The following is a 60,696-nucleotide window of genomic DNA, read 5'->3' as shown; positions in this document are numbered from 1 at the left end:
AGTCTGCGCCAGGGTGCGCTTGGGGAAGACTATTAAGACCTCCGCCAGAAGCTCAGAGCAATGGTGCCTGCAGGTGTCTGCAGGAAGTGGGTCGCTGCTTCTCCGCGCCCCTCCTTCCACGTGGACCCCGCCTCCGGTGGGCGTGGCCGCTGAGTTTCCGAGGGCTCCTCCCCAGAGGGCGGAGCCGGGGGAGGGGTCTGTGAGCCGGTCTCGTCTGGCCAGCGGAGCCGAGCGCCTGGAGGCCGGCGGGGGAGGCGCCACATCCGGAGGTACTGGGTACTGCATAAAGCCGCGGCCCCGGCAGTTTGCCTCCGACAGCAGATCTGGGCTATTCTCGGCTACAGGAGCAGCTGCTCCAATGCCCCAGGGCGGCCATGGGCGCCCCGCACTGGTGGGACCAGCTGCGGGCTGGCAGCTCGGAGGTGGACTGGTGCGAGGACAACTACACCATCGTGCCTGCCATCGCCGAGTTCTACAACACGGTGCGGGTCGCGGGAGAGGGGATGGCAGGCGGGCCGGCGGGAGGGGGCTGTCCCCACGCGCCGCGGCGCCTGGAAGCTGGACGTTCGCTGTGTGTGTAGGAGCCATTCTCGCTCCAGGGCCAGAGTTGATCCACGCCCCCTCTTTTGAGCGCTCTTTTCAGTTCTCGGTCTGTACTCCTCTTCTGTCCCTAATCTGGACGTCTGGGCTCATCCTCCTCCGCCTGTCATTTCCTTCTGATGGCTCTATTGTCTTGTTTGGTCTCCACACGTCCCGGAGCCTGGAGTCCTTGTCAGTACATTCTTCCAGTTTGGGTCAGTTGGGGGCGGTGAATCCCCTGGGACAACTCCCTTCCTCCTCTAGGATATCTGTGGCGTGACGCACTTGGGTCGCATTGTGCGTTTTTACCCTGAATACCTGCTTTCTGAGCACTGGGAATGGGGAAGTCCCCGGCAGGTCTTAGGGGCTGGACCTGCTCCCACCACGCTGATTTGCCCCGCCCCCAAGAATATGGCAATCATCAAGTTATTTTTGTCCAGAATCAGGTTAATTACTGATTTTTTCCTTCCCTTTACTATTCCCACTCTTGTGCCAGTTCCAAATTTATCTCCTTCAGGCCTGTGCTTTTTCCAGTTCTTTACTGTAGGGGTGAAAGGGAAGCTTGGAAGTGGTAGCATACGGATTTTCTGGACTTGCCTGTGTCCCTAGATACAGGGAAACAGAAACTTCTCCAATGCAGAATCCTGGGGTTTTAGTCGTTGTAGGAGCGAAAAGTTGTCCCTGGAAGAGGAAATGCCTCTGTTTTTCACTGTGCCTGTGGCTTATGATTATGGTACCGAATTTAGTACTTTGCTCGGTCATTTCTTTGGCTTATCTTTTCACTGCCCAAACACAGAAAACAGGAACTCTGTGTTTTGAGTCATTGTGAGTTTGAGGTTGTTATTTAGGATTTTTCCCCTTGGATTTGCCAGAGAAAATGTCCTTGGCAGGATTCAGGTGCTTATTGCTTGGACAGATCTCTAGTTCTTGTCTTTTTATTCCTATGACCAGAAAACGAGACTCTTGAGAGAGCTGTCATCTCCACATTGTGGTATGTCTAGGGCTACAATCTTAAAATCTTGACTCTACCCTCAATACTGAAATTCATGGCAGCCTTCCACACCAGCACTACTACTTCTCCTCCTCCTCCTCCTCCATCTTTTCCACCTCTACCTCCTCCTCCTCCTTCCAGTTCTTAGGATTGAACCCAGGGACACTCTACCACTGAGCAAAATATTATTTTGAGACAAGGTCTGACTTCATTGTCCAGACTGGCCTGGAACTTGCAATTCTCCTACCTAAACCTCCCAAGTAGCTGGGATTACAGGCATGCATGGCACCCAAACTCCTTCTACTTTTTATGGCTGGGTGAGTTGCTCAAGAAAACTAGGCCCTCTGCTGTTCAGAGATACCATGAAAAATGCAGTTAGTCAAGGTGGCCACACTCACTATTATACAACTGGTTGGGCATGGTAGTAGGTATAGACAGGTGCACACAGAGGATGGGCTGGAGCAGGGCTGGACACTTTCAACCAGGAGAAACAGCAGCAGTAACTGATGTCTCCATTTGTAAGTGAAGAATACTGGGAAATACTAAGGATTTCACCAGGATTAAGGAACAAATGACAGATTGGTGATAGGTTTTTACACATCCTGCATGGTAGTTATCTGAGGAGTCAGAAGTCTTCAGAGAGTGTCAGACCTGGTTATTTAGGCCAAAAAAGCTAATGTACAAGAGCTCTGATCCCACCTTGAACAGCCCAGAGTAATGGATGAGGGAACAATTAATTGACTTTGTCTTTACTTTTAATCTGCTCCCATTGGAGCTGTTACTACATAGTGAGTGTCAAAAGCTTTTTGAAAGAAATGAACCATTGAAGTTCAACTACAGTGTATGTGACTGATTAGGCCAGCAGATACATCAGACAGATCTATTCTTTATTTTATTTCATTTTACTTTTGATACTGGGGCTTAACCACTGAGACAAATCCCCAGCCTTTTTTTTTTTTTCTATTTTGAGACAGGGCCTTACTAAGTTGCTTAGGGCCTTGCTAAGTTGCTGAGGCTGACTTTGAACTTTCAGTCTTCTTGCCTCAGCCTCCTGAGTCAGCCTCCTGAGTCATTGGGATTACAGGCAAGTGCCGCTACACCTGGAGACCTTATTTTTCAGAATATTTGTAAACCACAAAATTTGCTCTGGCAATGTGGAGAGTATTCTCTTCTCAGAGAAGAAATTGATCACCTGACTATTGAATGTAAGTTTCGAAGAATTTAGCAAAAACTCTTTCCCATGGCTCTCCCTTGTCTTCTGATGCTGTCACAGGACACACCTGAGTTTATCTTACTCCTGTATGGAGGAAGACAGTGATAAACATCTTGTTTGATAAAGAACGTGTTGATGAACATCTCCTTCAGTCCTCATATTATGACAACAAACTAATTATCAATTTGAAGAAAAAGTTAAAGGAATTGATGATGTCACATCAGGAAAAGACTGGAAAAGGGATCTAGAACCTTCTTAGCCGACCTTAAGGGTAGCACACTAGTACAAGTTCAGTTACTACTGGCTACTGTGAGATTTTTGCTGTTTGTTGAAGCTCTGCTGTGTACTTTACACTCACCCTAGGCAGTGGTTGCTACTTTTTATATTCACTTGCTAGAGGAGGACATTAGGGCCTAGAGAGTTTATGGAGCTTGATGAGGTCAAGAAAATGGAAGAGTTAGAACTTGTTCATATGAACTTAGTTCTCTTGAAGCATAAATGCCACTGTAAGTACCTTAGATTTGTTTGTTATACTATAGGTATTTATTATCCAGTCATTCTTTAACTTAAAACTCCTGTACTGGCACCATTTTGTCCACAGAATAAAATTCATGTTGTTTGATATGAAAAGGTTTGTTTAAAGTAGTTTTCGGTATTGTTGTTTATTATAAAAGTAATAACATGATACATGGTTAAAAAAATTCAGAGTACAGAAGCTATAAAGTAAAAACTTCCCTCTCTCCTGTATCTTTCCAGACATTTCTTAGGCATGTAGGACACACAGGTATTTGTGTGTTCATGTAAAATATGTATGTATAGTGCATTCACAAACACTCATTTTTTTCCAACCCAATTAAGATTATACCATCCTAACCCTCTACATCTTGCTTTTCTCCCTAAATATGTCTTGGAGATGGTCCCACATCAGCTCAGATAAAGATGTCTTCCTCTAACAATATCCATACATTTTTTTCATTTAATGAATTGTCTGTAAGTCATTTAACAAGGCAACCCCTTATCAATGAACATTTAGAGCAGTTTGTTTTATCATTTGCATTTTGGTTTTTGAAGAGTCACATAGTGAATGTCCTCATATCTGCATCTGGATGCACTTTTATAAGTCCTAATTCTGGTTGAATTGCTGTGTGAAGGAGAATGTTCACTTTAAATGCTGATAATTGTTGCTAAATGGCCAACTAAAGAGATTACATTGATGTAACTTCCACAATGTTTGGCTATTGCCTCAGATCTTTTCATTATTCTTTGCTTCAACCAAGAACAAATATCTTTTCCAAGAGCATATCATTTTCTTTCATAGCATTTTACTTATGCACCTTTGAACCATTTTTTCCACATATAAATTTTATTGAATTGAGTTCCTTTTTATGTTTGAAGCTTTAACGCCCCAATCACATAGACTGACCACTCTGGAGAAAAGTGGAGTCTGTCGTTTAATCACTGGACTTGGCCTTTGGAGATTCTTGCTGGGCAGAGACTCAGGCAACTGAAGGAAAATTCTCACAGCATATAGGCTCATGCATAAAATCAGCCTATGATCTCTTACCTTCCCCTCAGCCCCCCAATATCTTCAACATAAGCAAAGTATATGCTCTCTTTATATGCCCACGTCCTTGTCCCACCATCTGTAGAGCAGAACCTGTCTGCCTCTCTAAGCATTTAGATACTATTTAGCATTTAGACGGGCACACTACTGTGTGCCTATCACAGAGACCAGATCTGGAAAATGTCATCTGAGTGGTGAGGGCCATAACGTAACAGTGGTGTGTGCAGTTTGCTGAGGGTGTTTTTAGCACTCTGCATGGGGTTAGCATTAGTGCACCATGGGCAAGGGTAAGGGGGTTTTGCAAGATGCTTTCTGAGTAGGGTAATTGAACGCATCATGGTTTTTCTTGAAACTTTCCTGATTTTAAAACTGAAACTCCTGTGTCCTGGGAACCTTTCAGTGCCAGGCAAACCACAACAGTTGGTCATGCCAGAGGCAGGAGTGGAATGGTAGAATGGAGAGTTAGCAATTGACATACAATTACGATGCACAATTTATTCAGGCAGGGAAAAAGACCCTAGCTATTTATGAAACTACTGTTCAGAAAGTTTCCAGCCTGTGATTTTTTTTCAGTGTACCCTTTTTTCTGGGAAAGTGCACATTCCGATGCCTCAGGATGAGATTGCAGTGTGTTCTTGAGATTATTTTGAAGCAAATGTTATGTTGGAATTCATAGAATGAGGAACTTTTAAAGGAAATAATTAATACATTTTAAACTTGTGGTTTTCTTTTAATTTAAAAAAATCTGCAAGCATTAAACAAACCAGTTCTCCAAAGGGTAATCCAACAATAAACTTTTAAAAACATTCCCTGGCTGAAATAATTCTGCAACTTCAGTGACCTGCAGAGTTTTGAAGGAAAGTTCTTTTCTCAATAGAGATGGAGCCATTGAGTTTCTTTCAACCATGACTCATTTGCTTTTTTGCATTTCTTTTGGTGTTCCTTCCTCTTTTTGGTTTGAGGAGAATCTCTCTTGAATTTGGGCTTTTCCTTTACATACATTGATGTCTTTAAGAGGAACAGTGGTGACCAGCAGGTCTTGGTAGATAGTCTTTGCAGAAGCAATAGTGTGATTTTAGTGTTATTTGGGAGCATGTGTTAGAATAGTGCTCTGAATGGAGCTCTATATATGTGCATTTAAAAATGAGTTAAAGTGCCGAGGACCATGGCACATGCCTTCAATCCCAGTTACTCCAGAGACTAAGGCAGGAGGATTGCAAGTTCTAGGCCAGTCTCAGCAACTTTGTAAGACCCTGTCTCAAAATAAAAATTAAAAAGGGCTGGAGATGTAACTCAGTGGTAGAGTGCCACTGGGTTCAATACCCAGTACTGGAAAAAAAATGTCGAAGTATCTTATTGTACTGTAGATGTAGTAAATGACTTCATGCCATTGTGAATACTATATCATATATTTAAAAGTGATTAATGTATGAATTGCTGGTGGTAATATAAATTGATAGAGTCATTTGGGGGACAGCTTGGCAGTAGATACCTGTCTTAGTTGAAACAAAGGAGATTGAAGCAATAAAGATATACTAGGGTTAAAGTCAAAATACATTATATTTTCCAACATGGTAGGTGGGACTGTAAGTTGGTGCTCCTTCCCCTGGAAAATGGCTAAATAAACTCAGTCATCTACAGAACTTGTAACAAGAGAGCTTCACTCAGATGAAAAGGTTTGCAAGGCATATCGTCAATGAGAAAATAAAGTCCCAGAATGATAATGTTAGAAGACTCTGAATCTAGAACAGTGGTTATTTCTGGGGAGCAAAGGAGACTTTAGGTCTGTAACATATTCCTTTTTTTTTTTTTTTTCTCACAAGCAGACCACATTCATGTGTATGAAGGGAGAAATATTAAATTACCTATGGTATAATAATTCCATTTTTCTTTTCCCTTTTTGAATTCTCCCCCATCTTCTTCTCCCTTTATCTCCTTTTCTTCCTTCCACTTTTGTGCTTAACAAAAGAAAGCCTTGATTTAAATCATGTAATGGGTCATACGTGCAGATTGCATGATGCAATTTGCAATGTTAAGATATCAGTTGAAGAGATAAGACAAGGGGTTCAGATTGTGGATGGGTGGGTTGAAGGGAGGAGCCAGGGTGGTGCCATGGGAGGAGCCAGCTGGCTGCCCCAGCTCTGGGTGATTGCCTTTCTGTCCTTGGTCAGTCTTGGACCCTTTCTGGGCCTCAGTTATATAGAAAGCAAGGGGTGGCTTTGAAATCCCTTCATTTTAACCACAAAGATCCCTGATTTTTAAAATGATTCCATTGAAAATTAAAGACTTGTGATCATAACAATGAAAGAAAATGTACTGTGTATGTCAATCTTTGTCCTAATTCTTTCTTCCTTCCTTATTGGCAAATGAAAACTGGCTGATTTCCAAGACTGAAAATTTCAGTGCTGGGAATCAAACCCAGGGCTTCGTGTGTGCCAGGCCAGTGCTCCACTTCTGAGCTACACCCACAGCCCTTAGTCCTGGATTTTAACCAAAGGCAGTAGCCCTGCCCCCATCCTGTCCTGACAAACGATTTTGTTCTTTTCTCCTGTTGTATTTCTCTTCACTAGTTTTATTTCTCTTCTACCCTGTCTCTTTCCTTTCTAAATACGGTGTCACATGCAAGGTGTTGACTCCTGAGTTCTGGGATTTGCTGAAGCATTTTATTTAGTTGTACCCTAGCGTGATTCCCCAACTCCAGGAATGCTCTCTGCCCAGTGTCCCTCCAGCTCAGGCTAGGAGCCCATTCTCAAGGTTCCTTTGAGATGTCCTCTAAGTGACCTTCCTGTATCATCCAACATGGAGGAACCCTCCTGTATTCTGAAAGCCCTCTGCATGGGCTTCCCAGACTTCATCTATCCATCTCTGGAAACTTCTTTTTTCTTTAAGTATTGTTTCATGAACACTCCTGCTCCATCCCCATTGATAATGCTCATTTGGTGGGGGGTGTCGTATCAGGGATTGAACTCAGATAATGCTCCTTTTGACTCAGTTGTTGTCTTCACCTTCTATGCACTTCCTTTGTGGGCAGGGTCCTGGCAAGGTCCTCCTCATTCTGCAATTAGAGATGAGACTTCAAACACTGAATGTCCCTATCTCTGCACATCTTCCAGGATGGCCTCAGTTTAAACACCAAAAACCAGAATATAATAGGTGTTGGCAAGGCTAGGCCCTTGTGCATTGCTGGTGGGAATGCAAATAACAAAGCAAAACAAAACAGAACCAAGCACACAAAGAGCAAAGCCCACCTGCTGTGGGAAACAGTTTTGTGATTCCATAATCAATTGAACATAGATTACCATATTGGGTGATATGGTGTCTGCGTCTGTTCTTGTGCTATCACAAAATATCTTAAACTGGGTAATTTAAGCAACAGAAATTTATTTCTCATAATTTTGGAGGTTGGGAAGTCCAAGATCAAGACACTAACAGATGTGTTGTCTGGAGAGGGCTCTCTGCTTCATAGCTGTGGCTTCCTGCTGTCCTCATGTGAAAAACTCCTGGGGTCTCTTTTTTAAGAGTGCTAATCCTAATCCAGAGGGCTCTATTCTCACAATTTGAGCCTTAAAAACATCATGCTAAGTGAAAGAATCCAGACCCGAAAGGCCATATGGTGAATGATTCCATGAATATGAAATATCTAGACTAGGTAAATTCCTAGAAACAAAAGCAGGTTAGTGGTTGCCAGGGATTCAGGGAGAGGGGAATGGAGAGTGGCTACCCAGGATTTCTTTCTGGGTATTAAAAACATTTTAGAATTAGGTAGATGTAATGGCTGATACTATGAATGTGCTAAATCCCACTGAATTGTATACTTTAAAATGGTTAGTTTTATGGTATGTGAATTTTACCTCAATTTAAAAATTGCTGGAAATAAAAGCTGACTGTGAGTTCCTAAACAATAAAAAACATTCAAAACCAAATAAACAATAAATTAAAAATGAGAGGTGAGGTTTTAGAGTTATGCTTTCCAATATGGCAGTCTGTGACCACATGTGACTTTGAGCACAGGAAGCGAGGCTAGCCCAAACTGAGATTTGCTGTATGTGTGAAGTGTACTCTAGACTTTGAATCCTTGCTAGTAACAAAAGAATGTAAAGTATCTCATAAATAATATTTTATATTTATTTATTTTTAATTTAAAACTATTTTTTGAGATAGGGTCTCCCTGAATTGCCAACTGGTTTCAAACTTGAAATCCTCCCTTTGCCTTAACCACCAGAGTAGCTGGAATTGTAGACATGTGCTACTATGCCTGGCTAATGATATTTTAATAATGATTGCATATTCAAACAATAATAATTGGAATATATTGTGTCAAATAAGATACACTATTAAATTGAAGAAAAGAAACAAATGCTCAGTTTATCTTTTTTTTTTTTTTTTTTTTCTTCTCAGTGCTAGGGATTAAACCCAGGGCCTCATGCATACTAGGCAGGTACTCTACCACTGAGCTACATCTCCAGCCCCTACAATGGTCTCATTTTAAAGTTGGGAAGAAAATTACAAATTTGATCTTTCCCTAAAAATGTTTAAGGAGAGAAAGCTGAAAAAGGGTGACTAAAGAGAAACCTAGAGATTTCACATCATGTGAACCTGGGGAAAAGGGCTGGTCTTGTTGGCAAAAGATCGATGTTGGGAGCAGCAGGACTAGGTGACCCACACTTGTAATCCCAGCTGCTCTGGAGCCTAAGGCAGGAGGATTACAAGTTCAAAGCCAGCCTCAGCAACTTAGGCCCTAAGCAACTTAGTGAAACCCTGTCTCAAAAAAAGTGTGGAGGATGTGGCTCAGTACTTAAGTGACCTGGGTTCAATCTCTGGTTCCAAAGGGAAAAAAAAAAGATTGTTGGGAGCTTGAAAACATCTAGTCCTTTTCACTCCTTGCTCAAACTCAAACTCAAAAAAAAAAAAAAAAAATCATTATTTAGTATAGACCTTATCTTTAAAAAGGTTATTGTAGGGCTGGGGATATAGCCTAGTTTGTAGAGTGCTTGCCTGTCAAGCACAAGGCCATGGGTTCAATCTCCAGCACCGCAAAAAAAAAAAAAAAAGGTAATTACAAGTAAGAATGCTTTGTAATTAATCTGAGTGCAAACAAGAGTTATTTGTTCTTTTAATCAAGCGAAGAGCCTGGGAAACTTTCATAGGTTGCAGTCTTAGCCTACCACCCCCTGGAATGGGCTGGGGATTGAACCTTAGTAGGCATGCTAGGCAAGTACTTTCATTCTGAACTACATCCACAAGCCCCATTGTGGTGTTTATAGTGGCTCCTATGATCAAAAGAGGCAGCAAGGGAGCAGACACAGTGGTTCACACCTTCAGTCCCAGCAATTTAGGAAGCTGAGGCAGGATAATCACAAGTTCAAGGCCAGCCTCAACAACTTAGTGAGACCCTTCTCAAAATAAAAAATAAAGAGGGTTGGAAATGTGTCATAGAGCACTACTGGGTTCAGTACCGAGTCCTGAAAAAAGACAAAAACAAAAACAAAACAGGAAAAATAAAAGAGGCATCGAGGAGCCCTTAAATGGTCATTAAGAAACTTTGATGTTTTTGTTTTGTTTTTCATCTACAATCAAAAATATTGCAAGCCCTTAAACAGTATATGGCCACATACTTCCCAGTTTGCACAGGACACTTTTGGAACAGGCTTCTTCATATTTTGCATTTTTACTTAACATTCATCTTTTGGTTTTGCCATTTTTTTCCCTCCAGATCAGCAACGTCTTGTTTTTCATTTTACCACCCATCTGCATGTGCTTGTTTCGTCAGTATGCAACATGCTTCAACAGTGGCATCTATTTAATATGGACTCTTCTAGTCGTAGTGGGTAAGTGGATTCATGTGGGAACATGGACTGAAAGGGAGGAAATGGGATTCTGCACATTTCCTGTCCCCTTTGAACACAGTGTTTTATAAACCAAAGTCACTATGACGTCTTAGCAAACTCTCTTGTTTGGCAGCAAAAGTAGGAGTCAGGAGTCTCAAATGAAGGCTTGATAACAAGGCTGGCTGTCATTTCATGACTGCATTTGAGACTTCTTTGTGGATTAGCTTTTGGCGTTGTGCCAGTGCAATTCTCTGAAGAAAGACATGTGAAACAATTAAATTCTGGTGAGACTGACTGTGGTTTCCAATGCACTTAAATTAAAATAAAAAGTAAAAAAATTAGACATTTTGTCCCTCATTGTTCTGTGAAATTCTTGTGCAATTTCCATTTCCTCTGCTAGGCAGGTTGGGAATTCTTAACAGTGAAACAGTGTTGACTTTTATTTATTGCCTGTTCCCACGAAGGCTCTGTGGATGAAAACAGTGTGCTTAAGTGTGCAATTATTACTATTCGGATATGCTGGTATTTGGATTCTACTTGAAATTCTCTTTCTAGAGTTGAGTGAGGTCAGCATGTGTGGGTGGTATGAGTTTCTTCAGAGAGATCGTGTGATCCGGTGATTCTGATAACAGAAGGGCTGTCTTAGGCAGTGTATTGAATTTGTAGTCTGTTCTTCTGTGGTGACCTTTTTTTTTGGTTGTAATTGGCTATAGGAATTGGATCTGTCTACTTCCATGCAACCCTAAGTTTCCTGGGTCAGATGCTTGATGAGCTTGCAATCCTTTGGGTTCTGATGTGTGCCCTGGCCATGTGGTTCCCCCGAAGGTATCTACCAAAGATCTTTAGGAACGACAGGTAAGCTATGTTGAACATTTTTGCTCCTAGAAAAATAGCAGATGATTGAGCTTAATTGAGTGATAAACTTATCATATATTTGTTTAATGTCCACTGATTTTTATGATCTGACAGTACAATTAAACTGACAGATAAAAGACGGCAATTTCATAATGCTTGGGAAAGAATTTATATAGTGGTAGAGACAAAAAGTCAAGTATCTGATATTTGTCTGATACAAGCAACAGTGGATAGACTTTTAAAGGAAAGAAATATTTGGATAATAGCTCAAACACCTTTGATTTCCTGCTAGAAGTTTTTGTTGAATACAATCCAACTCTGACAGTGTTATACACATGAAGTGGAATCCACACTGATTATTTGATTCTTGGAACTATAGAGCTGGTTTTCAAATTGCATTGTTATTTGATTCTGTTCACACACATACACACACACACACACACACACACACACACACACACACAATGTCCAAGCTGGAAACCCAAGGATTTCAGGAAGAGATGCATTTTAATATCCATTGTGTTAAGGCTTTATAATAATTTGACCAGTAAATATTTTCAAATATTTATTTTGTACCATGCATTTTCCTAAACAACTGAGAGGTAGCAGTGAACAAAATGACACTAAAGAATTTGTGCCTAAGTTGGGGAGCTTATCAATCAATCAATCAATCAATCAATAATGTAATGTTAGAGTGTGGTAAGGGCTGTGTTGAAAAAGTGAGGGTGGTAAGGGTTAGCAGTGACTTGGGGTGCTGACTTAGAGTCTGGTCAGAGAGAGCTCTGCTGAGGGGTCCTGTGAGGTTTGTTCCTGTCTGTGGGCAGAGGAGAGTCAGGCTAATAACGATGAGAAATGTCCCCCAAATATCACCCACACATTGCTCTGCAGAACATGGTGGTTAGTCAAAATACATGCAGTCTTTGGATAAATAAAATATGGATTCATGAAGCAAGCTATGTGCCCAGGGAAGATTTATGCCAGGAGAACAAAATAATTCATTATAGTTTTTCTGAAACTCTGCGAAGGAGCAGGAGCTATGCAGCTGTTGAAGACTAAGGCTGCTTCAGTGGGCTGAGGTGGAGGAGTGTCTATGAGAAATACTGGCTGCAAAGAGCACATTCTAGAATTGTGTATCATATACCCTAATTTTAGAATGAATGGACTAAACTCTTCATGAGTGTGTTTTTGTACGTGCACAAACATGCTTGGGTGGATGAGGACACTGCTCCTGCCATTGGCTATTCTTGAGCACTGAGGTACAGAGGAACTTCCACTTTTATCTTTAATTTGAACTGGCTTAGTTTTTTTTTTTTTTTTAAAACAGGGAGCATATGTTAATTTTAATACTGAAATTTTATTTTTAAATGAAGTAGGGAGAAAACACACTTTAAATGGATTAGTTGTACAATCTTTATCCTTGGAAGTAGGATTTGAATTACATAGTGTTATCTCTGAGTATCATCTAACAGATAGAAATACCCTCAAGAAGTTTACTTATCAAAAAATGAGAACAAGTCCTGTTCTTAATGAAATGTGGTCTTTATCTTGCTGAAACTTTCTAGTTAGCAGAGAAAGGATGCTTAAGGGTTTTTGTTGTTGTTTGTGCTAAGAATAGAACCCATGCACATGCGTTGCACATGCTGAGCATCTATATAACCACTGAGCTATAGCCCCAGTAGCTTTAGAATGTGCCCGGGTTAGTTTCAGCTATCTCCAGTTCATTGTTCTTTGTTTTTTTTTGTTCAGCTTTGGGAGAAGCCTGGTGAGGGCAGGGAGAGGGTGTGAGCAGCAGGCAGAGTCAGGAGGTGTTTTTGTAGGCAAGAACTTTGTCACTGCCTGAAAAGCAAACCATTTGCCTTTTGGCTCTTCCTACCCTTTCCCAAGGTGCCTGCCAATCGCTGTGTCCTTGCCCTGAGCCTGGTGTGTTAGGCTGAGAGCCAAGGAATCATTTTTCCTTCAGAACTCACCTAAGGTCCTGGGGTCCAAGTGAGAAATTGACGAAATGGGAATAAGGGTTTTGTTTATTTATTTGTGACATTCTGGAGGCCTGTGTTGAGATTCCCAGTGACAGGGGTTGGGGATGTAGCCCAGTAGTAGAGTGCTTGCCCACACACCCAGTGTGAAACCTTGGGTTCAGTCCTCAGCAACACACACACAAACACACACACACACACACACACACACACACACACAACCCAAGTGACAGCTTTTATTGTGTTAATTATGTAAAAGTTTTTCTTTTTCTTTATTGTTTCTTGGAGGTAGGAGTAGAGGAATGGTGTTATGAACAGGAGAAAAGAAAATGGGGCAATGACATTGGTAATTAAAGCATCCCAACTTTAATAATGAAAACATATCATGAGCCAGAGATGTCTGTGGCCACGTGGGATTTTTCCATCACTTGTACCCTGTGGCATTTCTCTGGGAAAGAGGTAAAGATGTGACTTCTCTGTCCTTATATGGGGAGAGTCCTTTAAGATGCTGAGTCCCACATTCGAATGAATCCCTGGCTCTGGGTACCATTCAGGTTTGAATGCTAGCCTTACTGCTTACAAACCGTATAGCTCGTCTTGACTACTTTTTCATCAGTAGTTGTAGGTAAAACGGTACTAACCTCAGGGTTCTTGAGGACGATTCTGCTGAGCTCTCCGTACAGTACTAAGTGACATGGCCAGCACTCAGATTAGCTCTTATTGCTGCCAATGGCAAACAGAAGAGAGTTCTGCCTGTTTTTGAGACAGGAGAGAGAATAGGAATAGGGAGAGAATAGGAAGGGAGAGAATAGGAATGGAGAATTTTTATGAGCAAAGAAAGAAATGGTGCATAATAAGGGAGAATTTTCAGCTCAACTTGTCTGTCTTCACTTTGCCAGTGGTGGGGAGAGAAAAAGGCCAAACCTCTTTGTGTGGGCTTCACTGCCCATGGCCTGGGATAGGTGGAAGTTCTGCAGTAAAATAAAGTGGCAGGTCAGAAAAAGAACTCATCAAAAGCAAGATTTCTGTAGACCAGAATTGTCTGGGTTGGCTGCCTGAAATTAATAGATAGTTAATATTTATTTCCCGGTCTCATTTTTTTTTTCTTCTGTGTGATCTAGACTTTGCTGGAATAGTTCTAACACAAGAGTAGTTCCAACTGGATGTAGTGGTGCAAGCATGAATCCCAGCTATGTGGGAGGCTGAGGCAGGAGGATCCCAAGTTTGAGGCAAGCCTGGGCAACTTAACAAGATTCCATCTTAGAAGAAAAAGTATAAAAGGGTTGGGGATGTAGCTTAGTGATGAAATACCGTGGAATTTATTTCAGTAGTGGAAAAAATAAAGTAATTCCAGTGTGAGATTTTTAGAGAGGAGGTTGTAGAGTACAGTGGCTAAATGAGTTTGGATCAGACAGACAGACATGTATTTGAATCACAGTCTACTTTTTTTTTTCCCCTGTAGAACTCTTGTACCTCATTTTGCTCCTCTGTAGAGATAATAAAATTAGTTACTTCATGGGATCAGAAATAAAATAAATGAGAAAATGAAATGATGTATATAGTATAGTGGTGCCTTATACAGAATAAGAACTCAATAAGTACTAACACTAGCCATTACAAAGGTTGGACGAATGTTTGGGAAATAAGCATGTTTAGAACAGTAGGAAAATTATTAACATCCATTTTGTCAATAAAATTGGTGGATTAAAAGAAAGACTTCCTTTTTATCTTGCTTAGAATGTCCCAGAATCTTTAGTATATACACTCAGCTGTTGATGGTTATTAATAATTTTTAGATTTTTTTGAGAAAAAATAAGAATAAGAACATATAGGTAATTGTCTACTTTCTAAATAATCTATCTTGATATGTACTTTTTATGACTTGCCTCCACAAAATCTAGGGACAATTCTCACTTTATAACCCACTTCATTTCTGAGTTGTGAATAGCAAGGGAGCAGTTTGAAATCTGCCTGTCCTTCTAGTACAGTTGCCAGATATCCTGGGGCCAAAATCTTAACCTCTCTGGGCCATAGCTCTTTACTTTAAGATGACAGGGTTGGACTTTTCTCTTTGAGATCCCTTCCAGGACCAAATGCTGTATACTATAAATATCAAGACTTTCTATTATAAAGAGGTTATGCTTTGGTCCTAACAGGTAGCTGATCCTAACCAGGAATATTTCCTTCTCTTAAGGGACATTTGGGAAGTTTATGGACATGTTTTTGTGGTCACAATGATGGCAGGTTTTATCATCCGTAATTCCATATCATTTCAGAAGAGTAAAAGGGACATTACAAAATATTTAATATAAAAAAGGAGCATAACAGGGTTTGATAGGGTCGAAAACCACTGCTTTAAGGGTAGCTAATGATAATGGTTACAGCTTTGTAATTATAATATTATGTAATGGCCCTGAGTTGCTAGATTTTGGTTTGAAGAAGAGGTACCGTGGGTTCTCTGACTTCGTATCCCAGTGTGAGACCCTATGGGCTGGAAAGCTGAAAACAGGATTAAAAACTGTGGTTGGATCTCCTATCATCTCAGTTTAGAAAACACCCTGTCAGGCCCCTCTTCTCTGGAAATTTCTAGCTCTCTTGTACCAGGGCCTCTGATGACTTGGGTCTGCTGGGCTGGCTGGCTTTCTGCTGGCCACGTGATCTCTGTTTACTTTTGCTGGTGGCAGAATTGTGTGTTCACAGGATGTCTTCATTGGCCAGCACATTCCTCCACACCCTCTAGACCCGATGTGGGGAGGTGTCTGTGGATGGTCCCCTTAAAAACACGTTTCGTCAAGCCCAAGCCTTTGAACCATTTGGCAGCGTTATACAGAGCCCCCGGGGATTGCAGCACAGGCTCAGCCAGACTCTTGCTGAGAGCATGATATTATCAACAAGAGTAATATTTTTAAAATAGTATTTATTCTCAAAATGATGATAAGGAGAAAGATAATAATGGTTTTCTTAATACACAACATGTACCAGGCACTGTTAGGTGCTTTAATGCTTTCAAGAATACTGTGGGTACTGTGCTTTGATTTTTTTACATGGGAAAGACTTGAAAAGTTGTTACTTGCCAAGGGCTCCACAGCTACTAAGTGGTTGGGGCAGAATTTGAACACCCATCTGTCTAACTGAAACACCTGTGCTTTTAATCACCGTATTCCCCAATCTTACCTCTAACTGAGTCCTAATCATTAGGTACAAGGACTTGATGCATTTTGAACATTTCTGCTCATGTGTTTATCCAATCAAAATAAAACAAAATATATTTAAAAAGAATAGAAGAAATTTCAGATGAAACCCAAAGTGGGGCAAAAAGGTGGAAAATGTACAGAAAAAAGTAAGGGACTCAGGCAATGCAGTGAGAAGGTAAACAAATATACATAATGGGCATCCCAGAAGGAGAGGAGAAAGAATGGAGTAAAAACCAAAATAAAAAAAAATCCCACAAGGCCAAATAGGATGATTTGTCAGAACCTCAACCCAGTGAACGAGTCTGTTTTGTGTCCCCAGGGCCAGACACATGATGGCCGTGGGTTGTCATCTCAGACTGCAGCAGGCAAGAACGCAGCCGAGGCCAGGAGAAAAACACGATTCTTCTGAGGATTTGCTGCCTGGATCTTTTCCAATATGTATTTTTTCCTCTGGTAAAAGTTCAGGGCTACAAGGCGTGTTCATTCCAGTCAGAAAGTTGGCAGCTTGATCAATGATTTCCTGTGCCTTGATGATAAATGGTTTTCCTATTTGAGATAAATTTGTATTTTGAAGGTTCAATGCCCTTTGATTTCTTTATAATAGGATTTTGTTCCAATTAGTTTCCTAATTATGACCTCTTCTAGGGCTCTTGGCCAAAGTAAATCCTACTAATGGGGAATAATAGAAATTTCAGGAAAATCATGTGCTCCTCAATTTAAGTCACAGATGAGGCCTTGGAGATCCTCTAGTCCAGCATTTCCATTTTATAGATCAGGAAATGGGGTCCCCGGGAGGGAGGAAGGAGCATGTCCAGGATCACGTCGCCACTTCCAACTCTTTCCACTGAAGTGACCTCTGCTGAGGAGAGTAGCACTGACTTTTCCAAGGTTTGTCATGTCAAGAGCCTGTCAAGACAAATTCTAGAGCCTACCGGATTGGTAGGTTGTCATAGATATATATATACTATTAGAATTTTTCATAAAATTTTCAGTTTTGTGTACTAGACACATAGGACATTTTTTCCCTCTTAAACTAGGAAGCTCTATGGTTTATTAATAGTCTCTGCTTTTCTCATGAAAGTCCTATATGTTCACTTGGTGGAACAGAGGTGGTGAACTATGTCCTGTGGATCAGATGGGTCTCACTTTTGCAAATCAAATTTTATTGATTTCCACACAGAAATGGCCATTAATTTACATATTGCTATAGTTTGGATATGACAAGCTCCTATGTTAATGTGGGAGGTGAAAGGATAAGACTATGAGAACCATAACCTAATTAGAAGATTGATACATTTCGTGGCTTAATGATTTGAATAGATTACTGGGTGGTAACTGTAGGCAGGTGGGGTGTGGCTGGAGAAAGTGGAACACTTTGCCTTTGGGGTTTATATTTGTTTCTGGTTTCTCAACCTCCCTGTTTCCTGGCTGTCATGGGCTGAGCCATTTTCCTCTGCCACAGTGTTTTGCCTCACCTCAGGTCCAGAGCAGTGGAGTCAGCCAGACATGGACTGAACCTCTGAAACTATGAACCCAGAATAGTTTTCCTCCTCTAAGTTGTTCTTGTCAGGTATTTTGGTCACAGCGACACAAAGGTAACACACGTACGTTCTATTATGGCAGAGTTGAATAGCTATGACTGAGACCTCAGGGCATGTAAAACCAAAAATACTTACTATCTGACCCTTTACAGAGTTCATTTTCCAAATCCTGATGCAGAGCATCTGCAAATATACAGGAAATTCACACCAGGAAAATGATTATCCATATCTCATCCCCAGAGATTGAGGTTGATTCTAGCTTTACCATTGTCATGGCTAACTATTTTGAGAAGCTCTGATTATAACCTAAGAATAAATTCCTGGAGATGGTATTGCTGAGTCAGTGAGTGTGAACGGCTTGCACACCTGGGTTCTTTGAGCACAACTTCATTTTAGCTCACGTGAATAGCAGCAGCTGTACTTGGCCAATATTAATCAAACAAATGATCAAGAACTCCTTTGCTAATGGATTTGGTTTTGTTTCCATGGATTCAGGGGCAGGTTCAAGGCAGTGGTCTGTGTCCTGTCTGTGGTTACAACATGCCTGGCGTTTGTCAAGCCCGCCATCAACAACATCTCTCTGATGACTCTGGGGGTTCCGTGCACTGCACTGCTCATCGCAGAGCTGAAGAGGTGGGTGCCACTGTTCCCGCCCACCCCTTGGGCTGTCCCTATAATGGGAACACTCAGCTCTGTGTTCCTTTGTTTCCTCCAGCCTGGAAGAGAAACGTTCTGTATGGAGAATTAGTTCCTGACTGCTGGATTGGAACAGGTTTGATGCTTTGGTACAAAATGATCTCATTTTCACAAAGAGGGGAGCAGCCGTTTAATGGCTGTCATGCATCCTAATGATCAAAACCTAGCTTATCAGGAAAATCTCAATGCCAAGACCGAGCTGTTGACTTAATTCTGTAAAAAGGAGAGTAGATTAGTCCATATGACAGGTGTAAGGAGAACAGAGAAGTAGGGGGTCATTGTGTTCACACACACAGGAAGAATGGGTAGGGGGCAGGGAAAGTGACTCTGTATACTGGAAACGACGAACTTCATGAAGGGGCTGTGATATTTTCTCAGGCTCAGTGTCTCCGAGGCTCAGGCTCACTATTTGCACGAGCATTTTCCTTTGGGAAGTTGTAAACCCAGGGTGCAGGTGGATACCTAGAAAGGTTTTAGTTTAGCACTTGTGTGTACGTGACTATTCTTCTTGCCCCACCAAAGTACAAGTAATCACTGCCCTTGCGTTAATTTTTGTTGGAAACATTTCTTTATTTTTGCAGTGGTGGGGATTGAACCCAGGGCCTTGTGCTTGCAAGGCAAACACTCTACCAACTGAGCTAACTCTCCAGCCCTGGAAACATTTCTTTTTCTTTGCAGTCACTTAAAAAAAATGCATTTTAATTCATGCTTTTCTCATTGTTGTGGACATTGAGTTTGTTAATTGAAGTCTCAGTCTATCTCCCTGTGTGCACTAGTTGCTCTGTATAATGTGTTTAGTCAGCTTTCTGTCCTTGCTTAGAGAGGAGGTATTCGTTGCTTTCCAACTTCTTGCCTCCAGGGGTTGCTTTGCTGGGCAGCAGTAATGCCGGATCTGAGTTGACTGATGAGGGCTTTGAACTTGCTGCCTGGCAGGTAAAGATGCCGTCAGATCTCTGGTTGACTTCTTTGAGTTGCCTTTAAGGACTGGGGATGTAAGAGACCCATTTCAGAAACAGGCTACAAGTTGATCCTGGAAGAATAATTATGATAGTGAGTGCTATGAGTGAAAAACCAGAGAATTGAGTAAATAACAAAGGGTTTAGTCCCTCTGCCCTAATAACCTTAATTTTAAAATTCCCCTTTCTGGCTGGGGGTGTAGCTTGGTGGTAGAGTGTGCACTCGGTGTGTGCAAGGCCCTGGGTTGATCCCCAGCACCAAAAATAAATTAAATCAATAAATAAGTAATCAACTTTCTATTTCATTAGTGTCATATTGCTTGTTAGAAATAGAAGGGTTCTTAGCAACCTCAAATCTGCCTAGTCCTTATTCTCATTCTACAGTTGTTTACTAGTGTCAGCTATCATGGTTCTTGATGGGAGAGTCATGTGAACCACTCAGGCAGTACATGTGCAAGTAGGATGCCGGCTCTGCACATGCATTGCATTGGTTTTGATTTGGGAGGTCAATGGTAGGGGCTGGGCAGCTGTAGATTAAAAAGCCACAAAACCTGGCTGGCTGGGGCTGGGGTGAGGCTAGGGGTGGCCTGGGCATGTAAGGAGGTAGTGGGGGAGGGTCTCTGCTACTATTAGCAATATGACTGCTAATAAGGAAAGAGTTTCTTTTTAGAATGTTAGAAATGAATCCTAACACTAGATTGTGATGATGGTTGAACAACTCTGAATAAACAAAAAATGAACTTTAAATATTCCTTAAGTGGGTAAATTTTATAAGTATGGAAAATATAGTTTAGTAAAGCTATACACCAAACAGGACAAAAACAAAAACAAAAGAACAAACAAACACTGTCCAGCATGTGCCCGGTGATTCTGTCTGGTGTCTACCTCTCTTTGAAAACAACAGACGGCTCTGAACTGCACATTTCAGGAAAAGGGTGTTTAGCCTTCAAGAGGAAGCACTTTCCCCACTTCTGGGTAGCACACTGGGATCAGATCATAAAGACACATAAAGGAGAGGAATTTGTGGTCTTTCCTAAATAAATGGCCATCTTACCAACAAACTTGATGCTGAATAAGTCTAAAATTGCATAGTACCATTAAGCCATGTTTCTTCTCATGGAGGAAGTTGTCAGCAGCTCGCTCACCCTTTCAGGTATTTAAAACTCTGCCATCACTGAAGCCTTTGTTTGGAAGCCCCTTTGCCACTCTGGCTGTGTGTTTGCCAGAGCTGAGCATATCTGCTCACTGGCCTTGATGACTGGCTGAGATCCCGACTGCTTGCTGCAGCCGTGGGACAAAGTGATTTGCTTCCCTGTCCTTTCATGATCAGGTTTTTGAGTGTTGTCTCTACCCATCACCCCTCCTTCATAGCTACTCATTTTCAAGTTTCTTGTAATCTGTCTTCCCTCTCTAAAATTTTGAGTCTGAACTCTTAAGGGTTACTAATGACTTTTCTAAAAAATTAATTTTTATCAAGTAACTCATATTTCATTGTAGAAAAGCATACAGACAAACAAAAAGATAACCACTTATTGAGTAAAATTTACATGTGGTAGTACTTCCAACAATGCTTGGTGCATAGCACTAAATAAAAATAACTAAACCTGTCATCTGGTGATAATGACAATTCCCCCCACCAGGAAGGGGGGTGGGTGGGGGTGGGGGGGGCCACAGGGAAGATGCACCTTCCACACCCCACCTGCCTATTGTTACCACCCAGTCAGGCCATTCAAACTCAGAGGAACTGATTTGGTTACAGGTCTCAGAATCTAATCATATCAACTCTGAATATTCCTGCAGAAACAGAGGAGCTTTCGGGGACACCTCATTCAAACTATAACATCACTCTTCCCAAATTGTTTAAAAATTCCCAGAATTATTTTAATGCTATCACTATTTTCCAGTCCTTTAGATGCAAAACCTCACAGTCATTATTGGGCTCCTTATCTCCTGTCACCTCAAACCATTAAGTTTGATGGAATCTTCTTCAGTGTCTCATCTGTCGCCTCCTCCCCGCATTCCTATTACCCCACCCTCCCACCTCTCCAGTGGCCACTGCGTTTGTTTTATAATTGCTCTCTTCTTTTTCCAGTCCTCTATCTTAAGAGGGGTCTTTTTTGTACCTCCCTGGTACAAAAGTCTTCGGTGGCTCTGCATTGTCCAGGATTCCCTTAGAGACTCTTCTGCCTCTGGCTCCTTATACATACCCCATGGCCTGCCAGTCTGAATAGGCTCCTTGCTTTCTTGCCTTTAGGTGTCCCCTCATATTTTCTTCTCCCTCCAGAATGCCCTTCCCCACCACTACTCTGCAGAGCCCCTACCCACTGCAGTGCCTGTCCCACATACCAGCTCCTTCTTGAGGTCTCTCCTGACTCGCCTCCTCAGCCACATGTGATTGTTCTCTTCCTAAACTCCTGGTGCTTTTATGTTGTGTTTAGAATATTCTCCCTTGAATGTAGATTTGTGTCTCCAGTGTTCCTTCTCTTCTTCCTCTCTGATGTTGTCTTGTTCGAAGGCAGAAATTATACTTTGTTAATCTGTGAGAGTCCATTACGCTGAAAATTCAAAAGTTTTTATTTTAGCACCAATTGCTTGCTAAGAAACACTAACTTCTCATTACAGAATCCATCCCTTCTGTGAAAAGTATAGAAGGATTATGGGTTTGGGGGCTAGAGAGCTAAGTTTGAGTCTTGGTTCTGGAAATTCTCATCATTTACTTCATATACTCTGATCATATTGTCCCTATTGATGTGGAGGGTATTAATGCTTAGCTCTCATAGATAAGATGTATTTAGGGGCTGGGGATGTGACTCAGTGGTAAAGTGCTTGCATGGCATGCATGAGGCCCTGGGTTCAAATCCCCCAGCACCAAAAAAAAAAAAATGTATTTAGTCTAGTATCTGTCACATGGTAAATATGCAACAAACTCTAGTTGCCTTTTTTTTTTTTCTTGTTTCTGTTTCAGCAAGCAGAGCTCAATTAACTTAAAGAGAAGTATCCTCCTCTTCTTTTTTTATTAAAATATTTTTTTATTTTTACACTTTGATTCATTGTACACAAATGGGGTACAACTTTTCATTTTCTTGTTGTATACAATGTATTTTCATGCCATTCATGTAATCATACATATATATAGGGTAATTCAGTTTCATTCTACTGTTATTTCATCCCCACCCCCTCCTACCCCATTTTCCTCTATACCATCCAAAGTTCCTTCATTCTTCTCTTCCCTCTGCCACCCCACATGGTTATATATTGTCATGCACTTATCAGAGAAAACATTTGGCCTTTGGTTTTTTTGGGGATTGGCCTATTTCACTTAGCATATTTTCCAACTTCATCCATTTACCAGCAAATGCCATAATTTTATTCTTCTTTATGACTGAGTAATATTCCATTGTATATATGTACCACAGTTTCTTTATCCATTCATCAATTGAAGGACATCTAGGTTGGTTCCACAATCTAGCTATTGTGAATTGAGCTGCTATGAACATTGATGTGGCCACATCACTGTAGTATGCTGATTTTAAGTCCTTCGGGTATAAACTGAGGAGTAGGATAGCTGGGTCAAACGGTGGGTCCATTCTAAGTTTTCTGAGGAATCTCCACACTGCTTTCCAGAGTGGCTGCACCAATTTGCAACTCCACCAGCAATGTATGAATGTGCCTTTTCCCCCGCATCCCCACCAACTTATTATTGCTTGTGTTCTTGATAGTAGCCATTCTAATTGGAGTTAAATTAAATCTTAGGGTGGTTTTAATTTGCATTTCTCTAATTACTAGGGATGATGAACACTTTTTCATATATTTGTTGATCAGCTGTATATCTTCTTCTGTGAAGTGTCCGCCCATTTCCTTAGCCCATTTATTGATTGGGTTCTTTGTATTTTGGGTGTAAATTTTTTTAAGTTCTTTATAAACTTTGGAGATGAGTGCTCTGTCTGAAGTGTGTATGGAAAAGACTTTCTCTCACTCTGTAGGCTCTCTTTTCACATTGTTGATTGTTTTCCTCCTCTTCTTGTTTATTAGGATCTTCTAGCAATCCTACCTTTATTATCAAGGAAATCTTCCTGGGGTACAGATGTTAGTTAAGTGACTTTATTTTTTTCTGTAGTGATCTTGGACTGTGAATGACTGGCCTTGAGGTACCTTTCTCCAGCCAACCCTGGATATGAACAGATCTTGAATTTCTTTGGGAACCACATGATTAAATTGCTAGTGAAGATATTTGAAGTGGATTTTCATTTGTACTGTTTGGTCCAGTAGGGCTGACTTACATCAGGCCTGAAGTGAATAGAATGTTCTGGATTTGGCTGGGTCTCCTCAGAATTCACCTCAATATAGTTTTATTTTAACTCTCAAGTCTAATGGTATTTTTAAGTCTATAGTTTTACTAAAAATAGCTTAAGAAAAGGAAAATATTTTACATTCATAGTACCTAATTGAGCCAATGGGGGAGACAGTTGATTAAGGCAGACCATTATAGGAATTAAATAATTTTTGTTTCACAATTGTAATCTTTGAACAGGGAAACACACTTGTCTTTAATACCCTAATCTTTGTAAGTAGTTACAAAGGAAATCATTTCTGTTGCATGCTTAAAATCTTCCACCATGGAAACACTAGCCATTACTATAGCAAACTGGACACCATCGTCACGTTAACAGTTGCAGCATTGCCCTCCTTTCCATCCGGGGTCAGTCTATTTCCCTACTCATTGTTCCCTCTACTCTCCTACACCCATTTTGCTCCTATAAATTGTCTACTGTGTTGTCTCTCCCTCTGTACAGGTCCTTCCTCAGCCATAAACACATTGGAGTCTCTTCCAGTCTCCCAGCACCAATCTGCACTCAATTCATGTCTGTCTCCAACACTGTTCTTTATCCCGCTTGGGCTCCACAGCCAAACTTCTTTAAGTCTTTCATTTACTCTTCGATCCACCCCAAACTGGCTTCTGCCTCCACTTCAAAACTCAAACCCCTATTAGTATGTTGCATATTCCGTAATCATTTTTCTGCCCTCCTGTAACCTTTGCATTGTTCTCTTAGGTGTATGCACAGTTAGCCTTCCTTGAAATGTTCTTTCCCATGGCTCCTGTGGTACCCGTCCTCCTGGTTTTCTTACTGATTCTGGGCAGCTTCTTTCCTGTCTCTCACATAGACTCATTTTCTATACAGCTGTGCATGGAGGAATCCCTTAAAGTACATCCTGGCTCTCTGCTTGCTATGGTCTGAGCACTTGTGCAACCTCTAATTTGTATGTTGGAAACTAACCACCAAGATGATGGTATTAAGAAGTGGGGACTTGGGGGAAAAATTGTCATGAGGGCAGAGCCCTCATCAATGGGATTAGTGGCCTTATGAAAGAGGCCCCAGAGAACTTCCTTACTCCTTCTACCAGGTTAGGACACAGTGGGAGGGCACCATCTATGAGGAATGAACCTTCACCAGACCCTGAATCTGCTGATGCCTTGATCTTGGACTTTCCTAGCTTTCTGAATTGAAAGAAATAACTGTCTGTTAATAAGCAACCCAGGCTATGGTGTTTTGTTATAGCAGCACTAATGGACTAAGGTATACTTTTCTCCTCTGTACCTCTCCTTGGAAGATCTCATCTGCTCCCATGGCTTTAATTACTGTACATATGTGGATAACTCCTCAAATTTATGTCTGCAATCTAGTCCCTTTCTAACTCTCCCATTATGTACCTGGCTGCCTGCCTCACCTCTCTAATTCCAAGTAACGTAGACATCTAGAATTCAACTTATCCAAAGCTAGGTTCCTGATCTGCCTCTCCCACTTCTACTTCTCTTCCTGACTATTTCCAGCCATAGTAGACGGGAGTACCATTTATACAGTTGCTCAAGTCAGAAATCTGGCTCCCTCTTCCTTCCCTGAACATCCCACATGGTCGCAGTCATTTTTCTATTAGTTGACATTGCAAGATAAAGGTAAGAATCTTCAAAAGTCCCTGCCTGCCCCAAGGGCTGACTCCCCCCACACCATGAGATTCCTATGTCTTCCCTTGGGCTCAGCTCCTTCCAGCCCCAGGCTCTTATTCTTGCTTCTCTCCCGACATTCCTGTGTGACTAACTCCTCCTTCAGTTTGGGGCTCAACTGTCTATGTGTTCTGTTACCACCCTGAACTTCTTTGTGGCACTCATTCCTACCATAATTAGAAAATTTTTTGTGTTAATTTTTTATTCAGTGTCCACCCCTCTGCTTGACCCGGACTCTGTTGGGCAGGGATGAGATCTCTTTTGTTTCCTGCTGTGTCCCCATTACCACCCCTAGTCCCAGCAAGGAAAAGAAAAGATAATTGTTTCCTTGCTTTGATAAAATTCCGGGACAAGAGGGCTCCCTTGGCGTTCTGCATTTCCTTCTAGTATCTTCTCTGTTTGTCCTCAGCATGATCTGTAACGTCTAAGTCAAATGTTTCTTATTGCACTCCCTTTGCTCAGAAGATATAGAGGAAGGACTGTTTTTAGCTTTCCATTTCTCTTTAGCCTTCATTCTGAAAACTTCTGACTGGCCTTTTCATATTTTTGCTGTCGTGTCTGAACCTTCCTCATACTATGAGAATACAGAAGTTTATTCTGATTTGGGGTCATGACCTCACATGTATTGAAATTTGTGGTGTTAAGTCACATTGCCAAGAGACTTGGTTGCATTTAGGACATGTTAAAATAAGCTCTTTTCTGATTATAAGAGTGATATTATTCTTAAGAAAAACCTCCAGAATACAGTAAAGTTTCAATAAGAGAAGAAATAGACCTTTCTCTCAGATTTTTTTTTAAATCCTAAAATAGGGTCCTGTTGTATGTATGATTTTTGCCCTGCTTTTTTTTTTTTTTTTTTTTTTTTTTTTTTTAACTTAACCTCGCATTGATATTTTGATAAAAGCCTTAACAATGAGACAAAAACCTAAGGGAGCCCAGGTTTGGGCCAAGTGCAAGTCATCCCAGTCAGTGGCTTCTAGTAGGACCTGCGTTCTCTAGAAACAGAGGAAGGGACAGTCACCGACTGCCCTGGGCCCCTCATTCTGTACTGACTTTGCCCTGTCTGTGGGCATCTGCCCTGCCCTGGTCTGGCCTGGCCCTCATCCTGACATTCTGCTCTCTGTTGACGCCCCCCACGCACTTCATCTCCAGGACATTGCTCTCTGTCTGGTGTGCTCCTTACGTTAAACTTTCTCCATTTAATTGCATTGGATGTTCATGGAACCTCTTGTAGCAGACTAATTGTTCATGCGTTTGTTGAGAGGTGTTGGTGTCAGTTTTTCTTTTACCTTTTAAAATTGTAAGGTAAGAGGCCTTTTTATTTTATCTTTTACTGTGCCTAGCATGGACTCTGAGAATTTGGTACCTAATCAATAGGGTTATTCTTTTTTTAATTCTAATTTTTTGGTTTTGGGGATTGAACCCAGGGGTGCTTAACCACTGAGTCACATCTCCAGCCCTTCTTATTTATTTATTTTTTTAAATATATATTTTTAGTTGTAGATGTACCTTTATTTGTTGATTTTTATGTGATGCTGAGAAACAAACCCAGTGCCCCACAGACCCAGTGCCCCACAGGTGCTCGGTGAGTGCTGCACCACTGAGCCACAACCCACCCCTCTTTTTATTTTTTATTTGAGGCAGGGTCTCATTAAGTTGCTTAGGATTTCACTAAATTACTGAGGCTGGCCTTGAATTTGCGATCCCCTGCCTCAGCCTCCAGGGTTGCTGGGATTACATGTGTGTGCCACTGCTCCAGGCTAATAGTTTTGTTTGCTTGTTTGTTTGTTTTTTACTCTGTGTGAAAAAAACACCTTAAAAAATGTTCGGCCTAAAATGTTGTAGAGTCCAATTAAAATGACCCTTATACTTCATAATTTTGGCATTCATTCAGCAAACATTTATTTGACACCTCTCTGGACCAGGAACTGTTGCTAGGCACTGGGTGGACATTTGTGAAGAAAACAGGTATGGTTCCTACTGTGGTCTTCTAGACACTAAGCAAATAATCACATAAAAACATGCGTAATTTTTACCTGTGATGTATTCACGAGGGAAAATGGCAGGGGGTCCTGAGAGAAGGCAGTAGGAGAGACTGCTGGGTGTCAGAGGACGCCTCTTCAGGAAGTATGGAAACAGACTTGCAGAGCCGCGAGCCCAGGGGAAAGAGCTCTTTGGGAGAAGGGGATACTGGTCTGCAGGCGAGTTATCTGAAGTAGGTTGTGGAAAAGGTGAGCAGGGGAAAATGGGAATTTCCATTTTCTCATTTTAACCAGGGTAAAGTTGGAGTCTCTTCATGTCATGAGCCTTTATTAATTCTTTCAAGAGAATTTTCAAAGGATGCTTTTAACCCTCATACAGAAGAGTATTTTGGTTTGCTCTTTGAGCAGGTCTTCCTAGTGACCTAGCCCCTTTCAATTGACACATTTGCTCATGTTCTTATGAGGCCCCTGGAAAGGTAGAGCAAGACAGGCTTCTGATACCCACCTGTTTGTGTATTCTTTTTTTTTCCCATGGTGCTGGGGATTGAACCCAGGGCCTTGTGCTTTCAAGGCAAGCACTCTGCCAACTGAGCTACATCCTCAGCCCCACCTGCCTGTTTGATGAACTAAACTTCTTGGTTGCAGACATTGTACTGGAATCTGGGCTCTTTAAGAGAACTTGACTGACCCAGAACTGTTCCACGGATGGAAAGAGACCCTGAGAGAAGGGTTCAGAAGGACCCTTGGCCACCAACTATCTATGGGCATTCCTCGCCAGGAGTGGAAATCTCCCATTTGATGACCAGCTCCATGATAAGGGGAAAAAAAGCCACTGAAATTTCCTTTGAGCTGTTAGGATTTGTTTCTGGAGAACATTTTGTCCCAGTGTGTGTAAGAAGGCGTTCCTTCATTCAATAAACATTGAGAACCTTCCCTGTGCCTGGCACTGTCCAGGTGCTGGGGACACAGCAGTGTCCTTGTGTGGGGGGAACACAAACTATGAACAAATCAAAAGTGATAGAGAATGTCAGAGGGACTGTAACTGCTACAGGGGAAATTAAAGGAGGGAGAGTGGTGAGAGGGAGGGAGAGACAGTGAGTGGTCAGGAAAGGGCTTGCCGAGGCATGTTTGAGCAAAGACTTGACAGTGGTGAGCCATGTGGATATTTGGGGGAACAGCATGTGCTAAGGCCCTGCAGGACCTATTCAGGCTAAGGCCTGGGATGTTTGAGGAATAGTACTGGTTCCACCATGTGCGAGTTCAAGATGGTGAGGGAGGAGGACAGAGGTGAAGAGGAAGGTGGAAGTCTACATGTGGGGCCTCACGGTCACAGTGGGTACTTTATGACTTTCTATCCGATTAAAGGGGAAGACATTGAAGGCTCTGAGCAAAGTACTGAGAATTGACTGTGGGGGCAAGCACTTCACAAACTGAGCTCTATTCCCTTAGTTCATCTGCCTATTTGATGAACTAAGCTCCTATAGAGGAGATGCTGATGGTAGGGACCCAGGTGGAGGTGGGAAGAGGGCAGATTGAGGATGAATTTTGAAGGTAGAGCTGAGGTGCTGGATAGAGGGTAAGTGAGAACGAGAACAACTGGGAAAAGAATAGGTTTGGGGCAGGGAGATTAGGAGTTTGTGAGGGAAGAGGGACTTTGTGAGCCTTGTGTGTACACCTGGTATTTACATCTAGGAGATGATGGAGTGATAGCGTAGTGATAGTGTCGGACTTTAGTGCCAAGGGGAAATAAGAGAAACCAGAGAAGGAGGGAGGGGAGAGGTGGCTAGCCAGGTAGCAAGAAACCAGGACTGACGTGGGTGCTCTCTCTCTCTCTCCCGTAGGTGTGACAATGTACGTGTGTTTAAGTTGGGCCTTTTCTCGGGCCTGTGGTGGACCCTGGCCCTCTTCTGCTGGATCAGTGACCGGGCCTTCTGTGAGCTATTATCATCCTTCCACTTCCCCTACCTGCACTGCGTGTGGTAAGCCCCTGTGGTAGGGAGTTGGCTGTGAGGCAGGTGCCTGTGCTTGCCGTGGGCTGTGTGCAAGGAGCACCAGGCTGGCGAGCTGCCTCTCTCCTCCTATAATGTTGTCAGACATTTCCTTAGAAAGTATTGCAAAAAGTGAAATTGGCTCCCAAGAGCAGGCTTAGGCAGAACAAAAAGACCTAATTGTTAGGCTGCGGGCCTGCAGTCTCTCACCTTTAGCTCCATTAATAACACACAAAGGAGCTTGAAAACTGAATCTGCAACCTGAGCTCTGGCTACATGGGGGCAGGGTGAGGGAGCTTGGGAGAGAAGTGGTGAGAGGCCTGGGGGATGGTCCTCAGTAGGAACCACACCTTCAGGGCTTGAGTGACCAGGGGAAAGCATGGACCTCACGGGCATCTGGGGACAGTCTCACCTGTTCTTTGTATTGGTAGAGTTAGAAGACCTACTTGTTCAGTATCACCCACTGGTTTATGTAAAAGTAACCTCAGAGTTGAATAATAGCAAATTGGAGCATCTGTGTTTTGGGATGCTCAACTACTAAAGTAAAAAGTACAGATCACAGCACTACTTGCAGAATCCTACACTCCAAACTGAGGGGAAAGGAGAGTGACTTTCTTCCGAGGAGCTGCTTCTGTCTAAACCCAGGGTAATCTTTCCTTCTTTGCCCTCCAAGATTTCTAATTGTAAAAGATCACAAGGAGCACAAGAAATCCACTGTCTCTGGTCTTTTGTAGCTTGACAGCATCCAGGGATGAAGCCTAGTGCTTAAAATTTGGAGGCTTTGAGGTCAGATCCAGAGGCTTGGCCTCGCTTTAGAGGTGGCATAAAGATACTCAGTTTGAAAGACTTGGCTTAAATTCCCTTGCACAGATGAACTTGAACTTGTATTATTTATCATGAGACCCATCCTGTGCTAAGGCTTGGGGGAACTTCCAGATATGTTTACAAAAGAAAACAAAACAAAACAGCACAAGTTGGGGTTTTCGGTTTTAGGATTAGTTGCCTGCAATTTCTGAGGTTTAACTTCAACTCATACTAGTGAATTTGTACACTTAATATATTTGTTGAGTTAGAATTCACAGATAATAAAATGCACAGATTTTAAGTGCACACTTTGATAAATGCATATAGCTTTATAAATATGACCTCATTCAAGGTGGTGTATGTTTTTTCAAAGTACAAATTTAGATTCGTGATAATTTTAGCAAAAACTTAGTTCGCTTCTGACTTTGTTATGCTTTCAGCTTTGCATTTCAAATTTGAGCCATCTTTTCTTCCTAGTTAGAAAGTGATATGTATTTTACAACAAATTTAAACAACATGCAAATATAGAAAGTGGCTCTCATAATTCTACCTCTTCAAAGAAAGATAATTGTTAATGTCTGAAGTGTACCCTTCATCCTATGCAGCTGCATTTCTGTGCCTGTTAATCATTCTATCTTTTTTTTTTTTTTTGGTACTGGGGGTTGAACCCAGAGGCGCTTAACCACTGAGCCACATCCCCAGCCCTTTTTATATTTTATTTAGAGAGAGGGTCTCATGAGTTGCTTAGGTCCTCCATAAGTTGCTAAGATTGGCCTTGAACATATGATCCTCTGCCTCATTCTCCTGGGCAACTGGGATTACAGGTATGCGCCACTGAGTCCAGTCATTCTGCTTTTTAAAAACAAGAATAATATCATTCTATAAACGATTCAAACTTGTCATTTTTTTAAAAAGACATTTTCTTTTTTTTTATATAACTTTATTTTATTTATTTGCTTTTTTATGTGGTGTTGAGGATGGAACCCAGTACCTCACACATGCTAGGCAAGTGCTCTGCCACTGAGCTACAATCCCAGCCCAAACTTGTCATTTTTTATAAAGTCAAATAATAGATCATGGGCACCATTCCTTACTTATGCATATATATTAACTTCATTTTTTTATGTTTAATATACTTCATGATATGGACGCTTTAGAATTTAACCAAGCTATCTCTTAATGGATATTCTGTTTGTAGTTTTTCACTTTTGCAAACAATCTATAATAAACATCGATAATGATTCTAATTCCTGAATATTTCCATAGGTTAAGTTGTAATCTATATTGACAAATCTAGATTGATGGTACCAGATAATACTTTTACTAAAGTTTGTAAGAGAATGACTTTTACTCATATTTTCGCATCTAGAAATCGACTCTTTTAACTCTTTACTAACATGATTAAAAAAAATTATTTTCATGTCTTTAAAACAAATTAGTATTGTTGGGCATCTTTTCAAATGTAAAATTGCTATGTGTATTTCCTCTTTTGAGGTGTGCCTTTTAATTTTCTTTGTTTTCTCTATTATTTCTATTTTTAAAAAATGTATATTCAGCACCTATTGCCTTTCACATTGTAGACAGTTGTATTATCTACATAACTATATGCCATTTATTATGTAAATTTGCAACATTTTTCAAAGGCCCAAAGAATAGCACGTGGAGCCCCATGTAAGCAAACATCTAGCTCCCATAATAACCAGCATGAGGCCAGATCTTGTTCCTAACACCCTCACCCACTCCTCACCCCCATGTGGATTATTTTCAAGCACATTCCAGACAGCATATGAAATAATCAACTGTTTTCTAAAAAAATGCTTTTATTAGGGCATTGTAGTTATATGTAATAGTAAGTTTTATTTTGACATAATCATACATGCATGGAATTTAATTTTCTCCATTTCAGTCCCCAGTCCTCTCCTCCTCCTTTCCCCTATTTCCTTTCTTCTACTCTACTGGTCTTTTACTTTTTTATATATTTTAATTGGTGCTTTATAGATATACATAAAGATGGAATTCACTGTGATACATTTATACATGTACCACACAGCATAATTTTGTCAAATTCCTTCTTCATTTCCTCCCCTTTCCTGTTCCTCCTCCCTTTCTGTCAATCTCCTTCTACTCCACTGATCTTCCATCTTTATGATATCTGACACCCACCCCACTCACTTTCCCCCCTCTTACTTTGTACTAGCTTCCACATATGAGAGAAAACATTCGACCCTTGACTTTCTGAGTCTGGCTTATTTCATTTAGCGTGGTGTTTTAGTCAGCTTTTTCACTGCTATGACCAAAAGACGTGACAAGAACAATTTTGGGGTTCATGGTTTCAGAGGTCTTAGTCCATAGATGGCTGCTCCATTGCTGTGGGCCCAAGATGAGGTAGAACATCATGGTGGAAGAGTGTGGTGGAGAAAAGAGACTCAGAAAGGAAAGAGAGAGAGAAAGAGAGCTCCACTGTTCATAAACAAAATATGTTCCCAAAGGCACACCCCCAATGGCCCACCTTCTCCAGCCACACCTTACCTTACCTATCCAGTTAATGCCTATGAGGGAGTTAATGCACTGATTACAAGGCTCTCATAATTGAATCATCTCATCTCTAAACTTTCTTGCATTGTCTCACACAAGAGCTTTTGGCAGATACCTCATATCTAAACCATAACACGTGATGTTCTCCAGTTCCATTCGTTTACTAGAAAATGTCATAATTTTGAAATAATTAACTTTTTTAGTATTCTTTGTAATGCAGGGATTTTTAACTTTTTATCATAACCCGCAGTCATTTCCCCCTAGGTTCCTGTTTGTCTTTTAGTATGTTAATGGTATTTTTATGCCACACTGCCTTAAATTTTGTGTTGTCATATCTGTCAGTCCTTTCTTTAGGGTTTCTGGACTTTGTGTCATTAAGAAAGTCTTCCCCCACCAAAATTTATGAAAATACATATTTAAAAATATGATTTACATATATATTTTAAATATTTAATTAATCTGGGATTAAGCTTCACTAAAGGGTATAAGGAAGGATTGCAAGTCTTCAAATGATCCATTTCTTGGTAAAGATTATTATTGAAACTTTTATAGGCACAAAAATTGAAATTAAAAGCAAAAAGGATCCATCCACAACACTGCAAACACATTTCCATCAACATAAACTAATTCCTGAAAAAGGGCATAGATGATCCACGACTGGTCATTACCCTGAAAAGGCACGATCTACACTGATTTGTTTCCATCTTAGTGCCTCTAATTTAAATCTTTGGACCTCAGTCTTGATAGAGCCTCCAAAGCATTTCCATGTTTGTTCGGTTACCAAGTGGGAATATTTTAGAATATTCTAAAATGGGGCTCAAATTGCTCAAAATTGCCATTATGGGAAGATATACAAGCAATAAACAGATATATGAAAAAATGTTCAACATCTCTAATAATAAGAGAAATGCAAATCAAAACTACCCTAAGATTCCATCTCACCCCAATTAGAATGGTGATTATCAAGAACACAAGCAACAATAGGTGTTGGCGAGGATGTGGGGAAAAAGGTACACTCATACATTGCTGGTGGGGTTGCAAATTAGTGCAACCACTCTGGAAAGCAGTATGGAGATTCCTCAGAAAGCTTGGAATGGAACCACCATTTGACCCAGCTATCCCACTCCTTGGCCTATACCCAAAGGACTTAAAATCAGCATACTACAGAGATACAGCCACATCAATGTTCAATGCTACTCAATTCACCATAGCCAGATTGTGGAACCAACCTAAATGTCCTTCAATTGATGAATGGATAAAGAAACTGTGGTATATATATACAATGGAATATTACTCAGCTATAAAGAATGATAAAATTATGGCATTTGCAGGCAAATGGACAATATCATGCTAAGTGAGATAAGCCAATCTCAAAAAACCAAAGGATGAATGATATCGCTAATAAGTGAATGATGACACATAATGGGGGGTGAGGGGGTTAGTGTTAGGGTTAGAGTTAGAGTTAGGGAGCGGGGCAAGAATGGAGGAAGGAAGGACTGTATAGAGGGAAAAGAGGGGTGGGAGGGGTGGGGGGAAAGGAAAAAAATAACAGAATGAATCAAACAACATTACCCTATGTAAATTTATGATTACACAAATGGTATGCCTTGACTCCATGTACAAATAGGGAAACAACATGTATCCCATTTGTTTACAATAAAAAAATAAATAAATAAAAATTTTTAAAAAACATAATAATAAAAATGATTACTTATTAAAAAAAAAAAAAGATTGCCATTATGGGATTGCTCAAATTGCCATTATGGGATTGTTGGTCACCCTCATCCCTTCCTAATCATGAGATGAATGTCATTACAGCAGGCAAGATGGGTTCCCGGAGGGAGGGGCATGCTGAGCTGCCTGCAGCCGAGACTTCCGTCAGGTTCTCAGCCCTGTCTCCTTTTGCAGGCACATCCTCATCTGCCTTGCTGCCTACCTGGGTTGCGTGTGCTTCGCCTATTTTGATGCAGCCTCGGAGATCCCTGAGCAAGGCCCGGTCATCAAGTTCTGGCCCAGTGAGAAATGGGCCTTCATCGGTGTCCCCTATGTGTCCCTCCTGTGTGCCAACAAGAAGTCAGCAGTCAAGATCACGTGATGGCAAGGCAGTGACTGGCTTCTCTGCTTGTTTTCCTTCACCCACTGGGCTTTGTTTGCTAGCAAGGGCAGTCAAGGGGGTTCTAAGAATTGGTGTGGGGTGTGTCTTTTAAAAATTCTGTTCCCTTGGGCTCTAACTAGTGTGTCTCTGGACTGCTAGGGTCCACTGTGCCTGGGGAGAAGATGGAAAGCAGAGGGCAGAGGGACACGAGGTGAACCTTTCTTAGCATCACTTCTAGATGCTCTGGTTTGTTGGGCTTCATTGTTCATGGTGGTGGCAGAGCAGCCCCTTGGGGGACCAAGGGCCACCCACTGCTTCTTCCTGCAGAAGGCTGGCCTGCTCCAGATGCCACCCTTCCAGGCACTCTTGGAGTAGACTCTTGACAGACAGACACTGACAGGTAAGACCCTCTGACTCTGTGTTGGAAGGTGTCAGAGATGTTCGTTTAGGGACACTGTTGTTCAACAAAACCAACCAAACAAAACACATGCAGGGCTGTGGCTCCAGAGGCTAGTCTTTCACTTACACCTCTCAACTAACCCTGGTTTCACATGTACTGTGAGTCATTTTACTACTACCTCTGCTGAGAGACGGCGACTTAACTTCAGAGAGGGTGAAGCTAATGACTACAACCCTCCATGCCAAAAACTGCACTCCACTTTAAGTTATTCTTAAAGATGAGCACAACTTTTAAACGTTGACATTGGGTGAGCCCAGTGGCTTCAAATACACAGGGAAGAAATAGCTATGGTGTGAAGACTCCATACACAGCCCACCCTCCCCAACATTTGACCTCTGTAAGACTACCAAAAGGGCTCCGTGTAGTTTTTTCAGACTTTCTCATTTAAAGTCTCCAGTATGCTGTACTATTCTGGAAAGTACCTTCAAGGATCTCACCTCTTATTTTCTCTGATATATCCTGTGGGAATTATGCTCCACACTCTCACAGTACATGGTGCTGCCTGTGGTTTTTTTTTCAAAGCATTTTCTCACTTTTCTCAGAAACTGGCAATATTTCCACACTGACTGGCTGGTTGGGGTCACTGGTACAGAAGGGGCAAATCTTGCCTTCTGGGTTTTCTCACCTGGCTGCAGTGAGTCATTGTGCTCCAATGACTCCAAGACAGTCTTCAGGGCAGGAGATGGGCATTACAATCTCAGGGATTCTCATTTTTAACTCAGGCATCCTCTGCTTTGTAACATTCCTGGTTGGGAGACGATAGGACAGACAGGTCCTTCTGTCCTTTTCCTGTGGATAGGAATCATGTCATTGTGTTAAGGGTCTTAGCGTTGGGAGCAGCAGTGTTTGGCATGTCTAGGAACTCTTACACTGGTTAGAGTTGGCACAGGATTCAAAGTGCAAGGCCAATACACAACTGAGTCTAGAGTTTAAAAAGAATAATTTTATTTCACTTGGGTGGTTTTCAAATTTTATATGTAACTCACTGAATTATTTCTGGTTTCTTCCTGTAGTCAGAAATATTTAGGGAACTCAATACATGAAATAAGTTCTATTTTATGGACTTAAATTTAAGTTTAAATTTATAGCATTTACTAAATAACATATCAGGCAGTGAAAATGTAAATTAACAAATTGGTGCTTTCCAAGGCAGAAAAATTTTATATTGAATGCATGTACATTTTACTTTATTATGATTTTAAAATATATTTTAAATCATTTTGAATTGAATATTTATAGAACCCCTAATGTCCTTCTCTAAATCCTGCTGGTTCATGGACTAGAACTGCTGTTAAGTCCTTTGGGTTTCAAGTCTAGAATTTTAAAAAGAGAAATAGCAAACCATCCCAATTTCAGGTTGACCTTACCAGGTGTGAATTCTAGTTTCATCTTTTCTACTGTATAAAAATGCCATAAAATAGAGGATTTAGCATATTTAAAGCTCAGTGGTCTTAGTATGGAAGCATGGAGCAGGAGAAGCAGACTGTAAGAAATGATTCTTTTGGTATAAGTTTAATTTGTCCTGCAGATTCCCTAGGAACAGGAGGATTGTCCTGACAGTCAAGGAGGAACCTTTTCTCTTTACCAAGAAAAGGACATATTCCTTGGGGGCTCTGCCTACACTCCCACCTCCAGACCCTGGAAATAGGGATAAAATATTACACAGGTGGGTACATTTGAATGGGCCTGTGAAAAAGAAAATAGGTTACCCTGACTCATGGACTATTTCTCTCCCCATTCTACAAGAAAAATGACTTAAGCGAAGATGTCAGAAAGAGTGGTTGTGCTATGAAAAGCAGTATGCCCATCTAGAGACTGGTTCCAAAGAGATGAGACTGAGGAAAAAAAGTGGAATGGAGTATATTTGAAGAGGACAAAGCATAATTCTACTTTTGAACAGAAATCACTACAGCTTGCCAGCATGGGATGATAAATCAAGAGAGCAGAAATATCCTCATTTTATTTTCAGGACATCATTCATATTTATATCAAAGCACTACATGCTTTTTAGAGAAAATTGGGCAACTACAGAAAAGTTATAGAAGAAGAAAATAACCCATATTCTTTTGCCCAACTACAACTATTATTAATATTTTGGTATTTGAATATATTTCCTTATTGTCTTCTCGTCTTCTTTTCCACGGTGTAGTTGTAAATAGGTATCTTTTAGCATGGACAGTTTATCCTATAGCTTGAATGGAATGTGAGTGCCCAGTGTGTATTTTCATGAAGAGCAGGTGTGGAATACGCTAATTAGCTAAACACTGGAATGCCTGTCATTGGGTCTAAGACTTTCTACTGGATCTTCTGTTTTAATCAAGCCTGACATGAATGGACCTAAGAAATGATGAACTGAATTCTATATTTTGATGTACTTCTGCACCTGGATCAATGAGTCATAGCAAGCAGCTGTTAACTATGTGACTTCATAGATTTTGAAGTGTTCAGATTTTTAAAAAAATAATGAATAGCTTATTTCATTAATTGTTGTGCAATCAAGAATCTCCCTCCCTCCCTCTGTCCATTAGACTTGACATTTAGGAGATTGGTCATGATGGTGGTTACTCAGAATGGCTGGGTTCTGTTCTGGTTAGAATTTGCCTGAGGTCTATTTCTAGGAACTGGATTTAGGATAGCAAAACCCGATAATGCTACCAATTGATCATTTTACCCTGTGATTCTTCTCTTATAGTTTGATTGATCATTGATTATTAGAAAAAGAAATATTTTCCTCCCCTTCATGGTTATGTTGTAAAGTAAGCATGAAGGTGAACACACTGAAGTTGTGTGGGGATGAGATGTCTGAATGGGCTACATTTTGGGGGAACTCTGTCCATCCAGTGAAGAGTGGCTGAAACATTCATTATAGATCAAAGATACTCTGGCAACAAAGTTCCATGCTCATCACAGCCAGGCTTTGTAAAAACACTGCCACCTCTTTTTTTTTTTTTTTTTTTTTTTTTTTTTTGCAGTGCTGGGGATTGAACCCAGGGCCTTGTGCTTGCAATGCAAGCACTCTACTAACTGAGCTAATTCCCCAGCCTACTGCCACCTCTTCTGTTGATTGGATTTCTCAGCTGTGTGGAGACTTCTCTTACCAGTTCCTCAAGCTTCCCTGAGTCTGGGCCATGTTGGGGACTCTGGGACTGGGATTTGGAACTTCCTTGGCTCTCTTGTCTTCTGGGGCCATGACACCATCTCTGGGGGACAGGTGAGGGTGAAGCTTGCCCAGTAGGGCCTCTTCCTGAGCTCCTCTCCAGCTGCACTTTGAAACCTTTCCTAGGTAGGCTTTGACCTTTCAGCTGGTCAAAGAATCTTCCTGGGCCAGACTGGAATTCTTAGTGGGTTTTATAGACATTAGTCTCCTACAGACTTAAAAATATGGTCTCCCCTTGAAAGGGCCTATTGTTGTATCTTTTCCTATGTGTTAAGCCAGATTTAAAGACTATTTTATAACCACAATATGTACTTAGAGAAAATACAGTATTTTCAGATTATACCCTGTTTTATACTTCATAGAGGTGTGCCGTGAGGGTGGCTTGCCTGCTGGCTGAGGGAGCGTTTAATCTCCATTGCTTTGGGAGTGACTTAAGGCTTTTTGAAATGGAGCTTTTGCACTTTATGCTGTTTTTGTGAACTGACTCTGATAACTATGTTTAATATTAAAGCTGTAAATGGCATTTTTCTGTGAATAAATATGTATTTGTTTTTGTCTATTTCCAGAGTGGTTTCTGAAGTATCTAAGGTGAAAAAGCATTTCATGGATTATAGAGCAAAGCACATTTGCCCACATTCATTTGTTAATGAATTTGGATATCCTTGTTACTAAAATGCTTAAAATATTGTGTCTTTCATTGTTGGTTTCTTCTCAGAGCTAGGAAATTAATACATCTAAATATCCCTAGCATAAAGAACCTATACTTTTACATTTATTAGAAGTTCTATAATTATGTTGTATTGATATAAAATCTCAAGCAGGGGTAACAGTTCATTTGTGAATTTCTTGTGACATTTCAAAACCAACCATAAATTATTTCAGCAGGAGAATCCAAATCTACCTATATATTTTGCTTAATTTCTTGTGACAGTTCTTTTTTTTTTTAACTAAATAATTCATTGATCATCAGATTAAAAACAATAATATGCTCATCACAGAAGGATGGGGCAAACATTACCAGTCATTACAATGGTGTGTTTTAGACTTTTTTTTCTGACTAGGGTGAAAGGACATCTGATGAGAGTGGGTCATCTTTCTATGAAAACACCCATGTATGATTCCTGGGGTTTCAGATGTACCCTAGCAGACCACCCAGCTAAAATCTCCTGGTGACAGGATTAAGCAAGGACTCAAATTCTTACTGGTGCTGAAATTGGTTCCTCAGTCTTGAGGGCTGAATCTCTTTTGGGACTTTGGTCAGAGACAGGGGCTGAGGAAGCTGAAGCCTCTGTAGGAACAGTGGGAAACATCACCCCAGGGCATACCTACTCTCTTCCCTTGCAGTCTGACTCTGTCTGTTGCTCCCTGTGGGTATCATCTTGTCCTGGGTCTGGTCCAAGGGAATACAATTTCTACAGCTCCCCTTTCCCAACCTCCCTGAAAGACCAGAGCTGGGACTCCCATCTCCTGACTCTTCTCTGTTAAGGACTTTACATTAAAAGACTCTAAATTACATTAAAAGGTTACACATGGGTATATATCCAAAGAAAATGGTACTGGTATATCAAAGAGATACTTGTACTCCATATTTATTGCAGAATATTTACAACAGCCAAGATACGGAATCAACCAAGGTGTCTGTTGATGGATGAATGGATGAAGAAAACGTGGAACATATGCACCACAAAATATTATTCATCCATAAAAGGATCAAAATCCTGTCATTTGTGGCAATATTGATGGAACTGGAGGACATTGTGTTAAGTGGAGTAAGCCAGGCACAGAAAGACAAACACTGTGTGTTTTTAAATATGGAAGTTAAAAAAGCTGATCTTGTGGAAATAGAGTGGAATAGTTGTCACTAGAGGCTTGGAAATGTGGGGAGGGAGGAAGCTGGAGGTTGAATAATGGGTACCAAAGTACAGTTAGAAGAGGAATAAGTTTAAGTGTCCCATAGCACAGTAGGGTGAACACAGTTTTCAACAACTTATTATATATTTTATAAAGCACTAGAAGAGAGGAGTTCTCAGTCCCCCAACACACAGAATTATTAAATGTTTAAGGAATGGAAATACTGACTTCTGATTTTATCATTACATGGCATATACATTTATTGAATTATTACATGTACCCCATGAATATGTACAATTATTATGTGACAATTGGAAAAAGGCTATACATACCATTCAAAGACTTTACATTAAAGGACTATTCTTTTTTTTTTCTTTTTATTGTAAACAAATGGGATACATGTTGTTTCTGTTTGTACATGGAGTAACAGCATACCACTTGCGTAATCATACATTTACATAGGGTAATGGTGTTTGATTCATTCCGTTATTTTTTCCTTCCCCCCACCCCTCCCACCCCTATTTTCCCTCTATATAGTCCCTCCTTTAAAGGACTATTCTTGAAGGGACTGGAGAGAGGCAGGCCTAGGGTGTTACATCTTAGGAGGCTTCAACAAATCGGGGGCGCAGATCTTCCTCCAAGCCTCTTTGCAGTTTATAGTCTCATACAATCCTGAAGATGATATCTCCATTTGGGTTTGTCATACTATTTTATCTACTTCTGTATCATTGCATTTTTCCAAAATAAAAAGTTCAAAAATATAGTATTTGGGTTTTTGTTCTCTACAGTCGGGCAAGTCTCAGCCTCCAGGCCTGTCTTATTATTATTTTTCTGGGGAGGCTGAGTCTTGCTATGTTGCCTCAGACTTATGCTCAAGTGATGCTCCTGCCTCAGCCTCCGGAGTAGGAGAGGCAACAGGCATCTGCTGCTGCACCAGCCACAGCCTCGCTCATGCAGGCCAGCAGCTCTTTTCCCACGGTCTTAGTCTTAAGTGGGGCTTCTGTCTCTGACAATCTCCAGGCTGGAGACATGCAGTTTACCTGGGAAGTCTCTCTGGTATCAACTCACAAAAAGGAAAAGAACCTCACATGGGTTTTTGTTTTTTTGCAACTAATCAACTGAGAGCAGAGACAATAACACTATTTAAAAATATAACAAGTAGCGGTAGAATCAATAGAATTTATTTTTATACTAGGGCTGGTGATGAGGAAGTGGTTAAAAAGGCAAAGCCAGGAGCACAAAGGAATAGAAAATATACAGTGATATTGATGATATTTGTTAGGGATTCCGATGAGCAAAGCAAGCAAAGTCACTAGGGTGTGAGGGACCTGAAGAAACTCCCAGAGTGATATTACCATCTCGTGGTCATTTTGGGTATTGCTATTGGTGGCACAAGTGAAGGTTTTGCCAATCTTTGTTCTTCCCAGAACACACGATAATTGTCTCAAAACTCCCACAGGTTATTTAAATTCTTTCTGGGCCCAGGGATGTTTCCCTGGATTTTTTCACGGACAAGAATCTCTCTTCTAGAGAGCCTACAGAGTGGGAGAATATCTTTGCCACTCATACTTCAGATAGAGCACTAATTTCTAGAATATATAAAGAATTCAAAAAACTCTACACCAAGAATACAAATAATCCAATCAATGAATGGGCTAAGGATATGAACAGACACTTCACAGAAGAAGATCTACAAGCAATCAACAAACATATGAAAAAATGTTCAACATCTCTAGTAATAAGAGAAATGTAAATCAAAACTACCCTAAGATTCTATCTCACCCCAATTAGAATGGCGATTATCAAGAATACAAGCAACAATAGGTGTTGGACAGGATGTGGGGAAAAAGGTACACTCATTCATTGCTTGTGGGGCTGCAAATTAGTGCAGCCACTCTGGAAAGCAGTGTGGAGTTTCCTTAGAAAACTTGGAATGGACCCACCATTTGACCCAACTATCCCACTCCTCGGCCTATACCCAAAGGACTTAAAATCAGCATACTACAGAGATATAGTCACATTAATGTTCATAGCTGCTCAATTCACAATAGCCAGACTGTGGAACCAACCTAGATGTCCTTCAACTGATGAATGAATAAAGAAACTGTGGTATATATATACAATGGAATATTACTCAACTATAAAGAATAATAAAATTATGGCATTTGCAGGCAAATGGATGAAATTGGAGAATATCATGCTAGGTGAGATAAACCAATCTCAAAAATCCAAAAGGCGAATGATCTCACTGATAAGCGGATGATGACACATAATGGGGGGTGGGAGGGGGATAAGAATGGAGGAAGGATGGACTGTATAGAGGGAAAAGGGGTGGGAGGGGTGGGGGGAAGGAAAAAATAACAGAATGAACCAAACGTCATTACCCTATGTAAATATATGATTATGCAAATGGTATGCTGTTACTCCATGTACAAACAGAAACATGTATCCCATTTGTTTACAATAAAAATAAATTAAAAAAAAAAGCATCTCTCTTCTGCCATTTTCCTCTTTCCTCTTTCCTCAGTAAACAGTTCTCCGTCCCCTAGGTATTTGATCTTGAGTTTTAAAAATCTGCTCCATGTGATAAGGCACAAAAACATTCATGCATGTAAGCCCAACTTTACAGAGATGTGATCTAGAGGAATTTTTTAACCCACTGGAGCTAAATTGAACTTTTGGGATTAGTAGCTCCAGTCAAGTGCTCTTTTGGCCCAAATCTCATGCTACTGCATTTAGTTTACTTATTTATTTTGTGGTGCTGGGGACTTGAACCTAGGGCTCTACCTCTGAGTTATATCCCCAGCCCAACATCAGCAGGTGCTTGCTTCACATGGCCTGTCACAGCAGCAGCAGAGGGCTGCGTGGAAGGAAGGAGACACCCTGCTGAAATCTTGCAGGAGGGGAGTCAGGAAGGAGAGCGGAGAAGTTGAACTCAGAGGAGTTGGATTTGAAAAGTCTAGGTTTTAACTTATAGTCCATGAACCACATTAATTATACATAGCCTCAACCCAATGAAACAATTGATAGACTTCCTAGGAGTATTATTTCTTACAAGCAAATCTTATTTGAGAGTCCATTACATCAATTATATTTCATCTAGATTGCCTTATTTACTCCTCAGAGTTACTCTGTAAGGTGAGCATTGTTATTATTCCATATTTCGTATGATACAATCAAGGCTTAGAAATATATTTTGACTATAGTGGTTAAGTGGCAAAGCTTTTGACCCTTAGGTGTAGTTCTCTCTCCACGAAGGATTTAATTTCATTTTCAAAATGGCAAAAGAGGTAAAGTTTTTTTGTACAGATAGGCACCAAATTGGGGTTATCAGGTTCAAAACTGTCCTATTAATACAAACAATTAAGATCTACGGGAGCAGTTGGCATCCAGTAGATATTCAGTAAGTAGCAGCTAATAATCCAGATGATTTCTTATCTAGATGACATGCCCTGGATAACAGTATTTTTTGTGGCTTTAGTGAAAAGCCACACCCCATTTCCTGCATCTTGCTGGGGTGGGGGGTTTATGTACATACAGACCCCTTCTTGTTCTGTTCCTATAGTCCAAGTGGTCTCAACCAAATGTACTGCCTGGCCACCTCCACTGGACGTCCAATAGACACCACACATTTACTTCCACTTCTCAACCCGGAGCCTTGGCTGCCTCAGTGAGTGGTACACTTTGCATTTAGTTGCTAGAGGAAGTCCCCACCTCCCTCAGTAGTCTTTATCCCACTTCTCCAAGTTCTCAAACCAGAGTGTCTTTCTAAAGAGGAATCTGACCACATCCCTGTCTGCTCAGTACCCAGCAGGTTCCCGTGACTCCCAGCACCAGGTACACCTGATGGGACAGCCTTAATCTAATGGGCATGTTCTGTCCTCACCTTCCTCCAGTCTTGTTTTCAGTTTTTCCCCTGTCCCCTTATCCAAGCCTCTCAGAAGTTTGTGTAGTTCATGTGATCTTTCATATGACCTTAGGACCTGCATTAAATGTTCATTGCCCTGTAACAAATAACCCCAAAGTTTAGCAGCTCCAAGAGATTTATACTCTTACAGTCCAAGAGGCCAGAAACCTGAAATGAAGTTGTCTGTGGGGTGTGGCCCTCCTGGAGGCTCTTGGTGAGATTCCTCTGTGCCCCTCTTCTAGCTGCTGCCGGTTTGATGACACTCCTTGTTTCTTGCCTTGTAGATATATTTCTTTAATCTCTGCCTTCTTCATCACATGGCTTCCTCCCCGTGTCTCTGTGCCTAAATCTCTTTCTCCTTTATCTTAAAAATGTGCCAGTCATTTGTTTTACCATCCAAATCCAGTTTGACATCTTAATTGGTTACATCTACAAAGACCTTATTTCCAAACAAAGTCATATTCTGAGATTCAAAGTGAATGTAAATTGGGGTGGGGAGACCACTTTTTGACCCATAACATTGTCCCATAAGTTGTTTCCTGCATCTGCCCAGAATGTGGGATTCCTTCCTCACAGTTAGTAACGGAACCAGAATTGATTTTGTCCCAGTTCAGTGGGGCTCCTCACTGTGTACATGTGCACACACACACACACACACACACACTCACTCACACAGTATGGCACATGCAGGGCCTCTTTTTTCTCTTCTCTGGTCCCTATTGAAATTTTTTTGCAATTGCTTTACATGCTCCTGGATTTTTAAAAAATGATTGTATTTTATTTCGAGACAGAGTCTTGCTAAGTTGCTGAGACCGGCTTTGAACTTGTGATCCTCCTGCCTCAACCTCCCAGGTAGCTGAGATACAGGTATGCACTACTGTGCCTGACTCATGCTTCAGAATCTGAGCTAGGGAGTGTATGCTCCTATCCACAACTAGCTGTGGAAGGATATCTTGAGAAACAAAGTGAGGGGTGGCATCATTAAGAAGAGGTTTGCAGTCTGAGTTAGGAAAGAGTGGGTTTTAGGAAGCTTGCCTGGGGGTTCAGTTGCCAGAAGAAAAACCCTTCTGAAAGTTCCGGGACATTGGGGTATCTGGCAGGATAAAGCCACCAGTCATATACCTCCCACCCATTCCCACCCCTTATGTGTGCATCCGAGAGACAAGCCCGGGTCCTGATTTGTCAATCGATGCTTGGGAGGTTGAATCTAAACATTAATTCATCAATCAGTCAATTCACAGAACCATAGACATTCAGAGTATGCTGGGAATACCTTGCAGGAGCAAGAAGCCTTCCTGGGTAGGAAAGTGATCTACAAACAGACCTAAAGGGTGGGGAGGACAGCACCAGGCGAACACCTCAGGGGTGGGAGAAATGCTCAGAGGACGGCGCCTCTCTCGACTGCTTCTTGTTAGATCCATCAGCACAGATGGTCACGTATGTCTGTGCGTGTTTCTGTCGTGCAAGGGAATCGTGAGAGATGTCAAAAGGAGCCATGTTCGGTAGTTTAAAATATCAGAGGGGCTTGACTTGCAAGATATAATTATTATGATTGGGCTGGGTTGCCACATCAGAGACAAGCCTCTAGCCGGCTGGGGCTGGCCGAAAGACAGGGGTGTACTTCTGTCCGTGCCTAACGCTGGCAGTGGGGAGGTAGATGGTGTGTAGTATTTTTTTTTTTTTTTTTTTTTTTTTTTTTTTTTTTAATTTATTTATTTTTTTTACGTTTACATAGGGTAATGATGTTTATTATATTTTTCCCCTCCCCCCCACCCCTCCCACCCCTCTTTTCCCTCTACACAGTCCTTCTTTCCTTCATTCTTACTGCTCTCCTTAGCCTAACTCTAAACCTAACCCTAAACCTAATGCTAGCCCCTCCCACCCCCATTATATGTCCTCATCCGCTTATCAGCGAGATCATTTGTCCTTTAGTTTTTTGAGATTGGCTTATCTCACTTAGCATGATATTCTCCAATTTCGACCATTTGCCTACAAATGCCATAATTTTATCATTCTTCATTGCGGAGTAATATTCCATTGTATAAATATGCCACAGTTTCTTTATCCATTCATCAACTGAAGGGCATCTAGGTTGGTTCCACAATCTGGCTATGGTGAATTGAGCAGCAATGAACATTGATGTGGCTGTATCTCTGTAGTATGCTGATTTTAAGTCCTTTGGGTATAGGCCAAGGAGTGGGATAGCTGGGTCAAATGGTGTTTCCATTCCAAGCTTTCTGAGGAATCTCCACACTGCTTTCCAGAGTGGTTGCACTAATTTGCAACCCCACCAGCAATGTATGAGTGTTCCTTTTTCACCACATCCTCGCCAACACCTATTGTTGCTTGTATTCTTGATAATCGCCATTCTAATTGGGGTGAGATGAAATCTTAGGGTGGTTTTGATTTGCATTTCCCTTATTACTAGGGATGTTGAACATTTTTTCATATATCTGGTGATTACTTGTACATCTTCTTCTGTGAAGTGTCTGTTCATTTCCTTAGCCCATTTGTTGATTGGATTATTTGTATTCTTCGTGTAGAGTTTTTTGAGTTCTTTATAGATTCTGGAAATTAGCGCTCTATCTGAGGTATGGTTGGCAAAGATATTCTCCCACTCTGTAGGCTCTCTCTTCACAATTCTGATAGTTTCCTTTGCTGAGAGAAAGCTTTTTAGTTTGAATCTATCCCAGTTGTTTATTCTTGCTTTTATTTCTTGTGCTATGGGAGTCCTGTTAAGGAAATCTGATCCTGAGCCAACAAGTTGAAGATTTGGACCTACTTTTTCTTCTATAAGATGCAGGGTCTCTGGTCTGATTCCGAGGTCCTTGATCCATTTTGAGTTGAGTTTTGTGTAGGGTGAGAGATAGGGGTTTAGTTTCATTCTATTGCATATAGTTTTCCAGTTTTCCCAGCACCATTTGTTGAAGAGGCTATCTTTTCTCCATTGCATATTGTTGGAACCTTTGTCTAGTATGAGAAAATTGTATTTATTTGGGTTTGTGTCCATGTCCTCTATTCTGTACCATTGATCTACCTGTCTATCTTGGTACCAATACCATGCCGTTTTTGTTACTATTGCTTTGTAGTAGAGTTGAAGATCTGGTATTGCAATACCCCCTGCTTCGCTCTTGCTACTGAGGATTGCTTTAGCTATTCTAGGTTTTTTATTCTTCCAGATGAATTTCATAATTGCTTGCTCTATTTCTGCGAGGTACATCATTGGGATTTTAATTGGAATTGCATTGAATCTGTATAGAACTTTAGGTAGTATAGCCATTTTGACGATATTAATTCTGCCTATCCAGGAACATGGGAGATCTTTCCATCTTCTAAGGTTTTCTTGAATTTCTTTCTTTAGTGTTCTGTAGTTCTCATTGTAGAGGTCTTTCACCTCTTTTGTGAGATTGATTCCCAAGTATTTTATTTTTTTCGATGCTATGTGAATGGAGTAGTTTTCCTAATTTCTCTTTCTGAAGATTCATCACTTATGTATAAAATGCATTGGATTTATGAGCATTGATCTTGTAACCTGCTACTTTACTGAATTCACTTATGAGTTCTAAAAGTTTTCTGGTGGAATTTCCAGGTTCCTCTAAATATATAATCATGTCATCAGCGAACAGGGATAGTTTGAGTTCTTCTTTTCCTATTCGTATCCCTTTAATTTCTTTGGTTTGTCTGATTGCTCTGGCTAGAGTCTCAAGGACGATGTTGAATAGAAGCGGTGAAAGAGGGCATCCCTGCCTTGTTCCAGTTTTTAGGGGGAACGCTTTCAGTTTTTCACCATTTAGAATGATATTAGCCATGGGCTTAGCGTAGATGGCCTTTATAATGTTTAGGAATGTTCCCATTACCCCAATTTTTTCTAGTGTTTTGAGCATGAAGGGATGCTGTATTTTATCAAATGCTTTTTCTGCATCTATTGAAATAATCATGTGATTCTTAACTTTAAGTCTGTTGATATGGTGAATGACATTTATTGATTTCCGAATGTTGAACCAACCTTGCATCCCTGGGATAAAACCCACTTGATCGTGGTGCACTATCTTTTTAATATATATTTGTATGCGATTTGCTAAAATTTTGTTGAGAATTTTTGCATCGATGTTCATTAAGGATATTGGTCTGAAATTTTCTTTCCTTGATGTGTCTCTGTCTGGTTTAGGTATCAGGGTGATATTGGCTTCATAGAATGAGTTTGGTAGGGTTCCCTCCTCTTCTATTTCATGGAATAGTTTGAGGAGTATTGGAATGAGCTCTTCTTTAAAGGTTTTATAGAACTCGGCTGAGAACCCATCTGGTCCTGGACTTTTCTTTGTTGGTAGGCTTTTGATGACCTCTTCTATTTCATTGCTTGAAATTGGTTTATTTAATTTGTGTATGTCCTCCTCGTTCAGTTTAGGTAGTTCATATGTCTCTAGAAATTTGTTGATGTCTTCAAGGTTTTCTGTTTTGTTGGAGTATAGATTTTCGAAATAGCTTCTAATTATGTTTTGTATTTCACTCGTGTCTGTTGTGATGTTTCCTTGTTCATTCCGAATTTTAGTAATTTGAGTTTTCTCCCTCTTTCTCTTTGTTAGTGTGGCTAAGGGTTTATCAATTTTATTTATTTTTTCAAAGAACCAACTATTTATTTTATTAATTTTTCCGATTGTTTCTTTTGTTTCGATTTCGTTGATTTCGGCTCTGATTTTAACTATTCCTGTCTTCTACTACTTTTGGTATTGGTCTGCTCTTCTTTTTCTAGTGCTTTGAGCTGTAGTGTTAACTCGTTTATTTGTTGATTTCTACTTCTTTTTTTGAATGCACCCCATGAAATAAATCTTCCTCTAAGTATTGCTTTCATAGTGTCCCAGAGATTTTGATATGATGTGTCTTTGTTCTCGTTTACTTCTAAGAATTTTTTTATTTCCCTCCTGATGTCTTCTGTTATCCATTCATCATATAATAGTGTATTATTTAGTCTCCAGGTATTGGAGAAGTTTCTGTTTTTTATTCTGTCATTTATTTCTAGTTTCAATCCATTATGATCTGATAGAGTACAAGGTAGTATCTCTATCTTCTTGTATTTACTAACAGTAGCTTTGTGGCATAAAATATGGTCTATTTTAGAGAAGGATCCATGTGCTGCTGAGAAGAAAGTGTATTCATTCTTTGTTGGATGGTATATTCTATATATGTCCGTTAAGTCTAAGTTGCTGATTGTGTTGTTGAGATCTATAGTTTCTTTATTCAATTTTTGTTTGGACGATCTATCCAGTGGTGAGAGAGGTGTGTTAAAATCGCCTAGTATTATTGTGTTGTGGTCTATTTGATTTCTGGAATTGAGAAGGATTTGTTTGACGTACGTGGATGAGCCAATGTTCGGGGCATAGATATTTATGATTGTTATGTCTTGCTGATTTATGCTTCCCTTAAGCAGCATGTAATGTCCTTCTTTATCCCTTCTGACTAGTTTTGGTTTGAAGTCCACATTATCTGAGATGAGGATGGATACTCCAGCTTTTTTGCTGTGTCCGTGTGCATGGTATGTTTTTCCCCATCCTTTCACCTTTAGTCTATGGGTGTCTCTTTCTATGAGATGTGTCTCTTGCAGGCAGCATATTGTTGGATTTTTCTTTTTAATCCAATCTGCCAGTCTGTGTCTTTTGATTGATGAATTCAGGCCATTAACATTCAGGGTTATTATTGTGATATGATTTGTATTCCCAGTCAATTGACTCATATTTGTTTTTGACATGATTTGGTTTCTCCTTTATTTGGCTATTCCTTTAGGCTAGCGCCTCCTGTTGCTGATTTGCATCGTTGTTTTTCATCTCTTCCTCATGGAATATTTTGCTGAGAATGTTCTGTAATGCTGGCTTTCTTTTTGTAAATTCCTTTAGCTTTTGTTTATCATGGAAGGATCTTATTTCATCGTCAAATTTGAAGGTAAGTTTTGCTGGGTATAAGATTCTTGGTTGGCATCCATTTTCTTTCAGGGCTTGGTATATGTTGTTCCAGGCCCTTCTAGCTTTTAGGGTCTGGATTGAAAAATCTGCTGATATTCTTATTGGTTTCCCTCTGAATGTAATTTGATTCTTTTCTCTCGCGGCCTTTAAAATTCTGTCTTTATTTTGTATGTTAGGTATTTTCATAATAATGTGCCTTGGTGTGGGTCTGTTGTAATTTTGTATGTTTGGAGTTCTATAAGCCTCTTGTACTTGGTTTTCCATTTCGTTCTTCAGATTTGGGAAATTTTCTGTTATTATTTCATTGAATAGATTGTTCATTCCTTTGGTTTGTTTCTCTAAGCCTTCCTCAATCCCAATAATTCTCAAATTTGGCCTTTTCATGATATCCCATAGTTCTTGGAGATTCTGTTCATGATTTCTTACCATCTTCTCTGTTTGTTCCACTTTGTTTTCAAGGTTAAATATTTTGTCTTCAATGTCTGAGGTTCTGTCTTCCAGGTGTTCTATCCTATTGGTTATGCTTTCTATGGAGTTTTTAACTTGGTTTATTGTTTCCTTCATTTCAAGGATTTCAGTTTGGTTTTTTTTCAGTATCTCTAACTCTTTATTGAAATGATCTCTTGCTTCCCGTATTTGGTCTTTTAACTGTTGATTGGTGCGATCATTTAATGCCTGCATTTGCTCTTTCATCTCCTCCTTCAATGCCTGCATTTGCTCTTTCATCTCCTCATTAGCTTCCCTGATCGTTTTAATTACGTACATTCTGAACTCCCTTTCTGACATTTCTTCTGCTCTGCTGTCATTGGGTTTTATTGATGTAGTATCTAGGTTTGTTTGGGACATTTTCTTCCCTTGTTTTCTCATAATGGTCAGTTGTCAGTGGGACCCTGAGATATTGCAGTTTTCCACTATTGGCTTATAGTGTCCCAGTAGATTTCCAGTGTATTACCTCCCAGCCTTCAGTAGCCTGATGTCTTGGAGGAATCTGATAAAGCAGCTCATTCGAAGAATACTGCCCCTAGCCCCCTACTGGTTCCACGTTTTAGAACTGGCTCTGTGCGGAAATGCTCTCACTGTGGGCCTGCACCGTGCAGCTGGCCGTGTGGGAAGAGCCCACTGCCGGAGTGTGGAAGACTACCTTGGGAAGACTCAAGCTGCCCTGCCCGGCTCTGCTAAGCCACCTCTATCTGGGCCTGCCACCCGGGCTGAGCTTTACCCAGTGGGCAGACTCACCCGTGGCTCTACTTCAGTCCGAGTCTCTCAATGCCTCCCCTTCTTAACTCCTGGGTTCTGGAGCGACCGGGGGTGCAGTCTCCCTCTAGGCCGCCATCTTGGATCGCCCCGTGAAGAGAGCCCGCAGCCGGAGTGGGCAGAGCCGCCTGAAGAGGTCTCCGGCTGCCCTGACCTTATCCCTGAGGCTGACTGCAGATCGAGCCTCTCCGCTGGTTCTTTGCAGGAGTACACTGCACTGCAGGGGCTCCGGGACTCGGAGCGTGCTCTGTTCAGACAGGCTCTCACTAGCGGGCCAGTTCCGTTCCGAGAACCTGGAGAAGCTGGCTGTGTGGGCAGGGCCCACCGCCGGAGTGCGCAGGACTGCCTGTGGATGGCTCTAGCTGCCCTGCCCGGCTCCGATAAGCCACCTCTATCTGGGCCTGCCACCCGGGCCGAGCTTTACCCAGTGGGCAGACTCACCCGTGGCTCCACTTCAGTCCGAGTCTCTCAATGCCTCCCCTTCTTAACTCCTGGGTTCTGGAGCGACCGGGGGTGCAGTCTCCCTCTAGGCCGCCATCTTGGATCTGGTGTGTAGTATTGAACAGGGTGAATACTGTGTTAGGAGTCACCCGAGAGGGGTGACTGATCTGGGCTTGCGAGGAGCGGGCGGTGCTGCCCCGGGAGCCCACCAGGGGGCGGTGCATCCAGAGCAGAGCGCAGAGACCGGGCGCCTGGGACCGCGGACCGCGCAGGCGGGAGGGGGCGCTGTGCGGAAAGTTTCCAGAGGAGCTGTCACCGCTGAGTCCAGATGCAGAAAGCGCCCCAAGGCGAAAGCAATGCACTTCTCGGGTTCCTGCTATCCGGGGTGCCAGAGACTGGATTTACGCGGAAGCTGATGACACCAAACCCCACCTGCAGGGACCACGTCAAAGCCTTGTTTCTGTTTTTAAAGAGATGTCCTGAAAATGAAAACGGGGCTGGGCCTCTGGGCTCCAAGTTTGTTTGGTAGCTGCCTTGAGGGTCTCAAGCCCTGACTTCCAAGAACCATGCACACACTGGCGGACTCAGAGGCAAATGTGTGTGTGTGTGTGTGTGTGTGTGTGTGTGTGTGTGTGAGAGAGAGAGAGAGAGAGAGAGAGAGAGAGAGAGAGAGAGAGAGAGAGAGAAAGAGAGAGAGAGAGAGAGAGATGGATAGAGAGTGCTCAGCACATAGTCTAACGCTTATCTATCTGTAGATCGCTCCTTCATGAATTAGTTCCCTTTGTCCTATGACATTTTTGGGGAAAATCGCTATTTCGCGAGCCTCTGATCTTTGCCCTAAAGGAGTACTCAATGGGGTTTCTTAACCTCAGCACTGTTGAGCTCTGGGCTGGATAATTCCTTATTGTAGGGGATTTTCCTGTGCACTGTAGTATCTAATCACCTAGGTTGTGGCAACCCCAGATATCTCCACACACATTGCCACTTTGTCATATGTATTCTGGAGACCCGAGCAGGGGAAATGGGGCATGGGCAGTGGGAGCAGAGGGCCCCTGGTGGTGGAGAACCACAGATTTAGGCATATTTCTAAAATATGGAGGTCAGGGTTTTAGAGTATGTGACCTTGGTCAAAAATCTTTAAGACTCAGTTTTCTCATCTGTACAGGAGATATAAATTAGTTCATAATGTTGGAGGATTAATGAAATAACCCTAGCATGGCAGAGAAGTTCCCCAATAGCAGGTCTCCCTTCTTCTTGAAATAGAAACTGAAATATTTAGTTGGGAGTTTGGCTGCCTGGAAAAAAAAGTCTACATTTTCTCTTTTTCATTTTTTGCGCCTGTTGTTTGAAGAAATATAGTAGAGGTGGTATGTGGCAGTTTTCAGGAAATTTCCTTTGAAACAGCAGTATCTTCCTTTGTTCCATTTATTTGTTGTCTCCTCTATTCTGCTTCCTGGAATGTGGGTGTGGTGGCTGGAACTCTAGTTGCCATCTTGCATCTCAAAGGTGTCAAAGGTGGCTTTGAGATGCCTGAATGAGGGATTGGAAAGAGCCTGGGGTTCTAAAAGCTTTGTGGAACTGCCATACTAACTCTACTGCCTATTTAATAGAGAAATAAGTCTTTTATTTTGTTTAAGCAAATGTTCTTTCCGGTTTTTTGGTCCATGTAGCTGAACTGGACATTCTGCTAGTTACACCTTATCCTGGTGATCAGGAGATGCTCAGCACACTGGTAAACATTTTGGTGATTCAATGCTGAGGGCAGACCATGTGGAGAGAGTAAAGGAAATTGCTTGGACAGTTGACAAAGACATCTGGGCCAGGGCACCTGGATCTCAGTTTTAGCTCTTCTGTTTTAGCTTTGTTTTCTTTCTGTAAGGTCGGAAATTAGGTGACTATAGGGCACACAGCTGAGCAGCCAGAACAAAGACCAGCCCGCCAAAGGTGACCAGAAAGTTCGCAGCAAGGTGGATGGAAAGTTCCACTGACCCTTCACACCCACCTGTCACTCAACAAGACCCCCTCCCATCCTAGTCTGTAAAAACCCTGGGCAGCCAGGGCCACGTGCGATTTTCTCAGGGTCCCTATACCCCGGGGGCCTGGGAATTTCACCCGAGAGCCAAATTCCAATAAAGCTTGCTTTGGCCACTTTTCTGTCCCATTTTATTTGGCTGCTAACTGTGCCCGCCGATACCTGCCGAGTTTACATTTGGTCCCGCTGTTGAGCCCGCTGAGCCCGCCCGGGCTTACACTTTCCTATCATGGTGAAGGGCTGGACTAACTTGGGGTTTTTGAGCTTTTTATAGCAGTGGAAACTGTCCTTTAGATGGAAGCCAATGTATAAAACAGATCCCAATGGAACTTCAGATCCATTCAGTCCTGGTTCCCCTTCAAACTGCCATGGGTGACTCCTAAGGCATGCCCAGGTTCTTTAGAATGAGCCATACTCTGGGCTAAGGCAGATGGCAAGCCCTCCATAGCTGGGTCTCCCAAAGCCTCTTGCCCTAGTGTGCTAGCAGGCCTATGCTTCATTGGCAGAGCAGGGAAGCACAGTGACACACAGGGAGTCATTCCCCTTTGCAGTCCTGGCTAACGTAATGACATTGCATTAGCCAGAAGTTGGTAGACATCATCAGAAGCAATGGAGTGCATGAGAGTTCATTTTACTGGCACTGCGGGATCCATGCCAGCTCCCTCTGGTCTGCTAAGCCACTGACTTAGCTGAAGGAATTGTGCCATAGATCAAGAAATAGGACCAAAACATTAACTGGTCATTTGCAAATTTTTCATTACAGACTTTGCTGCAAAACCTGAACATCTTGGTCCCCATTGTCAGGGTCACTTTTTTTTTTTTTCTTTCTTTTCTTTTTTTTTTTTTTTTTTTGTGGTGGTGATTGAATCCAGGGCCTCGTGCATGGTAGGCAGCTGCTCAGCCACTGAGTACACCCTTGTCCTGCTTTTATTTTTTAATTTTCCCTAATAATTTCTTTTTCTTTTTAAAATTTGTTCTTTTTAGTTATACATGACAGTAGACTGTATTTTGATATGTCATACATACATGGAGTGCAACGTCCCGTTCTTGTGGTTTACATGATGTGGAGTTATACTGGTGGTGTATTCATATATGAACATAGGAAAGTCATGTCCATTCATTCTACTGTCTTGTCCTGCTTTCCTCCCCCCCCGTGTTATGAGAACTTTTGATAAGAAAGTTAGGGCTGGGGAGATAGCTCAGCTGGTAGAGTGCTTGCCTTGCAAGCACAAGGCCCTGAGTTCAATGCCCGGTACTGCAAAAAAAAAAAAAAAAAAAAAAAAAAAAAGTTAGTCCTTTGAATATAGTATTTATAGCAAATTTCCTCTTAATTCCTTGTTTTAAAGTTCCAGTTATTATTATTGTTACTTGACAAATAGCCAGACCTCTGTTTTTTGTTTTTTTTTTTAATTTTTTTTTGTACTGGGGATTGGGCCCAGGGGTACTGTACCACTGAGCTGCATCTCCAGGCCCCCATTGTCAGCACCCTTACTTCTACTCATTCTGCAGGACGTCATGTACATATCACCTTCTCCAGGAAGTTTTCTCTGACACCACCATGGCCAAGCATCTGGTTCATGTGCCCTTCCTGTGTTTCTATAGCAAATTCTGGGACATACTGCACTGCATTTGTCTTTACCATGGGTGGGAGTCTATGTCTTGTTCATTTTTTTTATCTGCAGAGCTACAGGTCCTCACTAAGATTCTAGGACCATTGGACACTTGACAGCACATGCTTTCTCCCACCATATGGACTAATGATGCTAGGGTTGAGGCTCATCCTGTACCAGTGGCATGATTTCGAGCCACTCATTTTACTTCGCTGAGAATGTTTGCACAGATGGAAGAGAGAATGACAACACCTGAGACCTAATATAGTTGCCATGATGGTCATGGGGACCTACTGACAGCAGAGAGCTCAGTGCTTGGTATCGAATAGGGGTGGGATTACAGTATTCAACATGAGGTGGCTGATGTATTATCATTAATACAGTCCTAGATCCAGGACACTGAGGGGACACTATTATTTGCCCTGTGGGTCAGGCTCTTTCATGTAGGCCCTAAGGAAAGGTCTTTGGCTCATAGCATCTCCCTGTAGCTTAGAATAATGCCTGGCACAGGATAGGCACTTGGAGACCCTATGGGATAATTAGATCTTGGTGGCCTGTCCAATGACTCCCTGGCTCAGGACTTCATAATTACCTTAAAATCAGACTAGTTTGTGTTGTAAAGTGCATTCTCTCAGCCCAAAATAGAGTTCCAGATGTTTTGCCAAGTATTTCTTTGTTGTAAGTTTAAAGAAAACGTTATTTCCTGTGAAGAGAAAGTGAGAAGGGAGAGAATGACTTGTCTGAACCTCCAGGGCTGATGGAGGACACACGCACACCCACGGGGCTTGTGTCCTGGGAGAGAGGCCCGGGTCGCAGCATCCGGAAAACCCCAGTTCAAACCAAACTTATGTCAATCCGTTCCCTGTTCCTCTGTGTTTTCTTGTAATAAAGTTTAACAAGATGACATTTCCACCCGATTTTATGCCTTTTCTTCTATACAAACAAAACTTCGATTGAAAAAGAGTCTTTAGTATCCAGTTGAAAAATTTCCTAGTTCATAGCCCAGCACTGTCCTCTGTGACTTTCTGTGATGAGGGAAAGTTTCTGTGACCAGTGTGCTGCTGGTCACAAGTGGCTCCCAAGCACTTGAAATATGGCTGGTGCAACTGACAAACAATTTTAATTTAATTTAAATAGTCACATCTGACTGGGGGCAACAGAGGGCAGTGGACAGTGGACAGTGTGGCAGACATGGCCAAGGGAGGTGGATGTCAAGGGGCACCAGGTAGGGTCTGACCCTGGAAGTCCTCCCTTGGTCTTTTTTGGGATTGGAATCAAGAAAAGGCTACAGGCCTGTCTGTTTTTTTTTTTTTTTTTTTTTTTTATCACAGGTGCGCCTTGACAGCTTAGAGTGATAAATGAGGTCACTTTTTTGGATATTCAAACCGTATGACTTGAGGGTTCCTGGTGCCCTTATCTACCACTTTCTTCAATGGCCCATAGGACCCCTCCTGGGAACCCTCACAGGCTCTCCGGGTGCTCCCTAGGTTCAAGGTCAGTGTGCTTTACTCTGCTTCCAGGAGAGGAAACCCGAAACCCTGGCTTTCACCTGCTGCAGCTGTCTTGACCACTAGGTGTCACCAGTGGACCCACAGTTCACAGAGATGGGAGGCAGCCATTAGGTCCAGGTCAAGGGATAAAGCTGCAGGATGGGGGTGGAGGGGGAGATGGGCCTCCTGAGAGGTGGCCCTTGGATTCGGGACTGTCTTAGAGGGACTGGATCAAGTGCTCAGTGGGGGAAATTTGCACAAGAAAGCAGGATGGGGCTCTGAGACCTTCGGGCTGTGAGTTTTTATACTCTCTAATTACTTGTCCAGCAGAATATTTCTACCTACCTCCTGCTGAAAAAGTGGCTCTCTTGCCTCAGTGGACCTCAGTGGCAATCCTCCTAGGAAAGGTACTAGGAAAAGAGATCATTTGAGGTCAGTATGTGGCCCAAAGTCTGAGCACTTAATCTTCTCTGTGGTCACCTGGGGTCACCTGAGAAGGGTAAGCAATCTCGAAGCAGAAGCGGAGGGTCTGGGTCCTGGTCCTGGCCCTGCCACCCACTTCTTGTGTGACTCAGCCTCTACCCAGCACCTGTACCAGACAGAGAAAGAGGTCTGCTACACATTTTTGCAACATTTTGCTCTTGAACCCAAGATGAGGTGTTTAGTTCCCGGACAGCTCAGTGAATAGCAGGGGCTCATATACTTGCTAGTTGAACCTGTCCTGGGTTATTAATGTGGGTAGGTGGGAACTGGATTTCTTTCCAGTGAGATTCAATAATATTAGCTCCACCTCCAACTTTCTTTAGTCAGAGAGACTGTGGTTTGATTGTAGCCTGACCTTTGACCAGAGACTAAATTGGATATGTCACTTAATTTCTTCTGTTCTCAGTCTCCCCATATGTAAAATTAAGACATATTATCTACCTTCCAGGTGGATGAAAATTAATTTTATGTCACCTTGACTGGACCAGAGGTCAAACATTATTTTGGGTGCTCCTGTGATGAGGGTATGTTTGGTTGCGATCAATGTTTAAATCTGTGGACTCGGAGGAAAGCAGATTGCCCTCACATGATGTGAGGATGGACTTTGTCCAATAAGTTGAAGATCCAAATAGAACAAAAACCTGACTTTTCCTGACAAGAGAAATTCTCCAGCAGAATGCCTTCAGGCTTCATCTATTACACCAGGTCTTCCTGGGTCTATAGCAGAAGGCCTTTGTACTCAGATTGGAATGCCAGCTTGCCTGGGCACCCAGTCTACAAGCCATGACTGGTACTGCAGCACTGACCCTTCTGGTCCCCAGCCTGTCAGACCACCCTGCAGATTTTGGGCTTGCCAGCCTGCATAACCATGTGAGCCAATTCCTTATCATGTTTATCTCCATATGCACATGTTTTTGATTTTGTTTCTCTGGACAATCCTGATTGATTGAGCCATGAGGATCAATTGAAAGTACAGTGTTCGGGTCAGTCAGGCATGGTGGTTGGGGAGAGATGATCTGAACTGAAGGACCCGATCACCGGAGCGCCCCAGCTGCGGGGAGTATTAACGGGAACATCTATAGTAATGCAAAAACTTTCACAATGAAATCTGAAGCCAAGGATAGAGAGGAGGAGAGTCTACAAACTGCTTTCAAGAAATTAAGAGTGGATGCATCAGGGTCCATAGTATCGCTGTCTGTTGGAGAAGGCCCAAGCGTTAGCGCATCAGTCAGAACAGCAGCAGATGATACCAAACCTAAAATCTCATGTGCATCTAAAGACAGTTGGCAGGAGCAGTGCGAACCCAGCGTCCTTGACGTTCTAAGTCTCCTGTCCTTCATCCTCCAAAGTTCATACACTGCAGTACAATAGCATCTCCTTCCAGCAGCCAGCTTAAGCACAGAAGCCAGACCGACCCCCCTAATGGCAGCAGTGGGCTGGGAATTTCAACTCCTAAAGAGTTCAGTGCAGGAGAAGGCTCTGCTTTGCTTGATGCCAATCACACAGGGGGAGACGTTGAGCCTTTGGGAACCTCAGTTCCAAGGCTCTCATCAGAGAGTAAGACCGAAGACTCCTCTGATGCTCCCCAAGTCTCCTCCACAAGCTCAAGGCCAGTGATCTCTCTGACTTTCAATCTGTTTCCATCCTAAACCAGGGCAAGCCATATGCATGCATAGGCAAGGAGTGCCAGTGTAAGAGATGGCATGGTATGGAAGTGTATTCCTTTTCAGGCCTGCAGAACATCCCTCCCTTAACCCCAAAACGAAGATCCACACTTGAGGACTACTCTCAGTCGCTGCGCACCAGAACTCTGTCTGGCTCTCCCCGTTCCTGTTCTGAGCAAACTCGAGTCTATGTGGATGAGGTGACCATTGAGGACCTATCAGGCTACATGGAATATTACTTGTATATTCCCAAGAAAATGTCCCACATGGCAGAAATGCTGTACACCTGATAGCAAGAAGCTAATTCACATGCTTTAAACCAATGAAGGGTTGTCAAAGAGATTTAGTTAATGGCAGAACTTGTGGCTACTCTGTGTGAGAAGACATCTTTCTGCTCACTGTGCTTGCAATAAAAACTTTTCTTGACATCTCAAAAAAAAAAAAAAAAAGAGAGAGAAAGAAAGTACAGTGTAAAAGTCTCTAGTAGGTGATCAATAAATGCTACTTTGTTATCCAACTTTCCAATTCTCTTGGTCATGCTTTGACTAGGCACCTGAGGAAAAATGAAACTGAAGATCTGTTGGTTAGTCTGCCAATAATTCCCACTTTGAACTGCTTGAATTCTGTCGAATTATTCTTGTGATGCAAATACTTGCCACTTCTCTTCTTCACCTGGCTCTAGTCTCCTGCGCCTTGGAACAAGAGGCATGTGGCTTTCTTTGTTCTTTGTCATTAATTGTTTCTGGGTGGGGAAGAGTGGGAAGAAGGAGACGATTCTTTCCTCCTGTTCTCATCAGTAGTCTCTATTAAGCCACTCATGTATTTGGAGCCTGAAAGATGTGGGGGTGAATTCATTATATTTTTTCAGATACATGAGATCTCTTTTCAACTGAGTACTTCTTACCAACTGATAGCAATTAGTAAAGTTATTTTTAGCACATTTGAAAACTTTCTTGTTCCCACTGCACTTTGGAAATCTAGAGTGCTTAGCTACTGTTGACTTCCCCCCCTATTTATAATTAACATTATAATAAAAAGCTCACAAGATTGCATTTAGGTCATTTTAAAATACTTTATTATTGTTCTCACAGCTTGGAGCTTGGCCTGTGTATTAGCTTTCTATTGCACCATAGCAAAATACCATGAGCTAGCCGTTTAAAACAACACCTATTTATTTGGTGCCAGGAATTAAACCCAGGGGCACTTAACCTCTGGGCCACTTCCCCATCTCTTTTTAATATTTTTTATTTTGAGACAGGGTCTTGTTAAGTTGCTTAGGGCCTCACTAAGTTGCTGAGGCTGGCTTTGAACTCATGATCTTCCTGCCTCAGTCTCCTGAGCTGCTGGGATTATAGGCATGTGCTACTGCACCTGGCTATAAAACAACACATATTTATTATCTTCTACCTCTGTAGTCAGGAGTCTGGGCTCCTCTGCTCAGGCCTTACGACACTGACAAAGTGTGGACAGGCTGTCGTGTGGGTCCCTACAGTTGCTGACCATGGTGACCTTGGAGTTTCTCTCTCCAGAAGGATTTCAATTTCCTCAATTCCTTCTCTACCACCAAAATACTTGTTCTAGATTTTCTCAGGTCCCAG

The 60,696-nt window shown here is 41.7% G+C and overlaps 1 protein-coding gene and 1 pseudogene across 4 annotated transcripts; both read left to right on the top strand.

Moving 5' to 3' along the window:
* Positions 1-249: 249 nt before the first annotated feature.
* Positions 250-38,550, top strand: Acer2 (alkaline ceramidase 2). Of its 4 annotated transcripts, none has more exons than XM_047525649.1 (6): positions 254-482; positions 10,061-10,175; positions 10,889-11,030; positions 18,234-18,371; positions 29,215-29,306; positions 34,609-38,550. In XM_047525649.1, the coding sequence occupies exons 1-6, from the start codon at positions 375-377 to the stop codon at positions 34,905-34,907; spliced, it is 894 nt and encodes a 297-aa protein (XP_047381605.1). In that variant the 5' UTR covers positions 254-374; the 3' UTR covers positions 34,908-38,550. The 4 variants fall into 4 exon arrangements, with proteins under 4 accessions (XP_047381607.1, XP_047381608.1, XP_047381605.1 ...); XM_047525650.1 differs by having other exon boundaries at positions 259-482; positions 29,215-29,352; XM_047525651.1 differs by lacking the exon at positions 18,234-18,371 and having other exon boundaries at positions 250-482.
* A 19,923-nt stretch (positions 38,551-58,473) lies between these two features.
* Positions 58,474-59,388, top strand: LOC124963918 (oxidative stress-responsive serine-rich protein 1-like; annotated as a pseudogene).
* The last annotated feature ends 1,308 nt before the right edge of the window (positions 59,389-60,696 follow it).

The sequence above is a fragment of the Sciurus carolinensis genome, chromosome 14 (genome assembly GCF_902686445.1).
Source record: "Sciurus carolinensis chromosome 14, mSciCar1.2, whole genome shotgun sequence".
NCBI lineage: Eukaryota > Metazoa > Chordata > Mammalia > Rodentia > Sciuridae > Sciurus > Sciurus carolinensis.
This window is presented reverse-complemented; position numbering and strand designations above follow the sequence as displayed.

Excerpts from the sequence above, each read along its gene's own strand:
- Acer2 (XM_047525649.1), top strand. The coding sequence starts at position 375 with ATGGGCGCCCCGCACTGGTGGGACCAGCTGCGGGCTGGCAGCTCGGAG. Across the intron at positions 483-10,060 it reads TCGCCGAGTTCTACAACACG|ATCAGCAACGTCTTGTTTTT; the intron begins GTGCGGGTCGCG and ends TTTTCCCTCCAG. Across the intron at positions 29,307-34,608 it reads GATCAGTGACCGGGCCTTCT|GCACATCCTCATCTGCCTTG; the intron begins GTGAGCTATTAT and ends CTCCTTTTGCAG.